The 71,247-nt window shown below is 52.4% G+C and overlaps 2 protein-coding genes across 3 annotated transcripts in view; one reads left to right on the top strand and one right to left on the bottom strand.

Annotated features, from left to right (window-relative positions):
- Positions 1-4,810, top strand: part of rtkn (rhotekin) — a 34,309-nt gene extending 29,499 nt beyond the window's left edge. The window contains 2 exon segments of the mRNA NM_001102913.1: positions 2,165-2,267; positions 3,343-4,810. Of these exon segments, the coding sequence (NP_001096383.1) occupies positions 2,165-2,267; positions 3,343-3,349 (110 nt within the window). The 3' untranslated portion in view covers positions 3,350-4,810.
- Positions 4,811-14,299: 9,489 nt separating this feature from the next.
- LOC101734770 (mucin-2-like) lies at positions 14,300-47,785 on the bottom strand. Of its 2 annotated transcripts, XM_031895221.1 has the most exons (14): positions 46,983-47,785; positions 37,427-37,479; positions 30,559-30,671; positions 30,143-30,217; positions 29,596-29,730; positions 28,677-28,754; positions 26,598-26,749; positions 24,823-24,877; positions 24,652-24,726; positions 21,750-21,870; positions 16,506-19,715; positions 16,004-16,050; positions 15,323-15,359; positions 14,300-14,924 (listed from the first exon to the last, which is right to left on the bottom strand). In XM_031895221.1, exons 1-13 carry the CDS (start codon positions 47,069-47,071, stop codon positions 15,327-15,329), a joined length of 4,236 nt encoding a protein of 1,411 aa, XP_031751081.1. In that variant the 5' UTR covers positions 47,072-47,785; the 3' UTR covers positions 14,300-14,924; positions 15,323-15,326. The 2 variants fall into 2 exon arrangements, with proteins under 2 accessions (XP_031751081.1, XP_031751082.1); XM_031895222.1 differs by lacking the exons at positions 24,652-24,726; positions 24,823-24,877; positions 26,598-26,749; ... (4 more) ...; positions 37,427-37,479; positions 46,983-47,785 and adding an exon at positions 24,204-24,388.
- Positions 47,786-71,247: the final 23,462 nt, after the last annotated feature.

Below are 71,247 nucleotides of genomic sequence, written 5' to 3'. Positions count from 1 at the left end.
CTCGCCGTGCTGAGTAATTAGTACTCTCTCCTCCTCACCGTGCTGAGTAATTAGTACTCTCTCCTCCTCGCCGTGCTGAGTAATTAGTACTCTCTCCTCCTCGCCGTGCTGAGTAATTAGTACTCTCTCCTCCTGACCGTGCTGAGTAATTAGTACTCTCTCCTCCTGACCGTGCTGAGTAATTAGTACTCTCTCCTCCTCACCGTGCTGAGTAATTAGTACTCTCTCCTCCTCACCGTGCTGAGTAATTAGTACTCTCTCCTCCTCGCCGTGCTGAGTAATTAGTACTCTCTCCTCCTCGCCGTGCTGAGTAATTAGTACTCTCTCCTCCTGACCGTGCTGAGTAATTAGTACTCTCTCCTCCTCACCGTGCTGAGTAATTAGTACTCTCTCCTCCTCGCCGTGCTGAGTAATTAGTACTCTCTCCTCCTCGCCGTGCTGAGTAATTAGTACTCTCTCCTCCTCGCCGTGCTGAGTAATTAGTAAGCTCTCTCCTCCTGACCGTGCTGAGTAATTAGTACTCTCTCCTCCTCGCCGTGCTGAGTAATTAGTACTCTCTCCTCCTCACCGTGCTGAGTAATTAGTACTCTCTCCTCCTCCTGCCGTGCTGAGTAATTAGTACTCTCTCCTCCTCGCCGTGCTGAGTAATTAGTACTCTCTCCTCTCGCCGTGCTGAGTAATTAGTACTCTCTCCTCCTCACCGTGCTGAGTAATTAGTACTCTCTCCTCCTCGCCGTGCTGAGTAATTAGTACTCTCTCCTCCTCGCCGTGCTGAGTAATTAGTACTCTCTCCTCCTGACCGTGCTGAGTAATTAGTACTCTCTCCTCCTGACCGTGCTGAGTAATTAGTACTCTCTCCTCCTCACCGTGCTGAGTAATTAGTACTCTCTCCTCCTCACCGTGCTGAGTAATTAGTACTCTCTCCTCCTCGCCGTGCTGAGTAATTAGTACTCTCTCCTCCTCGCCGTGCTGAGTAATTAGTACTCTCTCCTCCTGACCGTGCTGAGTAATTAGTACTCTCTCCTCCTCACCGTGCTGAGTAATTAGTACTCTCTCTCCTCGCCGTGCTGAGTAATTAGTACTCTCTCCTCCTCGCCGTGCTGAGTAATTAGTACTCTCTCCTCCTCGCCGTGCTGAGTAATTAGTACTCTCTCCTCCTGACCGTGCTGAGTAATTAGTACTCTCTCCTCCTCGCCGTGCTGAGTAATTAGTACTCTCTCCTCCTGGCCGTGCTGAGTAATTAGTACTCTCTCCTCCCCACAGATTCACCCTGGTGTGTAGGTCACATGACTAACTATGATTAACTCTTTCGCTTTCCTCACAATTTATCTCTTTCTCATAACTTTCTTCTCTTTCTTCTCTACTCACTTTTGGCTTCTCCCGTGCCCCCCCATGCTGTGCATTGGCCCATTACACCCCCCCATGCTGTGCATTGGCCCATTACACCCCCCCATGCTGTGCATTGGCCCATTACACCCCCATTTTGCTGTGCATTGGCCCATTTAACACCCCATGCTGTGCATTGGCCCATTACACCCACATTTTGCTGTGCATTGGCCCATTACACCACCATTTTGCTGTGCATTGGCCCATTACACCCCCATGCTGTGCATTGGCCCATTACACCCCCATGCTGTGCATTGGCCCATTAACACCCCATTTGCTGTGCATTGGCCCATTACACCCCATTTGCTGTGCATTGGCCCATTACACCCCCATTTTGCTGTGGCATTGGCCCATTACACCCCCCCATGCTGTGCATTGGCCCATTACACCCCCATGCTGTGCATTGGCCCATTACACCCCCATTTGCTGTGCATTGGCCCATTACACCCCCATTTGCTGTGCACTGCACCCCTATTCTGCCCCATTTGCCCCATTGTACTCCCATACTGGTCTCCCATTTAAACGTCTATTTGCCGCCATATCCCTGAGCTTCGCCTGTATCTGCCTCTTGCTTTGCTTTTTGTGCCCCTTCCCGGCCCCCCCTCTCCGCTGTGATTGGTCTCTTTTCCTGGGCATTAACCCCGTGTGTGACCCCTCTCCCCTGTGAATTCCCTCTCATTCTACCCCCACAACATTACTACTTGTTGCATGGTGCTATTTCCCTGATGCCCCTCTCCCCTGGCTTTGCCCTCGCTATCTTGCCTACCTTCCCCCCCTGCAGTGTCTGTGCCCCCTGCCCCCTGTGTAGAGGGGCTCCTGCTGCAGGATAATGCGCTGTCCGATGAGATCCGCTCCCTCCTCTCCTCTTATTACAGTGAAAGGTTTGTAACCGAGAGCCCCACTCTATAGCCTGTGTGTGTAATGCCCCCTCTACAGGGCACTCTGGGAACTGTGGGAACTGTGCCATTTGGGCACACAGGGAACTCTTGCCTGCCGGGGGCACACAGGGAGCTGTTCCCTAACACATTGGCACAGGGAGGCATAGGAAACTCTACCTTGGCAGTGCGGCACAGGAATATATGCTTGTCCTATCAGGTTGGCACAGTGACTATGTTCTGCCAGGTTGGCACAGGGAAGCCTTCCCTGTCAGTGTGCCATAAATACTCTGTGTCAGGGTGGCACAGTGAACTCTGCTCTGTCAGGGTGGCACTGGGAACTCTGCTCTGTCAGGGTGGCACTGGGAACTCTGCTCTGTCAGGGTGGCACAGGGAACTCTGCTCTGTCAGGGTGGCACAGGGAACTTTGCTCTGTCAGGGTGGCACAGGGAACTCTGCTCTGTCAGGGTGGCACTGGGAACTCTGCTCTGTCAGGGTGGCACAGGGAACTCTGCTCTGTCAGGGTGGCACAGGGAACTCTGCTCTGTCAGGGTGGCACAGGGAACTCTGCTCTGTCAGGGTGGCACAGGGAACTCTGCTCTGTCAGGGTGGCACTGGGAACTCTGCTCTGTCAGGGTGGCACAGGGAACTCTGCTCTGTCAGGGTGGCACAGGGAACTCTGCTCCGTCAGGGTGGCACAGGGAACTCTGCTCCGTCAGGGTGGCACAGGGAACTCTGCTCTGTCAGGGTGGCACTGGGAACTCTGCTCTGTCAGGGTGGCACTGGGAACTCTGCTCTGTCAGGGTGGCACAGAGAATCATTCTCTACTGTCCTACCAGGCTGGCACAGGGATATCAGCCATGTTAGTGTGGCACAAAATACTCTACTTTGTCTGGGTGGCTCATTTAACTTTGCCTTACCAGGGTGGCCCTTCCAAGGTGACAGGGGGGTTGCTAGGGTGGCACAGAGAGCTCTGCCCGGATGGTGCAAGGGTAGGAATAGCTTGGGAACCTTGCCGGGATTATTACCAGGGTGGGTGGGGGCAATACCAGCCGTAACCCTGTGTTCTTGTCTCCTGCAGCTATTGAAGGTCTCGGCCCCATCCCTGATCTTTTGTCCCAAAGAATGAAAGAGTTTGAGCTGCAGAGGGGCCTGGACCCCCCGCCCTGGACCTCCCTGTTCCCCAGCCCAAATTCTGCCCTTCCTTCCTGCTCTTCGTCCTCGGATTGCGACAGCCCCCCCAGCAGGCCCACCAGGGCTCGGCCAAGGACACACTCTCTGGATGCCAAACTGACTTCTCTAAAGAGCCGGGCCCTGAGGAGCTGTGAGCAGAGCCCCCCCTGCAGGAGTTCAGAGGCGCCCAGGCCTGCCAGTCCTTCCCCGGGGCCACGGGGCTCTAACAGCAGTGGCAGCAGCACCCCAGAATCAGAGCGGGGGGCTCAGACCCGTAAGAGTGCCAGGAATCTAAAGAACAGGCTGGACCCTCGCAACTGGCTGCAGAGCCAAGTGTAAACGTTCCGCTCCTCTGGGGTGGAGACTCATTCAGACTCCTCCCATTTTCCTGGCAACTCTGAACTGTGCAAGGGCCATTAAGGGTCCAAATTAATGTTCCTTACCCTGACTCGCCGGGTGGGTGCCCTGAGCTTCTAATAGATTTAATATGTCTTTATATGAGCACAATTAATCCAAGCACAAACCCCTCCCACAACAGGGTGGCAAAGGCCAAAGTGGGACGGCCAGTCTGCAGTTTGGCTCTCCCATTGCAGGGTGATGGGAGCGAGTTAACGGCCAGCTTCTCGAAATGTAACAAAGAGTTTGCCCCTCCCACTACAGGGTGACACAAATGAGGGGGAACTATGGGACATAGGGTTTGCCCCTCCCACTGCAGGGTGACACAAATGAGGGGGAACTATGGGACATAGGGTTTGCCCCTCCCACTACAGGGTGACACAAATGAGGGGGAACTATGAGACATAGGGTTTGCCCCTCCCACTGCAGGGTGACACAAATGAGGGGGAACTATGGGACATAGGGTTTGCCCCTCCCACTGCAGGGTGACACAAATGAGGGGGAACTATGGGACATAGGGTTTGCCCCTCCCACTGCAGGGTGACACAAATGAGGGGGAACTATGGGACATAGGGTTTGCCCCTCCCACTGCAGAGTGATGCGGATGAGAGGCATGCTTTTGATTGGATACATATTTGAGGCACACCTCCCCCCAGAATGACTGTCCTATAAAATAAATGATCCGTGCCCCTCCCACTCTAGGGTATGTTGTTTCCATATATGGCAGTGTCCCTCCCACATAAAAAGCATGCCCCTCCCACACTTGACACTCCCACACATGATAGGAGAATGTCCCTCCCACTATAGTCTTTTGCTTGCCATTTCCGGCCATGTGACCTGATATTAACCCCCTCCTTGCCTGAGAGCCTGTTGGGCCCCGTGCCAAACCCAATATGGGCCCCTGCCTGGGACAAAGCAATCAGCCTGTACCAAATATCTGCTAACGAGATTCTAATTATAATAAAATATCTATGTATCTATCTTATTCCTTCTCTCTGTCTGCCCCGCCCCCTCCTCCACTCACTGAGAGCGGGATGGATGCTGGGAGCTGAGGGGGTGATGGGATCTAGTGAAGCAATGGGGGTGCTGGAAGCTTGTTAAGCAGAGGGGTTGCTGGGGGTTAAGGAAGGGCTGGAATGAAGTGGAGCAGAGGGGTTGCTGGGGGTTAAGGAAGGGCTGGAATGAAGTGGAGCAGAGGGGTTGCTGGGGGTTAAGGAAGGGCTGGAATGAAGTGGAGCAGAGGGGTTGCTGGGGGTTAAGGAAGGGCTGGAATGAAAGTGGAGCAGAGGGGTTGCTGGGGGTTAAGGAAGGGCTGGAATGAGTGGAGCAGAGGGGTTGCTGGGGTTAAGGAAGGGCTGGAATGAAGTGGAGCAGAGGGGTTGCTGGGGGTTAAGGGAAGGGCTGGAATGAAGTGGAGCAGAGGGGTTGCTGAGTTAAGGAAGGGCTGGAATGAAGAAGTGGAGCAGAGGGGTTGCTGGGGGTTTTAAGGAAGGGCTGGAATGAAGAAGTGGAGCAGAGGGGTTGCTGGAGGTTAAGGAAGGGCTGGAATGAAGAAGTGGAGCAGAGGGGTTGCTGGGGTTAAGGAAGGGCTTTGGAATGAAGAAGTGGAGCAGAGGGGTTGCTGGAGGTTAAGGAAGGGTGGAATGAAGAAGTGGAGCAGAGGGGTTGCTGGGGTTAAGGAAGGGCTGGAATGAAGCAAGTAGGAGCAGAGGGGTTGCTGGGGGTTAAGGAAGGGCTGGAATGAAGAAGTGGAGCAGAGGGGTTGCTGGCGGTTAAGAAGAGGCTGGAATGAAGAAGTGGAGCAGAGGGGTTGCTGGGGGTTAAGGAAGGGCTGGAATGAAGAAGTGGAGCAGAGGGGTTGCTGGGAGTTAAGGAAGGGCTGGAATGAAGTGGAGCAGAGGGGATGCTGGGAGTTAAGGAAGGGCTGGAATAAAGTGGAGCAGAGGGGCTGCTGGGAGTTAAAGGAAGGGCTGGAATAATGTGGAGCAAAAGGGTTTGCTGGATTAAGGAAGTGCTGGAATAAAGTGGAGCAGAGGGGTTGCTGGGGGTTAAGGAAGTGCTGGAATAATGTGGAGCAAAAGGGGTTGCTGGGGGTTAAGGAAGGACTGGAATGAAGTGAAGCAGAGGGGTTGCTGGGAGTTAAGAAAGGGCTGGAATGAAGTGGAGCAGAGGGGTTGCTGGGAGGTAAGGAAGTGCTAAAATAAAGTGGAGCAGAGGGGTTGCTGGGGGTTAAGGAAGGGCTGGAATGAAGTGGAGCAGAGGGGTTGCTGGGGGTTAAGGAAGGGCTGGAATAAAATGGAGCAGAGGGGTTGCTGGGGGTTAAGGAAGGGCTGGAATGAAGTGGAGCAGAGGGGTTGCTGGGGGTTAAGGAAGGGCTGGAATAAAGTGGAGCAGAGGGGTTGCTGGGGGTTAAGGAAGGGCTGGAATGAAGTGGAGCAGAGGGGTTGCCGGGGGTTAAGGAAGGGCTGGAATAAAGTGGAGCAGAGGGGTTGCTGGGGGTTAAGGAAGGGCTGGAATGAAGTGGAGCAGAGGGGTTGCTGGGGGTTAAGGAAGGGCTGGGAAATGAAGTGGAGCAGAGGGGTTGCTGGAGGGTTAAGAAAGTGCTAAAATAAAGTGGAGCAGAGGGGTTGCTGGGGGTTAAGGAAGGGCTGGAATGAAGTGGAGCAGAGGGGTTGCTGGGGGTTAAGGAAGGGCTGGAATAAAGTGGAGCAGAGGGGTTGCTGGGGGTTAAGGAAGGGCTGGAATGAAGTGGAGCAGAGGGGTTGCTGGGGGTTAAGGAAGGGCTGGAATAAAGTGGAGCAGAGGGGTTGCTGGGGGTTAAGGAAGGGCTGGAATGAAATGGAGCAGAGGGGTTGCCGGGGTTAAGGAAGGGCTGGAATAAAGTGGAGCAGAGGGGTTGCTGGGTTAAGGAAGGGCTGGAATGAAGTGGAGCAGAGGGGTTGCTGGGGTTAAGGAAGGGCTGGAATATGAAGTGGAGCAGAGGAGTTGCTGGGGTTAAGGAAGTGCTAAAATAAGTGGAGCAGAGGGGTTGCTGGGGGTTAAGGAAGGGCTGGAATGAAGTGGAGCAGAGGGGTTGCTGGGGGTTAAGGAAGGGCTGGAATAAAGTGGAGCAGAGGGGTTGCTGGGGGTTAGGAAGGGTTGGAATGAAGTGGAGCAGAAGGGTTGCTGGGGTTCACGGAAGGGCTGGAATAAAGTGGAGCAGAGGGGTTGCTGGGGGTTAAGGAAGGGCTGGAATGAAGTGGAGCAGAGGGGTTGCTGGGGGTTAAGGAAGGGCTGGAATGAAGTGGAGCAGAGGGGTTGCTGGGGGTTAAGGAAGTGCTAAAATAAAGTGGAGCAGAGGTGTTGCTGGGAGTTAAGGAAGTGCTAGAATAAAGTGGAGCAGAGGGGTTGCTGGAGGTTAAGGAAGTGCTGGAATAAAGTGGAGCAGAGGGGTTGCTGGGGGTTAAGGAGGTGCTGGAATAAAGTGGAGCAGAGGGGTTGCTGGGGGTTAAGGAAGGGCTGGAATAAAGTGGAGCAGAGGGGTTGCTGGAAGTTAAGGAAGTGCTAGAATAAAGTGGAGCAGAGGGGTTGCTGGAAGTTAAGGAAGTGCTAGAATAAGTAGAGCAGAGGGGTTGCTGGGAGTTAAGGAAGTGCTAGAATAAAGTGGAGCCGAGGGGTTGCTGGAAGTTAAGGAAGTGCTAGAATAAAGTGGAGCAGAGGGGTTGCTGGGGGTTAAGGAAGGGCTGGAATGAAGTGGAGCAGAGGGGTTGCTGGGGGTTAAGGAAGTGCTGGAATAAAGTGGAGCAGAGGTGTTGCTGGGAGTTAAGGAAGTGCTAGAATAAAGTGGAGCAGAGGGGTTGCTGGAGGTTAAGGAAGTGCTGGAATAAAGTGGAGCAGAGGGGTTGCTGGAGGTTAAGGAGGTGCTGGAATAAAGTGGAGCAGAGGGGCATTGCTGGGGTTAAGGAAGGGCTGGAATAAAGTGGAGCAGAGGGGTTGCTGGAAGTTAAGGAAGTGCTAGAATAAAGTGGAGCAGAGGGGTTGCTGGAAGTTAAGGAAGTGCTAGAATAAAGTAGAGCAGAGGGGTTGCTGGGACTTAAGGAAGTGCTAGAATAAAGTGGAGCCGAGGGGTTGCTGGAAGTTAAGGAAGTGCTAGAATAAAGTGGAGCAGAGGGGTGCTGGGGGTTAAGGAAGGGCTGGAATGAGTGGAGCAGAGGGGTTGCTGGGAGGTTAAGGAAGTGCTGGAATAAAGTGGAGCAGAGGGGTTGCTGGGGGTTAAGGAAGTGCTGGAAAAAAGTGGAGCAGAGGGGTTGCTGGGAGTTAAAGAAGTGCTGGAATAAAGTGGAGCAGAGGGGTTGCTGGGGGTTAAGGAAGTGCTGTAATAAAGTGAGAAGGGGTTGCTGGGGATTAAGGAAGGGCTGGAATGAAGTGGAGCAAGAGGGTTGCTGGGGGTTAAGGAAGGGCTGGAATGAAGTGGAGCAGAGGGGTTGCTGGGGGTTAAGGAAGGGCTGGAATGAAGTGGAGCAGAGGGGTTGCTGGGGGTTAAGGAAAGGGCTGGAATGTGAGTGGAGCAGAGGGGTTGCTGGGCGTTAAGGAAGGGCTGGATATAAAGTGGAGCAGAGGGGTTGCTGGGGTTAAGGAGGTGCTGGAATAAAGTGGAGCAGCAGGGGTTGCTGGGGTTAAGGAAGGGCTGGAATAAAGTGGAGCAGAGGAAGTTGCTGGAAGTTAAGGATGCTACAATAAAGTGGAGCAGAGGGGTTGCTGGAAGTTAAGGAAGTGCTAGAATAAAGTAGAGCAGAGGGGTTGCTGGGAGTTAAGGAAGTGCTAGAATAAAGTGGAGCAGAGGGGTTGCTGGAAGTAGGAGTGCTAGAAATAAAGTGGAGCAGAGGGGCTGGGGTTAAGGAAGGGCTGGAATGAAGTGGAGCAGAGGGGTTGCTGGGGTTAAGGAAGGGCTGGAATGAAGTGGAGCAGAGGGGTTGCTGGGGGTTAAGGAAGGGCTGGAATGAAGTGGAGCAGAGGGGTTGCTGGGAGTTAAGGAAGGGCTGGAATGAAGTGAAGCAGAGGGGTTGCTGGGGGTTAAGGAAGGGCTGGAATGAAGTGGAGCAGAGGGGTTGCTCGGGGTTAAGGAAGGGCTGGAATGAAGTGGAGCAGAGGGGTTGCTGGGGTATAAGGAAGGGCTGGAATGAAGTGGAGCAGAGGGGTTGCTGTGGGTTAAGGAAGGGCTGGAATGAAGTGGAAGCAGAGGGGTTGCTGGGGGTTAAGGAAGGGCTGGAATGAAGTGGAGCAGAGGGTTGCTCGGGGTTTAAGGAAGGTCTGGAATGAAGTGGAGCAGAGGGGTTGCTGGGGGTTTTAAGGAAGGGCTGGAATGAAGTGGAGCAGAGGGGTTGCTGGGGGTTAAGGAAGGGCTGGAATGAAGTGGACCAGAGGGGTTGCTGGGGTTAAAGGAAGGGCTGGAATGAAGTGGAGCAGAGGGTTGCTGGGGTTAAGGAAGGTGATGGAAGTGGGAGCAGAGGGGTTGCTGGGGATTAAGGAAGGGCTGGAATGAAGTGGAGCAGAGGGGTTGCTGGGGGTTAAGGAAGGGCTGGAATGAAGAAGTGGAGCAGAGGGGTTGCTGGGGGTTAAGGAAGGGTTAGAATGAAGTGGAGCAGAGGGGTTGCTGGGGGTTAAGGAAGGGCTGGAATGAAGTGGAGCAGAGGGGTTTGCTGGAGGTTAAGGAAGGGCTGGAATGAAGAAGTGGAGCAGAGGGGTTGCTGGGGGTTAAGGAAGGGCTGGAATGAAGAAGTGGAGCAGAGGGGTTGCTGGGGGTTAAGGAAGGGCTGGAATGAAGAAGTGGAGCAGAGGGGTTGCTGGGGGGTAAAGGAAGGGCTGGAATGAAGAAGTGGAGCAGAGGGGTTGCTGGGGGTTAAGAAAGGGCTGGAATGAAGAAGTGGAGCAGAGGGGTTGCTGGGGGTTAGGAGGGCTGGAATGAAGAAGTGGAGCAGAGGGGTTGCTGGGAGTTAAGGAAGGGCTTGGAATGAAGTGGAGCAGAGGGGATGCTGGGAGTTAAGGAAGGGCTGGAATAAAGTGGAGCAGAGGGGCTGCTGGGAGTTAAGGAAGGGCTGGAATAATGTGGAGCAAAAGGGGTTGCTGGGAGTTAAGGAAGTGCTGGAATAAAGTGGAGCAGAGGGGTTGCTGGGGTTAAGGAAGTGCTGTAATAAAGTGGAGCAGAGGGGTTGCTGGGGGTTAAGGAAGTGCTGTAATAAAGTGGAGCAGAGGGGTTGCTGGGGATTAAGGAAGGGCTGGAATGAAGTGGAGCAGAGGGGTTGCTGGGGTTAAGGAAGGGCTGGAATGAAGAAGTGGAGCAGAGGGGTTGCTTGGGGGGGGTTAAGGAAGGGTTAGAATGAAGTGGAGCAGGAGGGGTTGCTGGGGGTTAAGGAAGGGCTGGAATGAAGTGGAGCAGAGGGGTTGCTGGAGGCGTTAAGGAAGGGCTGGAATGAAGAAGTGGAGCAGAGGGGTTGCTGGGGGTTAACGGAAGCTGGAATGAAGAAGTGGAGCAGAGGGGTTGCTGGGGTTAAGGAAGGGCTGGAATGAAGAAGTGGAGCAGAGGGGTTGCTGGGCGGTTAAGGAAGGGTTATGGAAATGAAGAAGTGGAGCAGGGGGGTTGCTGGGGGTTAAGAAAGGGCTGGAATGAAGAAGTGGAGCAGAGGGGTTGCTGGGGTTTAAGGAAGGGCTGGAATGAAGAAGTGGAGCAGAGGTTGCTGGGAGTTAAGGAAGGGCTGGAATGAAGTGGAGCAGAGGGGATGCTGGGGATTAAGGAAGGGCTGGAATAAAGTGGAGCAGAGGGGCTGCTGGGAGTTAAGGAAGGGCTGGAATAATGTGGAGCAAAAGGGGTTGCTGGGAGTTAAGGAAGTGCTGGAATAAAGTGGAGCAGAGGGGTTGCTGGGGGTTAAGGAAGTGCTGGAATAATGTGGAGCAAAGGGGTTGCTGGGGTTAAGGAAGGACTGGAATGAAGTGAGCAGCAGAGGGTTTGCTGGGAGTTAAGAAAGGGCTGGAATGAAGTGGAGCAGAGGGGTTGCTGGAGGTAAGGAAGGGCTGGAATAAAGTGGGGCAGAGGGGTTGCCGGGGGTTAAGGAAGGGCTGGAATAAAGTGGAGTAGAGGGTTCTGGGGTTAAGGAAGTGCTGGAATAAAGTGGAGCAGATGGGTTGCCGGGGGATAAGGAAGTGCTGGAATAAAGTGGAGCAGAGGGGTTGCCGGGGTTAGGAAGTGCTGGAATAAAGTGGAGCAGAGGGGTTGCTGGGGGTTAAGGAAGGGCTGGAATGAAGTGGAGCAGAGGGGTTGCTGGGAGTTAAGGAAGGGCTGGAATAAAGTGGAGCAGAGGGGTTGCTGGGGTTAAGGAAGTGCTGGAATAAAGTGGAGCAGAGGGGTTGCTGGGAGTTAAGGAAGTGCTGGAATAAAGAGGAGCAGAGGGGTTGCTGGGGGTTAAGGAAGTGCTGGAATATAGTGGAGCAGAGGGGTTGCTGGGGGTTAAGGAAGGGCTGGAATAAAGTGGAGCAGAGGGGTTGCTGGGGGTTAAGGAAGGGCTGGAATGAAGTGGAGCAGAGGGGTTGCTGGGGTAAGGAAGTGCTGGAATAAGGTGGAGCAGAGGGGCTGCTGGGGGTTAAGGAAGTGCTGGAATAAAGTGAGCAGAGGTTGCTGGGGGTTATAGGAAGTGCTGTAATAAAGTGGAGCAGAGGGGTTGCTGGGGGTTAAGGAAGTGCTGTAATAAAGTGGAGCAGAGGGTATGCTGGGGGTTAAGGAAGTGCTGTAATAAAGTGGAGCAGAGGGGTTGCTGGGGTTAAGGAAGTGCTGTAATAAAGTGGAGCAGAGGGGTTGCTGGGGTTAAGGAAGTGCTGGAATAAAGTGGAGCAGAGGGGTTGCTGGGGGTTAAGGAAATGCTGGAATAAAGTGGAGCAGAGGGGTTGCTGGGGGTTAAGGAAGGGCTGGAATAAAGTGGAGCAGAGGGGTTGCTGGGGGTTAAGGAAGGGCTGGAATAAAGTGGAGCAGAGGGGTTGCTGGGGGTTAAGGAAGTGCTGGAATGAAGTGGAGCAGAGGGGTTGCTGGGAGTTAAGGAAGTGCTGGAATGAAGTTTAGCAGAGGGGTTGCTGGGAGTTAAGGAAGTGCTGGAATGAAGTGGAGCAGAGGGGTTGCTGGGAGTTAAGGAAGGGCTGGAATAAAGTGGAGCAGAGGGGCTGCTGGGAGTTAAGGAAGGGCTGGAATAAAGTGGAGCAGAGGGGTTGCTGGGAGTTAAGGAAGTGCTGGAATGAAGTGGAGCAGAGGGGTTGCTGGGTTTCAGAAGTGCTGGAATAAAGTGGAGCAGAGGGTTGCTGGGGTAATGAAGTGGAGGCAGAGGGGTTGCTGGGAGTTAAGAGTGCTGGAATAAAGTGGAGCAGAGGGGTTGCTGGGGGTTAAGGAAGTGCTGGAATAAAGTGGAGCAGAGGGTTGCTGGGGGTTAAGAAATGCTGGAATAAAGTGGAGCAGAGGGGTTGCGGGGTTAAGGAAGGGCTGAATAAAGTGGAGCAGAGGGTTGCTGGGGAGTTAAGGAAGGGCCTGGAATAAAGTGGAGCAGAGGGGGTTGCTGGGGGTTAAAGAAGTGCTGGATAGTGGAGCAGAGGGGTTGCTGGGAGTTAAGGAAGTGCTTGAATGAAGTTAGCAGAGGGGTTGCTGGGAGTTAAGGAGTGCTGGAATGCAAGTGGAGCAGAGGGGTTGCTGGGAGTTAAGGAAGGGCTGGAATAAAAGTGGAGCAGAGGGCTTGCTGTGGGAGTTAAGGAAGGGCTGGAATAAAGTGGAGCAGAGGGGTTGCTGGGAGTTAAGGAAGTGCTGGAATGAAGTGGAGCAGAGGGGTTGCTGGGGGTTAAGGAAGTGCTGGAATAAAGTGGAGCAGAGGGTTGCTGGGGTTAATGAAGTGGAGCAGAGGGGTTGCTGGGAGTTAAGGAAGTGCTGGAATGAAGTGGAGCAGGGGTTGCTGGGGGTTAAGGAAGTGCTGGAATAAAGTGGAGCAGAGGGGTTGCCGGGAGTTAAGGAAGTGCTGGAATAAAGTGGAGCAGAGGGGTTGCTGGGAGTTAAGGAAGTGCTGGAATAAAGTGGAGCAGAGGGGTTGCTGGGGGTTAATGAAGTGGAGCAGAGGGGTGCCTGGAGTTAAGGAAGGGCTGGAATAAAGTGGAGCAGAGGGGTTGCTTGGGAGTTAAGGAAGTGCTTGAATGAAGTGGAGCAGAGGGGTTGCTGGAGGTTAAGGAAGTGCTGGAATAAAGTGAGCAGAGGGGGCTGCTGGGGGTTAATGAATTGGAGCAGAGGGGTTGCTGGGAGTTAAGGAAGTGCTGGAATGAAGTGGAGCAGAGGGGTTGCTGGGGGTTAAGGAAGTGCTGGAATAAAGTGGAGCAGAGGGGTTACTGGGGTTAATGAAGTGGAGCAGAGGGTTTGCCGGGGGTTAAGGAAGTGCTGGAATGAAGTGGAGCAGAGGGGTTGCTGGGAGTTAAGGAAGTGCTGGAATGAAGTGGAGCAGAGGGGTTGCTGGGGGTTAATGAAGTGGAGCAGAGGGTTTGCCGGGGGTTAAGGAAGTGCTGGAATGAAGTGGAGCAGAGGGGTTGATGGGGGGGTTAATGAAGTGGAGCAGAGGGGTTGCTGGGGGGTTAATGAAGTGGAGCAGAGGGTTTGCCGGGGGTTAAGGAAGTGCTGGAATAAAGTGGAGCAGAGGGGTTGCTGGGAGTTAAGGAAGTGCTGGAATGAAGTGGAGCAGAGGGGTTGCTGGGGGTTAAGGAAGTGCTGGAATGAAGTGGAGCAGAGGGGTTGCTGGGGGTTAAGGAAGTGCTGGAATGAAGTGGAGCAGAGGGGTTGCTGGGGGTTAAGGAAGTGCTGGAATAAAGTGGAGCAGAGGGGTTGCTGGGAGTTAAGGAAGTGCTGGAATAAAGTGGAGCAGAGGGGTTGCTGGGGGTTAAGGAAGTGCTGGAATAAAGTGGAGCAGAGGGGTTGCTGGGAGTTAAGGAAGTGCTGGAATAAAGTGGAGCAGAGGGGTTGCTGGGAACTGAGAAGGTGCTGGAATGTAAGGAGCAAAGGGATTGGTGGAAGCAGAGGAAGTATTAATGAAACTGCTGGGATCTGTTGGAACAGAGAGGGTGGGGGGGACTCTCTTGGCACCAATGAATCAGGCAAAGCCCAAGTCCTGTTGGTATGGGGGGGGTCCTGTTGCCCCTATACACTCACACTGTTTACTTCTCCCCAAGAAACAGCGCCAAGCCTGGGCTCTGTAGGGTTAATGCTTACTGGGGGGGGGGGGGGGGGGGGGGTTACTAATGGCAAACACATGGCACAGCATTCCCCCACTGTGACATCATCTTCCCTGGGATTGGGGGGGGGGGGCTTTACTCTCTGTATCTCACACACATGGGCAGACTGGTGCATTGTGGGAGGACCACCAGCGTTATCCCCCCCCCCCTTTATTTGCACTGAATCCAACCCACAACATGGAACTGCACACACACTGGGGCAATACTCTGTGTTTATTCAGCTTTACACTTCTATTATACAGTAACGTGACAGGTCACAATATGTGATACTCCAGCCCCCCCCTCTCCCATAATGCAGCACCCAGGCATGGTGTATTTGGGGTACAATTCAGCAGGAACAGCCCCCTAAGTTTGCCCATAGCCTGTACAGAGAGATACCATAAAACTATGGCACATAGGGATTCCCCTGTACTAAGCACAATTCAGCAGGAACAGCCCCCTAAGTTTGCTCATAGCCTGTACAGAGAGATACCATAAAACTATGGCACATAGGGATTGCCCTGTACTAAGCACAATTCAGCAGGAACAGCCCCCTAAGATGATATAAGATGATATAAGGCTGTATCACTATCCGGCTGTACATGTTGGAGAGGGACAGAGCTGGCCTATGGGACACGGGTAGGAATAACATGGGTGCTTGTGGTTAATCACACTGAGACCCAATACACAGCATGGCACTAGGTGAGGGTGCCCACCATCCCGCAGGCAGCTAAGTGAATACATAAGGTGGGTGCTTGAGTGAGTGCAGGTTCGGGCGTATGGCGGTGGCGCTGGGTCTCTTGTCAGCAACACGGGGGGCAAATCCAGCAGGTTCAGTACCTGTGAGAGGAACAGAGAGGCACCATTAGGGTCTGGCTCATGGTGGGCAGGAACTGGCCAATGGATGGGGAAGTCAGAAGGTAGGTCGGTGGGTAGGTAGGTAGGTGGGTAGGTAGGTACATGGGTTGGTAGGTAGATGGGTAGGTAGGTGAGTTGGTAGGTAGGTGGGTCAGTAGGTAGATGAGTCGGTAGGTGGGTAGGTCAGTAGGTAGGTAGGTAGGAGGGTGGGTTAAATCTAAAGGGTCAAAAGGAAAGGGCATGAAGGGTTTGTGTCTTTTTTCAACCTGAACCTCTCCTGTCACTTGTCCTATCTGCCTGTTACTATGACTCTGTCTGTCTGTGTAACGTCAGTTTGTCCATGTGTTGGGGGGTTGCCCCGGGGTGGGGGGCAGACTTACCAGCTCAGCAGTCTGGGGCGGCAGGGGCAGGCTGGCTCTGTAGGAAGCACAAACAGATTAGCAGGGTCCCCACTGAGTCGGCCATTGCCCCAGTCACTAGTTACTGCCATGTGTGAGGCTGTGGGGCAGTTAGGGGGGCTATTGGGGGGCACAGGGACCCTAATACAGTTACACAGACCCAGTAGTTCTTATGTATCTGAATTATTCCCCAGTGCTACACCAGGACATGACTGAGACCCCCCCCCCCCCGGGGCAGGAAGAGCTCACCAGGAAACGGGGAAGAAGGAATTCGGGGACACAATGGAGCCGTTTCCTGTGTCAGTGGCGCATTCCAGCAGGAACAATAAGGCACCTGTTGCTGGGGCATTCCTCCTGCATGGCGGCCATTCCTTGGCTTGGCCTGAAGCCTCCCCGGGCAGCGGCAGCTCCCACACTCACTGGGGTGCAACTGACCCCCATACACCCCCAATCCCACACACCCCCCGGTGGCACAGACTTTGGTAGTGGGTGGGCTACACCCTTGGGTGCCTGTGGGCTGGGGGGCAACTGGTTTAAGTAGCAGTTTGTAGTTAGTGGCAACCAAAAGGGGCAACGTGGCAAAATGGATACTAATAATAATAATAATATCCACAGAAACACAACAAATAACGAAACAAATAACAAAACGAGGTTCCAACTCACCGGTTCCGCCAGTGGCGACGCCCCCAGTTCTGGTACCAACACAGGTTCTGTTATCAGAATTAACACAATCAGGTTATTAGAAATACAGTCCAACTGTTCTACCCTACGGGGTCGGTATTATCCTATTTCTGCCCCACCAGTCTCACCTCTGTGACTGCCCTGTACCCATCCCTGTTTAATATTTGCCCCCCACGACTGCACCGTGCCTCTCCCTACTTTGGTTACATGCCCCTCCCTGCTCTAGTACATGCCCCTCCCATATAACTGCCCCTTACCCCTTCCTGGTCTATTATATGCCCCAACAAAGCAGCCCCACGCCTCTCCTTGCTCTAGTACATACCCCTCCCATATAACTGCCCCATACCCCTTCCTGGTCTATTATATGCCCCAACAAAGCAGCCCCATGCCTCTCCCTACTCCCTCCCCTATAACTGCCCTGTGCCCCTCCATTCCTGCTCTATTACAGCCCATGTATATGCCCTCCCTCCATGTATGGACTCACCGGTAGCCCAATCTGTGATGCCCCCGTGTAGTGGAATCAGTAGGTCTGTGCCGGGGGGCAGTTCCGCATCAGACAGGGGGGCACCGTTATGTTGCTGCCAGTCAGTGCCCAGGATGGATGTTTGGGGCAAGAGAAACTGGTTCTCAAGAGATTCTTCCTTTGCTCCAGAGAAGGTGCCACTGGTCAGAGCCTCCACTGCAGGTGAGATAGTGGGAGGGGCCTCACATACAGGTGAGATAGTGGGAGGGGCCTCACATACAGGTGAGATATCACTAGAAGGAAGTTTGCCCACAGGTGAGTTATCACCAAGAGGATCCGTACATAAAGGTGAGATATCACTGGCAGGAGGCTCAAATACAGGTGAGAAAATAGAGGCTGAATTGTCACCCCCAGGAAAGGTGGGAGGGGACTCATATGTTACAAAGAAATCATTGGGCGGAGCCCCAAATTTAAGTGGAATATCAGTAGGTGAAGCCTCACATATGTCTGATCTCTCAGTTGGCCATTCAGATATGAGTGAAGTGTCAGTGGGAGGAACATCAGACATGGGTGAGGCATCAGAGGGAGGAGCTTCAAATATGAGGGAGGGGTAAGCAGAAGGAGTTTCAGATATGAGTGAAGTGTAAGTGGGAGGCGCATCAGACATGAGTATGGCATCAGAGGGAGGAGCTTCAAATATGAGGGAGGGGTAAGCAGAAGGAGTTTCAGATATGAGTGAGATGTCCACAGGGGGAGTTTCAGATATATCAGAGGTGTAAGTGGGAGGAGCTTCAGACATCAGTAAAGCATCAGAGGAAGGAGCTTCAAATATGAGGGAGGGACCATCAGGAGGAGTTTCAAATATGACAGAAGTGTTAGTGGGAGGAGTTTCAGTTATGAGTGAGGTGGCCACAGAAGTTTCAGATATGATAGAAGTGTCAGTGGGAGAAGCTTCCCAAATGAGTGAGATATCAGTGGTAGGAACTTCACATGTGACCAATGTTTTAGTGGGAGGAGCTTCAGATATGAGTGAGATGTCCACAGGAGGAGTTTCAGATATGACAGAGGTGTAAGTGGGAGGAGCTTCAGACATCAGTAAGGCATCAGAGGAAGGAGCTTCAAATATGAGGGAGGGACCATCAGGAGGAGTTTCAGATATGACAGCAGCGTTAGTGGGAGGAGCTTCAGTTATGAGTGAGGTGGCCACAGAAGTTTCGGATATGATAGAAGTGTCAGTGGGAGAAGCTTCCCAAATGAGTGAGATATCAGTGGTAGGAACTTCACATGTGACCAATGTTTCAGTGGGAGGAGCTTCAGATATGAGTGAGATGTCCACATGAGGAGTTTCAGATATGATTGATGTGTCAGTGGGAGGAGCTTCCAATATGAGTGAGGTTTCAGTGTGAGGAATTTCAGATTTGATTGACGTGTCAGTGGTTGGAGATTCCACTATAAGTGAGATATCAGTGGGAGGGATTTCAGATATGATTGGTGTATCAGTGGGAAGAGGGTCCTCTATGAGTGAGATATCACTGGTAAGGGCTTGAACCTCACTATCAGAGAAAGCTGAGACTACTGAGATTACTGCTGGACATACAGATGCTACAGTGACGTCCTTGGAGTGGTCCTCACATAGGCTAGGGACGATGGCTGATGCCTCTGACTGGGGCAAACACTCTGAATGGATTTCACTAACTGGATTTGCCCCTGGTATGGACTCTTGTGATTCTAGTATTTGCTCAGACCTTGGTACATCTTCTTTGTGATTAATCTCTGCAGTGCAAGGAGCCTCAACACCAGTGGCTTCCCCTGAACCTTCGGAGCTAGTTGTGGCTTCTACTACAGAGGGGCTCTCTGAGGAAACATCACCCAAAGTAAAGGGAGAATATGGTTGGGGGGACACAGACTGAATGATGGAAGCGAGGAGCAGAGTGGAAGTAGGAGTTTGTGGCACCAATGTATCTCCTGTGTTGGCAGAAGGAGATATTTCTAATGGGACTGGGGGCATAAAGGTGAGTGGGGAACCATCAGAGTTTGCACTAAGACAAGAAGTAATCTCATCAGCCTGTACTGTAACATCACCAGGGGCCTGAGCTGTGACTGATGCAGTGGAATCTATACTCTGGCCAGTTGGTGTGGACTCTGTAATGGGTGGAACTTCAGGATCTGCTGTCTCCCAAGGAGATGGGACAGTTGGCATGGAGCTTTCGTTAGCACTTGGCATGGAAGGCATTGGGGTTGCAGTAGCAGATGATTCATAAAGCATGGGGGTCTCAGTAGCATATGGAGGAGAAGGCTTGGTGGTCTCATCAGTGTGTAAAACTGTAGGTAATAAGGTGTCAGTAGCAGGTGCAAAACATGGTACAGTGGTGTCAGTAGCATGATGGATAGAAGAAGTGGGGGTCTCAGAACTGGAAAGAGCGGAGGTCTCAGTAGCAAGAAGGACAGGAAGCACTGAGGTTTCAGGAGCAAGGAACACGGGAAAAGTTGAGGTCTCAGGCAAAAGTACCACAGGTAGTGTTGAGGTCTCAGGAGGAGAAGATGGTGTCTCAGAATCAGATAGAACAGGAGGCACTGGGGTCTCAGCTGAAATAGAAGACAAAATGACCTCACTAGGTGTCTCTGGAAGAATTAAAGCCTCAGTAACCCCCTTGTTGACTTTAGGATTGAAAACCTCTGTAGGACCATGGTCAATATTTTGGTCTGGTGATAATGGGGCTTTAATAGGCACTAACTCTGCCCTGTAGGTTTCTTTTGCCTCTGAGGTATCTAAGATGGTGGTGACTCCTACATCCCCTTGCACAGATAAATGACTTGCCTGGGGAGGGCCATCAGGAAATGACAGAGAGTCATTTTTAGGCTTCTGGGTGGGGGGATCTAGAGTTACATATTCAGCTCTAATGGGCACATCTTGGTCAACAGTTCTCAGAGGGACATTATTATTATTAATGCTTTGTGGGGAGGAGCTTAATTTAGTTGAAGGGTGTCCAACTCTAGTGGTGGCAATTGGTGGAGGTATGAAGGATGGCAAGTTGCTCAGTCTGGGGGAGGTGACAGGTAGACCCGACTTAGAGAAGATGAAAGCAGGGGAGCAGGGCTGGGGTACATCGGAGAAGGTCAGAGAGTCTCTTTTTTGAGTGCTGGGATAAAAGGTTGGACTCTGAGGTGGGGGGGATGCAATGGTCTCCGTCAGGCTGCGCTGGTATCTCATTGCTGGTCGGCGAAAAGCCCCTGCCAAGAGAGAAGCCCCCGAGAGGATTAATATCATGTCTGGGCAACTGGCAATTGTGTGACTGTCAGAGATATCATGGGAACAATAACTTTCCTGCTTCACAACCTGGTTACTGTACTGCCAGCTGTCACCATATTGTACCGCCCATTGGCCACATACTGCCAGCTGTCACCATATTGTACCGCCCATTGGCCACATACTGCCAGCTGTCACCACATTGTACCGCCCATTGGCCACATACTGTCAGCTGTCACCATATTGTACCAACCATTGGCCACATACTGTCAGCTGTCACCATATTGTACCAACCATTGGCCACATACTGTCAGCTGTCACCACATTGTACCAACCATTGGCCACATACTGTCAGCTGTCACCATATTGTACCACCCATTGGCCACATACTGCCAGCTGTCACCATATTGTACCGCCCATTGGCCACATACTGCCAGCTGTCACCATATTGTACCGCCCATTGGCCACATACTGCCAGCTGTCACCACATTGTACCGCCCATTGGCCACATACTGCCAGCTGTCACCATATTGTACCGCCCATTGGCCACATACTGCCAGCTGTCACCACATTGTACCGCCCATTGGCCACATACTGCCAGCTGTCACCATATTGTACCGCCCATTGGCCACATACTGCCAGCTGTCACCACATTGTACCGCCCATTGGCTACATACTGCCAGCTGTCACCATATTGTACCGCCCATTGGCCACATACTGCCAGCTGTCACCATATTGTACCACCCATTGGCCACATACTGCCAGCTGTCACCATATTGTACCGCCCATTGGCCACATACAGTCAGCTGTCACCATATTGTACCGCCCATTGGCCACATACTGTCAGCTGTCACCACATTGTACCACCCATTGGCCACATACTGTCAGCTGTCACCACATTGTACCACCCATTGGCCACATACTGTCAGCTGTCACCACATTGTACCACCCATTGGCCACATACTGTCAGCTGTCACCACATTGTACCACCCATTGGCCACATACTGCCAGCTGTCACCACATTGTACCGCCCATTGGCCACATACTGTCAGCTGTCACCACATTGTACTGCCCATTGGCCACATACTGTCAGCTGTCACCACATTGTACTGCCCATTGGCCACATACTGTCAGCTGTCACCACATTGTACCGCCCATTGGCCACATACTGTCAGCTGTCACCACATTGTACCGCCCATTGGCCACATACTGCCAGCTGTCACCACATTGTACCGCCCATTGGCCACATACTGTCAGCTGTCACCACATTGTACCACCCATTGGCCACATACTGTCAGCTGTTACCACATTGTACCACCCATTGGCCACATACTGCCAGCTGTCACCACATTGTACCGCCCATTGGCCACATACTGCCAGCTGTCACCACATTGTACCACCCATTGGCCACATACTGTACTGCCAGCTGTCACCACATTGTACCAACCATTGGCCACATACTGTCAGCTGTCACCACATTGTACCGCCCATTGGCCACATACTGTCAGCTGTCACCACATTGTACCGCCCATTGGCCACATACTGTACTGCCAGCTGTCACCACATTGTACACCTATTGGCCACATACTGTCAGCTGTCACCACATTGTACCGCCCATTGGCCACATACTGTCAGCTGTCACCACATTGTACCACCCATTGGCCACATACTGTATTGCCAGCTGTCACCACATTGTACCGCCCATTGGCCACATACTGTATTGCCAGCTGTCACCACATTGTACTGCCCATTGGCCACATACTGTACTGCCAGACTTCTATCTCCATAATGTAATGCCCAAGGCAAACATTTCTCCTAATTCAGCTCCATTTTTTCCATAGACTTCAATAGAGTATTCTATTCTATTTTCTGAATTGAATTGCATCTCAAATTGAATTTCACCACAACACAAGTTAATACAAGTATTCACATGATAAACCTTCTTCTCACTAAGTTGTATCTGCCACAGATAGTTGAAGGGGTGAGTAATTAGATGCAATGCTCTCTGCGCCACTTACCCGACCCGGAGGGTGACGTTGGGGTGGGCGGGGGTGAGTACGAACATGACACGGAGCGTTCCTGTTGCCGGAAAAACTCCCGGGGGTGCATGGAGCGATGGGAAACAAGTATTGCTGCCTCCTGTAGGATACAGAGTGTGAGTGCCACGGGGTACAGAGTGTGAGTGCCACGGGGTACAGAGTGTGAGTGCCACGGGGTACAGAGTGTGAGTGCCACGGGGTACAGAGTGTGAGTGCCACGGGGTACAGAGTGTGAGTGCCACGGGGTACAGAGTGTGAGTGCCACGGGGTACAGAGTGTGAGTGCCACGGGGTACAGAGTGTGAGTGCCACGGGGTACAGAGTTTCATATCTCAAATGAACAGCCAGAAAATAAACCAAAACATTGGGCTTCTGTACAAATGAAGTTTTATTCTTAGAACAAATAATAAAAATCCCATAATTAAGGGAGTGCTGATCCTGGAAATATTACTGGATAAATACTCTCAACTTATATGAGAGTAGGCAGTAGTAATAGTAATATTTATATATATATATATATTATACAGTATATCAGCCCCCAAACAGAATAACCACTGAGGGTACAATGCTGTTCTGTGGGTCACTGAGTTGCTTTTTCAGATTCAGCTTGGGCTGATAAACCTCAACCCACCAGCACCGCAGGATTATTGGTTGAAATGGTCCTAAAGGTCCCACTGCGCTTACATCAATGCTTAATAAACTCGCTCCTTTTAACCCTATACAGATAAACAGAATGCTGTTACAAACAAAGCTGTCTTCAACCTTTTGATAAATTTGCCCAAAGAGTAAATGGGTTTGCAGAGTGGTTAGACCAAGGGGATATAGAGTTAGTGGGCTGGGAGGCTGGTGTGAGTGTTGGATTACTAAAGGAAAAGGAGATGAAGAGAGACTGGTTAGACAAAGAGGACATATAGTCAGTAGGTTGGGAGTTTGGGGTGAGTGTTGGGTTATTACAGGGAGAAGGAGATGAAGAGAGACTGGTTAGACAAAGAGGACATATAGTCAGTAGGTTGGGAGTTTGGGGTGAGTGTTGGGTTATTACAGGGAGAAGGAGATGAAGAGAGACTGGTAAGACAAAGTGGACATATAGTCAGTGGGTTGGGAGTTTGGGGTGAGAGTTGGGTTATTACAGGGAGAAGGAGATGAAGAGAGACTGGTTAGACAAAGAGGACATATAGTCAGTAGGTTGGGAGTTTGGGGTGAGTGTTGGGTTATTACAGGGAGAAGGAGATGAAGAGAGACTGGTAAGACAAAGTGGACATATAGTCAGTGGGTTGGGAGTTTGGGGTGAGAGTTGGGTTATTACAGGGAGTAGGAGATGAAGAGAGACTGGTAAGACAAAGAGGACATATAGTCAGTGGGTTGGGAGTTTATTACAGGGAGAAGGAGATGAAGAGAGACTGGTTAGACAAAGAGGACATATAGTCAGTAGGTTGGGAGTTTGGGGTGAGTGTTGGGTTATTACAGGGAGAAGGAGATGAAGAGAGACTGGTTAGACAAAGACGACATATAGTCAGTAGGTTGGGAGTTTGGGGTGAGTGTTGGGTTATTACAGGGAGTAGGAGATGAAGAGAGACTGGTTAGACAAAGAGGACATATAGTCAGTAGGTTGGGAGTTTGGGGTGAGTGTTGGGTTATTACAGGGAGAAGGAGATGAAGAGAGACTGGTTAGACAAAGAGGACATATAGTCAGCAGGTTGGGAGTTTGGGGTGAGTGTTGGGTTATTACAGGGAGTAGGAGATGAAGAGAGACTGGTTAGACAAAGAGGACATATAGTCAGTGGGTTGGGAGTTTGGGGTGAGTGTTGGGTTATTACAGGGAGTAGGAGATGAAGAGAGACTGGTTAGACAAAGAGGACTTATAGTCAGTAGGTTGGGAGTTTGGGGTGAGAGTTGGGTTATTACAGGGAGAAGGAGATGAAAAGAGACTGGTTACACAAAGTGGACATATAGTCAGTAGGTTGGGAGTTTGGGGTGAGTGTTGGGTTATTACAGGGAGAAGGAGATGAAGAGAGACTGGTTAGACAAAGACGACATATAGTCAGTAGGTTGGGAGTTTGGGGTGAGTGTTGGGTTATTACAGGGAGAAGGAGATGAAGTGACACTGGTTAGACAAAGTGGACATATAGGACATATAGTCAAGGAGTTGGAAGGTTTGTGTTGAGTTGATTTAATAAAAGGGAAAATCAGATGAAGAGATGGTTGGTTAGACAAAGGGGAGACACAGGGAGAAGGGGGAGGAAATGAAGACAGACTGGTTAGAAGAAGGAATATATAGCCAGTGGGTTGGAAGGTTGGTGTGAGGGTTGAGTTAATAAAAGGGAAAAGCAGATGACAATATGGTTGGTAAGACAAAGGGAATACACCCTTGAATACTTTGAGATAATAAATGAGTGATTAGATGGATTTTCTCCACATTGGAAAGATATTTTACCATAGAGGAGAGATGAACAAAAGCCGAGGAATAATCCTGCACAAGTGGAACCCAAAGAGAATGGGTCATGTGGGTCATGGCAGAAGGAAATTTGAGAAGGAAACCAAAGTCCATGGAACCAGAGTCTGTGTAGAAGCCAAGAAGAACAAGCGGCAAGAGTTGCTGGCACAGCCACTAACCAGAACGGGAGGCAGTGGGCTGAGGGTGAGAATGGGGGAGAGAAAGAGATAACAAGTGAAAGATGGTAGATTAATATAATATGGAGCAACGGGTGAATGGAGAAATGGAGAGAAAATTATTGGGTGGATATGGAAGGGGTGAAACAGAGGGGAGGGGGCTGCAGGCTTGCGATACAAGAGAGCAGTAGGATTTTCTGGGGTAACTAAAGCCTCATTTCTTGGTGACGGTGTCCCTTTAAAGGCAAATAAGGAAGAGTTGAATCACTTACAGCTGCCATTTCGATGGACTGACTGCGCTTGAACCTCCCTTTCATTTCTTCTTCATGCTCCTTCTGCTGCTGCATCTGTGCCACAGATATAGGAGAATTACCTTATACCCTGCCCCAAACAAATTGCCATCCAGTACGTAATACCCCCCCCCCTCCCAGGGCGTCACTTACCCATCGATCTTTCTCCCTCTTGCGCTGCTCTGCTTCAAAACGTGCCTGCTCCTTCCTAAAATACAGAGAGCACCTCCATTCAAAACTGAGAATCCACCCTGTGTGGTATTTGCCTAAGTAAATATCTGAAAAGGGTGGAAGATCATGTGGATAGATGAAGCAGAGCAGATATCTGCCAAGGGTGGAAGAACATGTGGATAGATGAAGCAGAGCAGATATCTGCCAAGGGTGGAAGAACATGTGGATAGATGAAGCAGAGCAGATATCTGCCTAGGGTGGAAGAACATGTGGATAGATGAAGCAGAGCAGATATCTGCCTAGGGTGGAAGAACATGTGGATAGATGAAGCAGAGCAGATATCTGCCTAGGGTGGAAGAACATGTGGATAGATGAAGCAGAGCAGATATTTGCCTAGGGTGGAAGAACATGTGGATAGATGTAGCTGAGCAGATATCTGCCTAGGGTGGAAGAACATGTGGATAGATGTAGCTGAGCAGATATCTGCCTAGGGTGGAAGAACATGTGGATAGATGAAGCAGAGCAGATATCTGCCAAGGGTGGAAGAACGTGTGGATAGATGTAGCTGAGCAGATATCTGCCTAGGGTGGAAGAACATGTGGATAGATGAAGCTGAGCAGATATCTGCCTAGGGTGGAAGAACATGTGGATAGATGAAGCAGAGCAGATATCTGCCTAGGGTGGAAGAACATGTGGATAGATGTAGCTGAGCAGATATCTGCCTAGGGTGTAAGAACATGTGGATAGATGAAGCAGAGCAGATATCTGCCTAGGGTGGAAGAACATGTGGATAGATGAAGCAGAGCAGATATCTGCCTAGGGTGGAAGAACATGTGAATAGATGAAGCAGAGCAGATATCTGCCTAGGGTGGAAGAACATGTGGATAGATGAAGCAGAGCAGATATCTGCCAAGGGTGGAAGAACATGTGGATAGATGTAGCTGAGCAGATATCTGCCAAGGGTGGAAGAACATGTGGATAGATGTAGCTGAGCAGATATCTGCCAAGGGTGGAAGAACGTGTGGATAGATGAAGCAGAGCAGATATCTGCCAAGGGTGGAAGAACATGTGGATAGATGAAGCAGAGCAGATATCTGCCTAGGGTGGAAGAACATGTGAATAGATGAAGCAGAGCAGATATCTGCCTAGGGTGGAAGAACATGTGGATAGATGAAGCAGAGCAGATATCTGCCTAGGGTGGAAGAACATGTGGATAGATGAAGCAGAGCAGATATCTGCCAAGGGTGGAAGAACACGTGGATAGATGTAGCTGAGCAGATATCTGCCTAGGGTGGAAGAACATGTGGATAGATGTAGCTGAGCAGATATCTGCCAAGGGTGGGAGAACATGTGGATAGATGTAGCTGAGCAGATATCTGCCAAGGGTGGAAGAACATGTGGATAGATGTAGCTGAGCAGATATCTGCCAAGGGTGGAAGAACATGTGGATAGATGTAGCTGAGCAGATATCTGCCTAGGGTGGAAGAACATGTGGATAGATGTAGCTGAGCAGATATCTGCCAAGGGTGGGAGAACATGTGGATAGATGTAGCTGAGCAGATATCTGCCAAGGGTGGAAGAACATGTGGATAGATGTAGCTGAGCAGATATCTGCCAAGGGTGGGAGAACATGTGGATAGATGTAGCTGAGCAGATATCTGCCAAGGGTGGAAGAACATGTGGATAGATGTAGCTGAGCAGATGAAGGCGAGGATACTGTGTGTGTGGTTGAGGAGAAGAAACATAGGGGACACCACCTCTGTTCTTCCACCAGTCTCTCTTTCTCTTGAATCCTGAGCTCTCGATGCTGCTCCTCCAGCCTCTCTCTCTCCACACGTTGCCTCTCCAGAGCAATCTTCTCCTCCAGAAGCCGCTGGCGCTCTTTCTCCTTGCGCCGCTCCTCCTCCCTCTGTAGGGACACAGGGAAACCACTGTAAGAGCCACTGCTTGTCTTTTTATTGTAGATAAGGGACACATTAGACACAGTAACAAACAAGCTACATCGTCTCTAGATACATCCCTGTAAGTGTGGGTACACAGGGCATAGTCAGAGCAAGTAAGTGAGACACAAAAGGAAAATGTGCGCTCCCTCATCCTAATATTTTCCTACTGCAAATACATCAGTGACTCACAGCATCAGTGTCAGTTTCAGCCAGTTATCGAATGACAGTCCCTTGGGGAAGGTAATCCAATCACGGTCCTTGTGGAACTCAATCCAATGACTGTCCCTTGGGGAAGGTAAGCCAATGACTGTCCCTTGGAGAAGGAAAGCCAATCACAGTCCTTGGGCAACAAAATCCAATGACTGTCCCTTTGGGAAAGGAAAGCCAATCACGGTCCTTGTGGAACAAAATCCAATGACTGTCCCTTGGGGAAGGAAATCCAATGACTGTCCTTGGGGAAGGAAATCCAATAACAGTCCCTTGGGGAAGGAACTCCAATAACAGTTCCTTGGGGAAAGTAATCCAATAACACTCCCTTGGGGAAGAAAATACGACTGTCCCTTGGGGAAGGTAATCCAATAACAGTCCCTTGGGGAAGGTAATCCAATGACTGTCCCTTGGGGAAGGTAAGCCATAGACTGTCCCTTGGGGAAGGTAATCCAATAACAGTCCCTTGGGGAAGGTAATCCAATGACTGTCCCTTGGGGAAGGTAATCCAATGACTGTCCTTTGGGGAAGGTAATCCAATAACAGTCCCTTGGGGAAGGTAATCCAATGACTGTCCCTTGGGGAAGGTAATCCAATGACTGTCCCTTGGGGAAGGTATTCCTACGACTGCCCCATGGGGAATGTTATCCAACGACTGTCCCTTGGGGATGGTAATCCAATGACAATCTCTTGAGGAAGGTAATTCAATGACTGTCCCTTGGGGAAGGTAATCCAATAACAGTCCCTTGGGGAAGGTAATCCAATGACTGTCCCTTGGGGAAGGTAATCCAATGACTGTCCCTTGGGGAAGGTAATCCAATGACTGTCCCTTGGGGAAGGTAATCCAATGACTGTCCCTTGGGGAAGGTATTCCTATGACTGCCCCATGGGGAATGTTATCCAACGACTGTCCCTTGGGGAAGGTATTCCTACGACTGCCCCATGGGCAATGTTATCCAACGACTGTCCCTTGGGGATGGTAATCCAATGACAATCTCTTGAGGAAGGTAATTCAATGACTGTCTCTTGGGAGGGTAATCCAATGACTGTCTCTTGGGAAGGTAATCCAATGACTGTCCCTTGGGGAAAGTATTTCAACGACTGTCCCTTGGGGAAGGTATTCCAATGACAATCTCTTGAGGAAGGTAATTCAATGACACATCACAATGGGGAAACCCCTGTACCTTTTTAGGTTCCCTTTGGAAATAATAATGTGCATAACATAATGTCTCCCCTAGCTCTGGTGAAGGTGTTACTTATCTGCACCTTCAGACTTACATAAGACTCCACTGTTTCTACTCTCTGGCCTCCACCTTCCTTGTCTCTTCTCACCAAACTTCTGTGGTGTCACAGTCTAAGAATGTAGTGAAGCAAGAGGTGTGTCCCTATCTTCTGGGGGTGTGGCCAGTCAAAAAAACAAAATGGCCTGCTTTGCCAGGCAGCAACATTTATCATCATCATTTATTAATATAGTGCCGTAAAGTTATGCAGTGCATTATATAGAGTAAAAAATAGGATCAGAAGGCCCTGCTCACAAGAGCTTACAATCTAAAGCTTCAATATCTGGACAAATATTGGTGCCAATATGTAAGTTATAAGCCCCCAGGTACAAGCGGGAGAAATGCCATGATCACAGCCCATTAACCTCACATAATAACTTCTTACTGTATCACCCCTTGTACCCACCTCCGAGCGCTGCCAGAAGGCCTCCCGCTTGGTGAATCGCATCTCTACGGCTGGGTTGGTCTTCCGGTAATTAGTCCCCTGGCAGAAATAGGAGTCAGTAACAGTGCCAACCCAACTAATATACACATAGGGCAGTGCCAACCCAACTAATATACACATAGGGCAGTGCCAATCCAACTAATATACACATAGGGCAGTGCCAATCCAACTAATATACACATAGGGCAGTGCCAACCCAACTAATATACACATAGGGCAGTGCCAACCCAACTAATAAACACATAGGGGAGTGCCAACCCAACTTATATACACATAGGGCAGTGCCAACCCAACTAATATACACATAGGGCAGAGCCAACCCAACTAATATACACATAGGGCAGTGCCAACCCACCTAATATACACATAGGGCAGTGCCAATCCCCAAATATAATATACACATAGGGCAGTGCCAACCCACCTAATATACACATAGGGCAGTGCCAATCCAACTAATATACACATAGGGCAGAGCCAACCCAACTTATATACACATAGGGTAGTGCCAACCCAACTAATATACACATAGGGCAGTGCCAACCCAACTAATAAACACATAGGGGAGTGCCAACTATAATTATACTGGTGCAGGACAGTACATACAGGGCAGTGCCAACCCCACTAATACACATAGGGCAGTGCCAACTATAATTATACTGGTGCAGGACAGTACATACAGGGCAGTGCCAACTATAATTATACTGATGCAGGACAGTACATACAGGGCAGTGCCAACTATAATTATACTGGTGCAGGACAGTACATACAGGGCAGTGTCTGCCCCTTATTCTATACAAAGAAGATAATTCCAGGCTCTGCCATATACACAAAGGGCAGGGGTAACTTTTCCTATGAGAGGGGGGCCCTGGGCATTACTCACCACCACTTCAGATGAGCCTGGGTATCTGGATCTGGGGAATATTACGCCTGGGTGCATCTCCTTACTCAGGGCCTGTGCCACCACATCGGGAGTGAGGTCCTCCAGCCGCCGGGCAGAGAGAAACACAGAAGCCTCCTGAGCAGAACAGAACATTGGGCATTAACTGGAGGAAGGTTCCATACCCTACTTGCCCCCTGGCAGCACAAACCCATTCCCCTCTGACTCACTAGATGCACCTGTAACCCTCTTGTGGTTGCTCTGTGCCTGGGAGAAAGTGAGGGAAGGAGAAAGGAAGAAAAAAAGAAAGGTCGGGGGGCCCCATGAAGTAAGTACCCCGGGGTGCCTCCCATTAACTACAGTAATGCCCGACTCTGAGGCAGATATCATTGGAAGGATGTTGTACAGAGGTATATGGGGTCCCGGGGGACATACGCAGAACTATACAGGGCTCCCAGCTCTGGTAATAATTGGTTAATATTTCCCCCCCATAGCACATAGCACCCCTTTATTCCCCCCCCCCCCCTCATTATGTGCCTGGAGACAATACCCTGAAGAACTTCCTGATGGTGGGAATGTGCTCGAGGCTGATTTCTCTCTGTGACTCCCCAACATTCTCCCCGACCTGCAAGGAAAGAAAATAATCACTCAGTGCTGATTGGCTATGGCAATAGGGGTTTTTAGTAGCCCAAAACTGCACCACCACAGGCCCCGAAGCAGCCCCCATAGGCTTTAATGTAAATCACCCAGCAAGGGCTTGTGGGGCAATAGCAGCCTAAAGGTGTCCCCTGTGCATCTCCAGCCCCTCACTGCTGCTCAGTCACACAGATGGGGGGGGGGAAACTCCCGGCAACTTCTAGTGGAACCCTTCCCATAGGAGCAGGGGCAGTTATTAGCAGGCAGTTGGGTTCTGGGGCGGGGTTTTTATTTCTAAGGTGGGTACAGTAGGTTGTCAGGGGAACTTACCCAGTGTATGAGAATCACCTGCCGGTTCTTGCTGTTGGGGTCTGTCACTTGGCACAGGCCATAGAGAATGGATCGAGCATTCAGTCTCTTAGTGAGCTCCTCAAGCCCCCCGGCTGCCAAGCAAGAGAGAGAGGGGGAGAATGAGCGGCGGGGGCAGATACTGGCACATTATTACATAAGGAATTGGGAGGGGGGCTCCCCTTGTGTTTGGTTGCATTGTATCAGAACTATCTTCTACCCCAACATCTACTCTCCTCTAACCCTCCCCTCATCCCTCCTCTCCTCCTCCCCTCATCCCTCCTCTACCCCTCCCCTCATCCCTCCTCTACCCCTCCCCTCATCCCTCCTCTAACCCCCCTAATCCCTCCCTACCTCCTCTACCTCCTCTACTCCCCTCTCCCTCCTCTACCTCCTCCCTCATCCCTCCTCTACCCTCCCCTAATCCCTCCTCTAACCCTCCCCTCATCCCTCCTCTACCCTCCTTCTCCCCTCCTCTACCCTCCCCTCATCCCCTCTACCCCTCCCTCTACCCTCCTCTACCCCTCCCTCTATCCCTCCTCTACCCCTCCCCTCATCCCTCCTCTACCCTCCCTTCATCCCTCCTCACCCTTCCCCTCCTTCCCTCCTCTACCCTCCCCTCATCCTCTCCTCTACCCCTCCCCTCATCCCTCCTTAACCCTCCCCTCATCCTCCTCTACCCCTCCCCTTCAGCCCTCCTCTACCCCCCTCATCCTCCTCTACCCCTCCCCCTCATCCCTCCTCTCCCCTCCCCTAATCCCCCCTTACCCTCCCCTCATCCCTCCTCTACCCCTCCCCTCATCCCTCCTCTTCCCTCCCCCTAATCCCTCTCTACCCCTCCCTCCATTCCCTCCTCTACCCTCCCTAATCCTTCCTCTACCCTCCCCTCATCCCTCCTCACCCTCCCTAATCCCTCCTCTACCCTCCCCTCATCCTCCTCTACCCTCCTCACCCTCCTCTACCCCTCCCCTCATCCTTCCTCTACCCTCCCTAATTCCCCTCCTCTACCCTCCCTCATCCCTCTCTACCCCTCCCTCATGCCCCCTCTTTACCCTCCCTCATCCCTCCTCTACCCCTCCCCTCATCCCTCCTCTAGCCCTTCCCTCATCCCTCCTCTACCCTTTCCCCTCATCCCTCCTCTACCCCTCCCCTCATCCTCCTCTACCCTCCCCTCATCCCTCCTCACCCCTCCTTCATCCCTCCTCTACTCCCTCCCCTCGCATTCCCTCCTCTACCCCTGCCCTTCATCCCATCTCTACCCCTCCCCTCATCCCTCCTTTCCCCTCCCCCCATCCTCACTCACCCCTCCCCTCATCCCTCTTCTACCCCTCCCCTCATCCCTCCTCTACCCCTCCCCTCATCCCTCCTCTACCCCTCCCCTCATCCCTCTTCTTACCCCTCCCCTCATCCTCCTCTACCCCTTCCCCTCCATCCCTCCTCTTACCCTCCCTCATCCCTCCTCTACCCCTCCCCTCATTCCCTCCTCATAACCCTCCCCTCATCCCCCTCTACCCTCCCCTTCATCCCTCCTCTACCCTCCCCCTCATCCCTCCCTCATTACCCCTCCCCTCATCCCTCCTCTAACCCTCCCTATCCCTCCTCTACCCTCCCCTCATCCCTCCTACTACCCCTCCCTCATCCCTCCTCTTCCCCTCCCTCATTCCCTCCTTCTAACCCCTCCCTAATCCTCCTCTATCCCTCCCCCATCCTCCTCTACCCCTCCCCTCATCCCTTCCTCTATCCCTCCCCTCATCCCTCCTCTACCCTCCCCTCATCCCTCTCTATCCGCCCTCATCCCTCCTCGTACCCCTCCCCTCCATCCCTCCTCTACCCCTCCCCTCATCCCTCCTCTATCCCTCCCCTCATCCCTCCTCTAACCGCTCCCCTCATTCCCTCCTCTATCCCTCCCTCATCCCTCCTCTACCCCTCCTCATCCTCCTCTACCCTCCCCTCATCCCTCCTCTAACCCTCCCCTCATCCCTCCTCTAACCCTCCCCTCCATCCTCCTCTACCCCTCCCCTCATCCCTCCTCTACCCCTCCCCTAATCCTCCTCTACCCTCCCCTCATCCCTCCTTACCCCTCCCCTAATCCCTCCTCTCCCCTCCCCTCATCCCTCCTCTACCCCTCCCTAAATCCCTCCTCTACCCCTCCCCTAATCCCTCCTCTACCCTCCCCTACCCTCCTCTCCCTCCCCTCTTCCCTCTCTACCCTCCCCTCTTCCCTCCTCTACCCTCCCCTCATCCCTCCCTAACCCTCCCCTCATCCCTCCTCTACCCTTCCCTAACCCCTCCTCTACCCTCCCTCATCCCACGTTTACCCCCCTCTCGCCTCCCTCTACCCCTTCCCTCATCCCTCCTCTACCCTCCCCTATCGCCTCCTCTACCCCTCCCCTTCATCCCTCCTCTACCCCCCCTCATCCCTCCTCTACCGCTCCCCCATCCTCCTCTACCCCTCCCCTCATCCCTCCTCTAACCCTTCCCCTCATCCCTCCTCTACCCCTCCCCCTCAATCCCTCCTCTACCCCTCCCCCTATCCCTCCGGCTTACCCCTCCCCGTTCATCCCTCTCTACCCCTTCCCCTAATCCCTCTCTATCCCTCCCCTCATCCCCTCCTCTACCCCTCCCCTCATCCCTTCCTCTATCCCTCCCCTCATTCCCTCCTCTACCCCTTCCCTCATCCCTCCTCTATCCCTCCCTCATCCCTCCTCCTACCCCTCCCCTTCATCCCTCCTCTACCCCTCCCTCATCCTCCTCTACCCCTCCCCTCATCCCTCCTCTAACCCCTCCCTCATTACCTCCTTAACCCTCCCCCTCATCCCTCCTCTAACCCTCCCCTCATCCTCCTCTACCCCTCCCCTCATCCCTCCTCTACCCCCCCTTCATCCTCCTCTACCCCCCCCCTCATCCCTCCTCTACCCCTCCCCTCATACCCTCCTCTACCCTCCCCTCTCCTCCTCTACCTCCCTCATCTCCTCTACCCTCCCCTCATTCCCTCTTTAATCCTCCCCTTTCATCCCTCCCGTACCCTCCCCTCATCCCTCCTTTAACCCTCCCGTCATCCCTCCCTACCCTTCGCCTAACCCCTCCCTCTACCCTCCCTCATCCCACTTCTACCCCTCCCCTCAATTTTTTCCCCCTTTCCCCTTTTTTCTTTAACCCCTCCCTTCCATCCCTCCGTCTACCCCTCCCCTCATCCCTCCTCTACCCTCCCCTCATCCCTCCTTTAACCCTCCCTCATCCCTCCTCTAAACCCTCCCCTTCATCCCTCCTCTACCCCTCCCCTCATCCCTCCTACCCCCCTCAGCCCTTTCCTCTACCCCCCCCTCATCCCTCCTCTACCCCTCCCCTCATCCCTCCTCTAACACCATCCCCTCATCCTCCTACCCCTCCTCATCCCTCCTCTAACCCTCCCCTCATCCCTCCTTACCCGCCCCTCATCCCTCCCTACCCCTCCCTCATCCCTCTCTAACCCTCCCCTTCATCCCTCCTCTAACGCTCCCCTCATCCCTCCTCTAACCTCCCCTCATCCCTCCTCTACCCCCTCCCCTTCATCCCTCCTCTAACCCTCCCCTCATCCCTCCTTCTACCCCTCCCCTCATCCCTCCTCGTAACCCTTCCCCTCATCCCTCCTCTAACCTCCCCTCATCCCTCCTCTTAACCCTCCCCCTCATCCCTCCTCTACCCCTCCCCTCATCCCTCCTCTACCCTCCCCTCATCCCTCCTCTACCCCTCCCCTAATCCCTCCCTTATACCCCCCCTCATCCCTCCTCTACCACCTCCCCAATCCCTTCTTCTACCCCTCCCCTCATCCCTCCTCTACCCCTCCCCCTAATCCTCCTCTACCCTCCCCGAATCCCTCCTTCTACCCTCCCCTCTCCTCCCTACCTCCCCTCTCCCTCCTCACCCCCTCATCCCTCCTCTAACCCTCCCTCATCCCTCCTCTAACCCTCCCTCATCCCTCCTCTACCCTTCCCTAACCCTCCTCTACCTCCCGTCTTCCCACTCTAACCCCTGCCCCTCATCCCTCCTCTACCCCTCCCCTCATCCCTCCTCTACCCCTCCCCTTCACCCTCCTCTACCCTCCCTCATCCCCCTCTCCCCTCCCCTAAATCCCCCTCTTACCCTCCCCGAATCCCCTCCTCTACCCTCCCGCTCTTCCCTCTCTACCCTCCCCTCATCCCTCCTCTACCCCTCCCGCATCCTCCTCTAGCCCCTCCCCTAATCCCTCCTCTACCCTCCCCTAATCCTCCTCTACCCTCCCCTCTTCCCTCCTCTACCCTTCCCCTCATCCCTCCTCTTACCCCTCCCCTCATCCCTCCTTAACCTCCCCTCATCCCTCCTCTAACCCTCCCCTTCATCCCTCCTCTACCCTTCCCAACCCCTCCTCTTCCCTCCCCTCATCCCACTTCTACCCCTCCCCTCATCCCTCTCTACCCCTCCCCTCATCCCTCCTCTTACCCTCCCTCTCCCTCCTCTACCCTCCCTCATCCCTCCTCTACCCTCCCTAATCCCTCCCTACCTCCCCTATCCCTCCTCTTACCCCTCCCCTCATCCCTCCTTAACCCCCCCTCATCCCTCCTCTTACCCCTCCCCTCATCCCTCTCTACCCTGCCCCCTCATCCCTCCTCTTACCCCTCCCCTAATCCCTTCCTCTGACCCCCTCCCCTCATCCCTCCTCTACCTCCCTAATCCCTCCTCTACCCCTCCCCTCATCCCCTCTACCCCTCCCCTCATCCTCCTCTACCCTCCCCAATCCCTCCTCTACCCCTTCCCCCATCCCTCCTCTACCTCCCCTAATCCTTCCTCTACCCTCCCCTCATCCCTTTCTCTACCTCCCCTAACCCTCCCTCTACGCCTCCCCATCCCTCTTCCCTCCCTCACCCTCCTTACCCCTCCCTCATCGCTCTTCTACTCCTCCCTAATCCCTCCTCTTACCCTCCCCTCATCCCTCCTCTTACCCCTCCCTCATCCCTCTTCTACCCTCCCCTCATCCCTCTCTACCTCCCCTCATCCCTCCTCTTAGCCCTCCCCCATCCCTCCTCTGACCCCTCCCCTCATCCCTTCCTCGACCCCTCCCCTCATCCCTCCTCTAAACCCTCCCTCATCCCTCCTCACCCCTCCCCTCATCCTCCTCTACCCTCCCCTCATCCCTCCTCTACCCCTCCCTCATCCTTCTCTACCCCTCCCTCATCCCTTCCTTTACCCCTCCCCCTCATCCCTCCTCTTAACCCCTCCCTCATCCCTCCTCTACCCCTCCCCTCATCCCTCTTCCCCTCCCCTCATCCCTCTTCTACCCCTCCTCATCCCTCCTCTACCCTCCCCTCATCCCGCCTCTACCCTCCCTCCATCCCTCTCTACACCCTCCCTCATCCCTCTTCTACCCCGCCCTATCCCTCCTCTACCCCTCCCTTCATCCCACTTTCTACCCCCCTCATCCCCTCCTTCTACCCCTCCCCTCATCCCTCCTACCCCTCCCTCATCCCTCTTTCTACCCTCCCCTCATACCCCTCCTCTACCCGCTCCCCTCATCCCTCCTACCCCTCCCCTCATCCCTCCTTACCCTCCCCTCATCCCCCTTACCCTCCCTCATCCCGCTCTACCCCTCCCTCATCCCTCTCTACCCTCCCCTCATCCCTCCTCTACCCCTCCCTCATCCCTCTTCTACCCTCCCCTCATCCCTCCTCTACCCCTCCCCCTCATCCCTTTCTTACCCTCCCCTCAATCCCTCCTCTACCCCTCCCCTCATCCCCTCTTCTACCCCTCCCCTCATCCCTCCTTTACCTCCCCTCATCCCTCCTCTCCCCTCCCCTCATCCCTCCTCTACCCTCCCCTATTCCCTCCTCTACCCCTCCCCTCATCCCTCTTCTACCCTCCCCTAATCCCTCCTCTAACCCTCCCTCATCCCTCCTCTTACCCCTCCCCTCACCCTCCTCTACCTACCCTCGCATTCCCTCCTCTACCCCTCCCCTCATCCCTCTTTCTACCCCTCCCCTATCCCTCTCTACCCCTCCCTCATCCCTCTTTACCCCTCCCCTCATCCTCCTCTACCCCTCCCCTTCATCCCTCTTCACCCCTCCCCTCATCCCTCCGCTACCCTCCCCTCATCCCACTTCTACCCCTCCCTTCATCCCTCCTCTATCCCTCCCTCATCCCTCCTCTACCCCTCCCCTCATCCCTCTTCTACCCCGTCCCCTCATTCCCTCCTCTACCCCCTCCCCTCATCCCCTTCTTTACCCCTCCCCTCATCCCTCTCTACCCCTCCCTCAATCCCTCCTCTACCTCCCCTCATCCCTCTTCTTCCCCTCCCCCTCATCCCTCCTTACCCTCCCCTAATCCCTCCTCTACCCCTCCCCTCATCCTCTTCTTACCCCTCCTTCTCATCCTCCCTATCCCTCCCCTCATCCCTCTCTACCCCTCCCCTCATCCCGCTCTACCCCTCCCCTCATCCCTCCGCTACCCCTCCCCTCTCACTCCTTACCCTCCCCCACCCTTCCCCTTCCTACCCCTACCCTCCCAGTTGCCTACCCCCCAGTTCCCACCCTCCCAGTTCCCACCCCCACCTTTCCAATTCCTACCCCCACCCTTCCCAATTCCTACTCCCACCCTTCCCAATTCCTTACTCTCACCCTTCCCAGTTCCTATCCCATACCCTTCCCAGTTCCTACCCCCACCCTTCCCAGTTCCTACCCCACCGTTCCCAGTCCTAACCCCCACCCTTTCCAGTCCTACCCCCACCCTTCCCAATTCCTACCCCCACCCTTCCCAGTTCCTACCCCCACCCTCCATACTCCTGAGAGAGTTGCCCCCTACCAGGACACAAAGCAGACAGATATATCATCAGGCGACTCACCTCCAGAATCCAGCAGCTTCAGGTCCCAGCGCTTCTCATAAGCAAACACAGCCCTGAAGGGAAAAGTGAATCAGCCAAAGGCAATAACTCTGAGGAAGGTAAAGCCTCTAAGGGGCCACAGGGCTGGGCCTCACACCCACCAAAGCATTTTCTCCTCTATCCCACCCGCCATTACCTTCCTGCATCTAATTGGCTAAAAACACAGTCACCGGTTTCCCACATGGGCACTAAGGGGCAACGAAGGAGAAACATTGGCAGGAAAATATTATGGCCCCTGTTACTAGGGCCAAGCTGAGAGTGGGGAACTGGCAGTCAGAGGTGACAGTGAGAGTGGAGTAAGCCACCAGGTTAATTATTGTTACATGTTTCTAATATTATAACTATCAACATCCCTTTCCTTTGGTTTCCATACGGCCCCCATCTGTGTCCCCCCCACTAATCTCTGCACCTTTATCTTTGGGAACAAACAGACCCGGACTGGCAATCTGTGGGATTTGGCAAATGCCAGGGGGGCTGTAAGGGGCCACAGTCACTATTTATTGGGCTGGGGGGGGCTGTTTGTGCCTCTGGGTACTGGGAATGCCAGGGGCTGTAAGGTGCCACAGACAGTCACTATTTATTGGGCTGGGGGGGGGGGGCTGTTTGTGCCTTTGGGTACTGGGAAGCAGGGGGGCTGTAAGGTGCCACAGACAGTCACTATTTTATTGGGCTGGGGGCGGCTGTTTGTGCTCGGGTACTGAAGCCAGGCGCGGCGTGTAGGTGCCACAGACAGTTCACTATTTATTGGGCTGAGGGGGCCTGTTTGTGCCTCTGGGGTTACTGGAATGCCAGGGGCTGTAAGGTGCCCACAGACAGTCACTTATTTATTTTGGCGGGGGGCTGTTTGTGCTCTGGGTACTGAATGCCAGGGGGGCTGTAACGGTGCCACAGACATCACTATTTATTGGGCCTGGGGGGCTGTTGTGCCTCTGGTACTGGGAATGCCAGGGGGGCTGTAAGGTGCCACAGACAGTCACTATTTATTGGGGCTGGGGGGGGGCTGTTTGTGCCTCTGGGTATGGGAATGCAGGGGGCTGTAAGTTGCCACAGACAGTCACTATTTAGTTGGGCTGGTGGGGGCGGGCTGTTTGTACCTTGGGTTACTGGAATGCCAGGGGGCTGTAGGTGCCCGACAGTCCACTATTATTGGGCTGGGGGCTGTTTTGTTTTTGGCCCCCTTCTGGGTACTGGGAATCCAGGGGGCTGTAAGGGCCCAGACATCACCTATTTATTGGGCTGGGGGGCTGTTTTGCCTCTGGGTATGGGATAATGCCAGGGGGGCTGTAAGGTGCCACAGGACAGTCACTATTATTGGGCTGGGGGGCGTTTTGCGCCTCTGGTACTGGAATGCCGGGGGGCTGTAAGGGTGCAACAGACAGTCACTATTTATTGGGCTGGGGGGCTGTTTGTGCCTCTGGGACTGGAATGCCAGGGGGGCTGTAGGTGCACAGGGGACAGTCACTATTTATTGGGCTGGGGGGGGGGGCTGTTTGTGCCTCTGGGTACTGGGGAATGCCAGGGGGCTGCTTAAGGATGCCACAGACGTCACTATTATTGGGCTGGGGGGCTGTTTGTGCCTCTGGGTACTTGGGAATGCCAGGGCTGTAAGGGCCACAGACAGTTCACTATTTATTGGCTGGGGGGGGCTGTTTGCGCCTCTGGTACGAATGCCGGGGGCTGAAGTGCCAAGACAGGTCACTATTTATTGGCTGGGGGGGCTGTTGTCCTCTGGGTACTGGTAATGCCAGGGGGTTTTCTGTAAGTGCACAGACAGTCACTATTTATTGGGCTGGGGGGCTGTTTGTGCCTCTGCGTACTGGAATGCCAGGGGCTGTAAGGTGCCACCAGACAGTCACTATTTTTGGGCTGGGGGGGCTGGTTTGTGCTCTGGTTACTGGGAATGCGCTACAACGCTCTGTACCTTTGCCCCACATCCCTGTTCCTGCCCCCCCCCCCCGCCTTCCGCACTTATTTATGGAACAGAACCTTTGCCCCCCCCAGACACAGACACAGCCGAGTGGAACAAGAGGAGAATCCCATTACCTGCTCGCCGGCTGCACCTTTAATTCTGTAAATTACATCTCCCCAAAACTCTCCCACACCCCAATAAATGGGGAATTGTGTGCAGATCCTGTCAGAATGGATATCATCCCCCAATGAACTCTCACCCTTTTCCCAAATGCATCAACAAGGGGGGGGGGGCCAGACGATTCACACCCTGTCTCTCCCTATGTCTCTCCCTGTACTATCACGTTACTATTCATTTATACTCTGCACTCAGTGTCTCTCTTCTATTGATACTTGGTTTATTTACAGATTTGCTTTATTGGTTTTCAACATGGAAGGGGGGGGGGGTTGAGGGGGGGAATGTGAGGAAAATAAACAAAACAAATCAAAACAGTATCACAATATTGTCTGTCATCAGTGTTACAGTATATTCCCATTTATAGTCGTGCTGAAACATCCGATGGGTGGGACTGTTACGCTTATTATCACTCATGTATTATAAGGGATAATGTACCCCCTACTGTAAATGATAAGGATATTAGCAGTCACTGAGGGCTTCTGTGCCCCATATAAAGGCACTAGGCGCAGGCTGATTATACAGGGAACTCTGAGTATCACTCATGTATTATTAAGGTAATTGTACCCCCTACTGTTAAAATGATAAGGGATATTAGCAGTCACTGCAGTTCTGTGCCCCATATAAAAGCGCACAAGGCTGCAGGCTGAGTTATACAGGGAACCTGAGTATCACTCATGTATTATAAGATAAGTACCCCCTACTTGTAAATGCGATAAGGGATATTACAGTCACTGAGGGTTCTGTGCCCCCCATATAAAGGCACAAGAATGACAGGCTGATTATTACAGGGAACTCTGAGGATCACTCATGTATTATAAGGGATAATGTACCCCCTACTGTACAATTGATAAGGCATATTAGCAGTCACTGAGGAGTCTGTGCCCCCATATAAAGCACAAGCTGCAGGCTGAGTATATACAGGGAACTCTGAGTATCACTTCATGTATTATAAGGATATGTACCCTACTGTAAATGATTAAGGATATTAGCATCACTGAGGGGTTCTGTGCCCCCCATATAAAGAGCACAAGGCTGCAGGCTGAGTTATACAGGAACTCTGAGGATCACTCATGTATTATAAGGGGTAATGTGCATTACCCCCTACTGTAATGAATAAGATTTAGCAGTCACAGAGGGGTTTCTGTGCCTAAAAGGCACCAAGGGCTGCCAGGGCTGAGTTATACAGGAACTCTGAAGTAATCACTCATTATTATAAGGGATAATGTACCATTTTACCCCATTAGGGATATGAGGTTTTTACAGAAGCCATGAAACAGCTGAAAATCTGAGGAATTCTGTGAGTGCAACTGGAAATCTTTAGGTAAATAGAGGTTGTGTAGGGATAAGAAGAGCACAACTGTGCATTAGGTGTTAAATGAGGGGGAGTGTCCTTTTCGATGTGTTTCATGGGGGGCACTGTCACAATGGGAGTAACTGTACCAGACAGTATAATGTGAGGGGGGGGGAGGATCTCATCGGTCCTGTGAGGTGCAAAGCTCAGCGGCGAAAGCTCTTGTCCACCAGAGGGTCTCCTTACTAAGCTGAATAACTCTGGGGTGGCACAGAGAGGGAAGGGTATAACTCTGGGGTGGCACAGAGAGGGAAGGGTATAACTCTGGGGTGGCACAGAGAGGGAAGGGTATAACTCTGGGGTGGCACAGAGAAGGAAGGGTAGAGCTCTGGGGTGGCCACCAGAGAAGAGGGTATAACTTGGGGTGGCACAGAGAGGGAAGGTATAACTCTGGGGGTGGCACAGAGAGGGAAGGGGTTTATTAACTCTGGGGTGGCCACAGAGAAGAAGGGAGAGCTCGGCGTGGCACAGAGAGGAAAGGGTATAACTCTGGGTGGCACAGGAGAGGGGAAGGGTATAAACTCTGGGTTGCACAGAGAGGGAAGGTTTAAACTCTGGGGTGCACAGAGAAGGAAGGGTAAGAGCTCTGTGGCACAAGAGAAGAAGGGTTATAACTCTGGGTGGACAGAGAAGGAAGGGTATAACTCTGGGGTGGCACAGAGAAGGAAGGGTATAACTCTGGGTGGCACAGAGAAGAGAAGGGTAAGAGCTCTGGCGGTGCACAGAGAAGGAAGGGTTATAACTCTGGGGCACCCAGAGAGGGGAAGGGTATAACTTTGGGTGGCACAGAGAGGGAGGTATAACTCTGGGTGGCACAGAGAGGGAAGGGTATAAACCTCTGGGGTGGCACAGAGAAGGAAGGGTAGAGCTCTGGGGTGGCACAGAGAAGGAAGGTATAAACTCTGGGGTGGCACAGAGAGGGAAGGGTATAACTCTGGGGTGGCACAGAGAGGGAAGGGTATAACTCTGGGGTGGCACAGAGAAGGAAGGGTAGAGCTCTGGGGTGGCACAGAGAGGGAAGGGTATAACTCTGGGGTGGCACAGAGAGGGAAGGGTATAACTCTGGGGTGGCACAGAGAGGGAAGGGTATAACTCTGGGGTGGCACAGAGAAGGAAGGGTAGAGCTCTGGGGTGGCACAGAGAAGGAAGGGTATAACTCTGGGGTGGCACAGAGAAGGAAGGGTATAACTCTGGTGGCACAGAGAAAGGAAGGTATAACTCTGGGGTGGCACAGAGAAGGAGGGTAGAGCTCTGGGGTGGCACAGAGAAGGAAGGGTATAACTCTGGGGTGGCACAGAGAAGGAAGGGTATAACTCTGGGGGTTTGTTTTGGGGCACAGAAGGAAGGAGGGTTTATAACTCTGGGGGTGCAACAGAAGGAAGGTATATAACTCTGGGTGGCACAGAGAAGGAAGGGTGTAACTCTGGGGTGGCACACAGAAGGAAGGTATACTCTGGGTGGCACAGAGAAGGAAGGGTGAATCTCTGGGTGGCACAGAGAAGGAAGGGTATAACTCTGGGGTGGCACAGAGAAGAGAGGGTATAACTCTGGGGTGGCACAGAGAGGGAAGATATAACTCTGGGGGGCACAGAGAGGGAAGGGTATATCTGGGTGGCACAGAGAGGGAAGGGTATAACTCTGGGGTGGCACAGAGAGGGAAGGTATTATAACTCTGGGGTGGCACAGAGAGGGAAGGGTATAACTCTGGGGTGGCACAGAGAAGGAAAGGGGTGAGAGCTCTGGGGTGGCACAGAGAAGGAAGGGTATAAACTCTGGGGTGGCACAGAGAAGAAGGGTTATAACTCTGGGGTGGCACAGAGAAGGAGGTATAACTCTGGGGTGGCACAGAGAAGGAAGGGTAGAGCTCTGGGGTGGCACAGAGAAGGAAGGGTATAAAACTCTGGGGTGGCACAGAGAAGGAAGGGTATAACTCTGGGGTGGCACAGAGAAGGAAGGGTATGAACCTGGGGTGGCACAGAGAAGGAAGGGTGTAACTCTGGGTGGCACACAGAAGGAAGGGTATAACTCTGGGGTGGCACAGAGAAGGAAGGGTATAACTCTGGGGTGGCACAGAGAAGGAAGGGTATAACTCTGGGGTGGCACAGAGAAGGAAGGGTGTAACTCTGGGGTGGCACACAGAAGGAAGGGTATAACTCTGGGGTGGCACAGAGAGGGGTATGTAGGCAGAGGGAGGGGAGGGTAGAGAAGTGGAATAGTTCAAAGGGGGCACAGAGAAGAGAATACATTAACAGAGGGGGGGCTATTATTGTAGGTGGTGGCAGAGAGAAGGGAAGCATAACTGGGGGGCACAGAAAATGAGGTACAATGCTGGGGGTCAAAGAGGGCTGGGAGAAGTCTGAGGGGACACAGAGAATGGGGAGTATTACTGTGGGGGAATAGAGGAGGTTGAGTATAACATGGGGTGGAGGATGGAAAATGTGGGGACAGTAGAAAGGAGATATAATTTTGGGGGGCACAGAGTAGAGAGAATAATATGCTTGGGGGTAACAGAAAAGGGAGCAATAATATGGTGTCAGGGCACAGAGAAAGGGGATATCATGATGGGGGACAGAGAAGGGGGGTATCATTCTGGGGCACAGAGAAAGGGGGTATCATTCTGGGGGACAGAGAAGGGGGTATCATTCTGGGGGACAGAGAAAGGGGGTATCATTCTGGGGGACAGAGAAGGGGGGTATCATTCTGGGGACAGAGAAAGGGGGTATCATGCTGGGGGACAGAGAAGGTGGGTATCATTCTGGGGACAGAGAAGGGGGTATCATTCTGGGGGACAGAGAAGGTGGTTTGCATGCTGGGGTACAGAGAAAGGGGTATCATTCTGGGGGACAGAGAAGGGGGTATCATTCTGGGGCACAGAGAAGGTGGGTTTCATGCTGGGGTACAGAGAAAGGGGGTATCATTCTGGGGGACAGAGAAGGGGGTATCATCTGGGGGACAGAGAAAGGGGTATCATTCTGGGGGACAGAGAAGGGGTATCATTCTGGGGGACAGAGAGGGGGGGTATCATTCTGGGGACGAGAAGGGGTTATCATGCTGGGGGACAGAGAAAGGGGTATCATTTGGGGGACAGAGAAGGGGTATCATTCTGGGGGACGGAGAAGGGGGTAATCATTCGGGACGGAGAAGGGGATCATGCTTGGGGGACAGAGAAGAAAGGGGTATCATTCTGGGGACAGAGAAGGGGGTATCATTCTGGGGGACAGAGAAGGGGGGTATCATTCTGGGGGGACAGAGAAGGGGGTATCATGCTGGGGGACAGAGAAAGGGGGTATCATTCTGGGGACAGAGAAGGGGGGTATCATTCTGGGGGACGGAGAAGGGGGGTATCATGCTGGGGGACAGAGAAAGGGGGTATCATGCTGGGGGACAGAGAAGGGGTATCATTCTGGGGGACAGAGAAAGAAAGGGGTATCATGCTGGGGGACAGAGAGGGTATCATTCTGGGGGACAGAGAAAGGGGGTATCATGCTGGGGGACAGAGAAGGGGGTATCATTCTGAGGGGACAGAGAAGGGGGGTATCATTCTGGGGGACGGAGAAGGGGGGTATCATGCTGGGGACAGAGAAAGGGGGTATCATTCTGCGGGGACAGAGAAAGGGTATTCATTCTGGGGGACAGAGAAGGGGGGTATCATTCTTGGGGGACAGAGAAAGGGGGTATCATGCTGGGGGACAGAGAAGGGGGGTATCATTCTGGGGACAGAGAAGGGGGTATCATTCTGGGGGACAGAGAAGGGGGTTTCATGCTGGGGGACAGAGAAAGGGGTATTCATGCTGGGGGACAGAGAAGGGGGGTATCATTCTGGGGGACAGAGAAGGGGGGTATCATTCTGGGGGACGGAGAAGGGGGGTATCATGCTGGGGGACAGAGAAGGGGGGTATCATGCTGGGGGACAGAGAAGGGGGGTATCATTCTGGGGGACGGAGAAGGGGGGTATCATTGCGGGGGACAGAGAAAGGGGGTATCATGCTGGGGACAGAGAAGGGGGTATATCATTCTGGGGGACAGAGAAAGGGAGGTATCATGCTGGGGGACAGAGAAGGGGGGTATCATTCTGGGGGACAGAGAAAGGGGGTATCATGCTGGGGGACAGAGAAGGGGGGTATCATTCTGGGGACAGAGAAAGGGGGTATCATGCTGGGGACAGAAAGGGGGTATCATGCTGGGGGACAGAGAAGGGGGGTATCATGCTGGGGACAGAGAAGGGGGGATCATTCTGGGGACAGAGAAGGGGGGTATCATTCTGGGGGACAGAGAAGGGGGTATCATTCTGGGGGACAGAGAAGGGGGTATCATGCTGGGGGACAGAGAAGGGGGGTATCATTCTGAGGGACAGAGAAGGGGGGTATCATGCTGGGGGACAGAGAAGGGGTATCATGCTGGGGGACAGAGAAGGGGGGTATCATGCTGGGGGACAGAGAAGGGGGTCATCATTCTGGGGGACAGAGAAGGGGGGTATCATTCTGGGGGACAGAGAAGGGTATCATGCTGGGGACAGAGAAGGGGGTATCATGCTGGGGACAGAGAAGGGGGGTATCATTCTGGGGGACAGAGAAGGGGGTATCATTCTGCGGGACAGAGAAGGGTATCATTCTGGGGGACAGAGAAAGGGGGTATCATGCTGGGGGACAGAGAAGGGGGGTATCATTCTGGGGGACAGAGAAGGGGGTTTCATGCTGGGGGACAGAGAAAGGGGGTATCATTCTGGGGGACAGAGAAGGGGGGTATCATTCTGGGGGACAGAGAAAGGGGGGTATCATGCTGGGGACAGAGAAAGGGGGTATCATGCTGGGGGACAGAGAAGGGGGGTATCATTCTGGGGGACAGAGAAGGGGGTATCATTCTGGGGGACGGAGAAGGGGGGTATCATGCTGGGGGACAGAGAAAGGGGGTATCATGCTTGGGGACAGAGAAGGGGGGGTAATCATTCTGGGGGACAGAGAAAGGGGTATGTCATGCTGGGGGACAGAGAAAGGGGGTATCATGCTTGGGGACAGAGAAGGGGGGTATCATTCTGGGGGACAGAGAAGGGGGGTATCATTCTGGGGGACAGAGAAAGGGGGTATCATGCTGGGGGACAGAGTAAGGGGGTATCATTCTGGGGGACAGAGAAGGGGGGTATCATTCTGGGGACAGAGAAGGGGGGTATCATTCTGGGGGACAGAGAAGGGGGTATCATTCTGGGGGACAGAGAAGGGGTATCATGCTGTGGGGACAGAGAAGGGTATCATTCTGGGGTACAGAGAAGGGGAGTATCATTCTGGGGGACAGAGAAGGGGGGTATCATTCTGGGGGACAGAGAAGGGGGATATCATGCTGGGGGACAGAGAAGGGGGGTATCATTCTGGGGGACAGAGAGGGGGTATCATTCTGGGTGGGCATAGAAAAGATGGTATAACACGCAGGGGGGCACATGGAAGAGAGGGTATAATTTTGGGGGGCACATGGAAGAGAATATAATTTTGGGGGGCACATGGAAGAGAGGGTATAATTTTAGGGCGCAAATGGAAGAGAATATAATTTTTGGGGGCACATGGAAGAGAGGTATTAATTTTGGGGGGCACATGGAAGAGAATATAATTTTGGGGGGCACATGAAAGAGAGAGTATCATTTTGGGGGGCACATGAAAGAGAGAGTATCATTTTGGGGGGGACATGAAAGAGAGGGTATAATTTGGGGGCCATGAAAGAGAGAATATAATTTTGGGGGGCACATGGAAGAGAATATCATTTGGGGGGCCATGAAAGAGAGGGTATATTTTGGGGGGACATGAAAGAGAGGGTATAATTTTGGGGGGCCATGAAAGAGAGAATATAATTTTGGGGGGCACATGAAAGAGAGAGTATCATTTTGGGGGGCCATGAAAGAGAGGGTATCATTTGGGGGGGACACAGGAGGGGAAGTTAGAGTGGGGGTGAGCAGACACAGCAGATGAAGGGGGTTACACAGATTCCCCCGGGCTGTCAGTGCCGAGATACCCCCCCCCAGTTAGCGCTACTGCCCCGCCCCCCTGCAGCCATATGGCAGCACCCCCCCCCCACCAATCCCCGGTGTCACTGACCAGTCGGTGGAGCTGCGATCGCTCAGTACGTCCTGTTGGGCAGTGAGTAGCGACAAGTGGTGCGACTCTAAGTCCGGGGGGGTCGGCATCCTTACAGGGGCTCCGCTCTGGGTCCTGCAACTGGAGGCCAATCGGAAAGTTGTTGGGGGGGGGGGGTCCTACTTCTGCCAATGGGGGGCTCCTGATGGCTGTGGGACTGGGGGGCTCCTGGTGCCTGTAGAAGTGGGGGGCTCCTCTGTTGCTTGTAGGACTGGGGGGTCCTGATGCCTGTAGGATTGGGGGGCTCCTGATGCCTGTAGGAATGGGGGGCTCCTGGTGCCAGTAGGATTGGGGGGCTCCTGGTGCCTGTAGGATTGGGGGGCTCCTGATGCCTGTAGGAATGGGGGGCTCCTGGTGCCTGTAGGATTGGGGGGCTCCTGATGCCTGTAGGAATGGGGGGCTCCTGGTGCCAGTAGGATTGGGGGTCTCCTGGTGCCTGTAGGATTGGGGGGCTCCTGATGCCTGTAGGAATGGGGGGCTCCTGGTGCCTGTAGGATTGGGGGGCTCCTGGTGCCTGTAGGACTGTGGGGTCCTGATGCCTGTAGGATTGGGGGGCTCCTGATGCCTGTAGGACTGTGGGGTCCTGATGCCTGTAGGATTGGGGGGCTCCTGGTGCCTGTAGGACTGGGGGTCCTGATGCCTGTAGGAGTGGGGGGCTCCTCTGTTGCTTGTAGGACTAGGGGTCCTCCTTATGGCAGTGGGGGGTCTATGGCGTCTTCCCCTCTCTGTGTGTGTGAGAGTCTGTCTCTCCTCTCCCAGTCTGCAGTTGGGTCCGGCTCTCCTCCTTCCGCCCCCCCCCCCCCCCCCCCCGTACCCTCTCCCCTCCCTCTCAGCTCTCTGCCTCCTTTCCCTTCCTTTATGGACTTTGTCCCATCGCTGACTTTCTCTTTCTCAAGGTGCCCCGACTCTCTCTCTTACCCCATTCCCCTATTCTGCCCTGTCTCTCTCTCTCTTACCCCATTCCCCTATTCTGCCCTGTCTCTCTCTCTCTTACCCCATTCCCCTATTCTGCCCTGTCTCTCTCTCTCTCTTACCCCATTCCCCTATTCTGCCCTGTCTCTCTCTCTCTTACCCCATTCCCCTATTCTGCCCTGTCTCTCTCTCTCTCTTACCCCATTCCCCTATTCTGCCCTGTCTCTCTCTCTCTCTTACCCCATTCCCCTATTCTGCCCTGTCTCTCTCTCTCTTACCCCATTCCCCTATTCTGCCCTGTGTCTCTCTCTCTTTTACCCCTGTAGTTCAATTGTGCACTGCCTGTATCTCAATTACCCCTGTATCTCTGTTTGCCCCTCATATCTGTCTCTGTTACCCCTGTATCTCAATTATTCCTTGTGTGTTTCAGTGTAAGTGTGAGTGGGCATTAGGGGGTACATATAAGTGTGAGTGGGCATTAGGCTGTACATATGAGTGTGAGTGGGCATTAGGGGGTACATATAAGTGTGAGTGGGCATTAGGGGGTACATATAAGTGTGAGTGGGCATTAGGGGGTACATATAAGTGTGAGTGGGCATTAGGCGGTACATATAAGTGTGAGTGTGGCCATTAGGCGGTACATATAAGTGTGAGTGGGCATTAGGTGGGACATATAAGTGTGAGTGGGCATTAGGGGTACATATGAGTGTGAGTGGCATTAGGGGGTACATATGTGAGTGTGAGTGGGCATTAGGGGTACATGTAAGTGTGAGTGGGCATTAGCAGTACATATAAGTGTGAGTGGGCATTAGGGTATAATATAAGTGTGAGTGGGCATTAGGGGGTACATATAAGTGTGAGTGGGCATTAGCGGTACATATAAGTGTGAGTGGGATTTAGGCGGTACATATAAGTGTGAGTGGGCATTAGGGGGTACATATAAGTGTGAGTGGGCATTAGGGGGTACATATGAGTGTGAATGGGCATTAGGGGTACATGTAAGTGTGAGTGGGCATTAGGCGGTACATATAAGTGTGAGTGGGCATTAAGGGGTACATATAAGTGTGAGTGGGCATTAGGCGGTACATATAAGTGTGAGTGGGCATTAGGGGGTACATATAAGTGTGAGTGGGCATTAGGGGGTACATATGAGTGTGAATGGGCATTAGGGGGTACATGTAAGTGTGAGTGGGCATTAGGCGGTACATATAAGTGTGAGTGGGCATTAGGGGTACATATAAGTGTGAGTGGGCATTAGGGGTACATATAAGTGTGAGTGGGCATTAGGCGGTACATATAAGTGTGAGTGGGCATTAGGGGTACATATAAGTGTGAGTGGGCATTAGGGGGTACATATGAGTGTGAGTGGGCATTAGGGGGTACATGTAAGTGTGAGTGGGCATTAGGGGGTACATATAAGTGTGAGTGGGCATTAGGGGTACATATGAGTGTGAGTGGGCATTAGGGGTACATATGTAAAGTGTGAGTGGGCATTAGGGGTACATATGAGTGTGAGTGGACATTAGGGGCGTACATGTAAGTGTGAGTGGGGCATAGGCTGTACATATAAGTGTGAGTGGGCATTAGGGGTACATATGAGTGTGAGTGGGCATTAGGGGGTACATGTAAGTGTGAGTGGGCATTAGGCTGTACATATAAGTGTGAGTGGGCATTAGGGGGTACATGTAAGTGTGAGTGCATTAGGGGGTACATATAAGTGTGAGTGGGCATTAGGCGGTACATATAAGTGTGAGTGGGCATTAGGCGGTACATATAAGTGTGAGTGGGGCATTAGGCAGTACATATAAGTGTGAGTGGGATTTAGGGCGGGTACATATAAGTGTGAGTGGGCATTAGGGGGTACATATAAGTGTGAGTGGGCATTAGGCGGTACATATAAGTGTGAGTGGGCATTAGGGGTACATATAAGTGTGAGTGGGCATTAGGCGGTACATATAAGCGTGAGTGGGCATTAGGGGTACATATAAGTGTGAGTGGGCATTAGGGGTACATATGAGTGTGAGTGGGCATTAGGGGGTACATGTAAGTGTGAGTCCGGCATTAGGCTGTACATATAAGTGTGAGTGGGCATTAGGGGGTACATATGAGTGTGAGTGGGCATTAGGGGTACATGTAAGTGTGAGTGGGCATTGGTGTACATATAAGTGTGAGTGGGCATTAGGGGTACATATGAGTGTGAGTGGGCATTAGGGGTACATATGAGTGTGAGTGGGCATTTAGGGGGTACATGTAAGTGTGAGTGGGCATTAGGCTGTACATATAAGTGTGAGTGGGCATTTAGGGGTACATATGAGTGTGAGTGGGCATTAGGGGGTACATGTAAGTGTGAGTGGGCATTAAGGGGTACATATGAGTTTGAGTGGGCATTAGGGGTACATGTAAGTGTGAGTGGGCATTAGGGGGTACATATAAGTGTGAGTGGGCTTAGGGGGTACATGTAAGTGTGAGTGGCATTAGGGGTACATGTAAGTGTGAGTGGGCATTAGGGGTACATGTAAGTGTGAGTGGGCATTACGGTAGGGTACATATGAGTGTGAGTGGGGCATTAGGGGGTACATATAAGTGTTTGGAGTGGGCATTAGGGGGTACATATAAGTGTGAGTGGGCATTACGGGGTACATATGAGTGTGAGTGGGCATTAGGGGGTACATGTAAGTGTGAGTGGGCATTACGGGGTACATATGAGTGTGAGTGGGCATTACGGGGTACATATAAGCGTGTGAGTGGGCATTGGGGTACATATAAGTGTGAGTGGGCATTAACGGTGGTACATATGAGTGTGAGTGGGCATTAGGGGATACATGTAAGTGTGAGTGGGCATTACGGGGTACATATGAGTGTGAGTGGGCATTAGGGGGTACATATAGCGTGAGTGGGCATTACGGGGGTACATATAAGTGTGAGTGGGCATTAGGGGGTACATATAAGTGTGAGTGGGCATTAGGGGTACATATAAGTGTGAGTGGGCATTTAGGGGTACATATGAGTGTGAGTGGGCATTAGGGGGTACATATAAGTTTGAGTGGGCATGTAGGGGTACATATAAGTGTGAGTGGCATTAGGGGGGACATGTAAGTGTGAGTGGGCATTAGGGGGTACATATAAGTGTGAGTGGGCATTAGGGGACATGTAAGTGTGAGTGGGCATTAGGGGGTACATATAAGTGTGAGTGGGCATTAGGGGGTACATATAAGTGTGAGTGGGCATTAGGGGGGACATGTAAGTGTGAGTGGGCATTAGGGGGTACATATAAGTGTGAGTGGCATAGGGTACATATGAGTGTGAGTGGGCATTAGGGGGTACATATGAGTGTGAGTGGGCATTAGGGGTACATGTAAGTGTGAGTGGGCATTAGGGGGTACATATGAGTGTGAGTGGGCATTAGGGGTACATATGAGTGTGAGTGGGCATTAGGGGGTACATATGAGTGTGAGTGGGCATTAGGGGGTACATGTAAGTGTGAGTGGGCATTAGGCTGTACATATAAGTGTGAGTGGGCATTAGGGGGTACATATGAGTGTGAGTGGGCATTAGGGGGTACATATGAGTGTGAGTGGGCATTAGGGGGTACATGTAAGGTGAGTGGCATAGGTGGTACATATGAGTGTGAGTGGGCATAGGGGTACATATGAGTGTGAGTGGGCATTAGGGGGTACATATGAGTGTGAGTGGGCATTAGGCTGTACATATAAGTGTGAGTGGGCATTAGGGGGTACATGTAAGTGTGAGTGGGCATTAGGGGGTACATATGAGTGTGAGTGGGCATTAGGGGGTACATATGAGTGTGAGTGGGCATTAGGGGGTACATATGAGTGTGAGTGGGCATTAGGGGTGAGTATGGGGGGGGGAATGTTGCAGAGAAAAGAGAACGAGTCCCATTTGTTTCCTGTGCAGATGATTTTCTTTCTACCAAATAAGGTCACTTCCCAATCTGCCCCAGTCTGGAACAGAGCCCTCCCCCGGGGTAATTCTGGTACAGAGGGGTAAGTGGAGGATAGATCACCCCATCCTGGCACAGAGCCCTCCCCCGGGGTAATTCTGGTATAGAGGGGTAAGTGGAGGATATATCACCCCATCCTGACACAGGGCCCCTCACTCCCCGGGGTAATTCTGGTATAGAGGGGTAAGTGGAGGATATATCACCCCATACTGACACAGGGCCCCTCACTCCCCGGGGGTAATTCTGGTACAGAAGGGTAAGTGGAGGATATATCACCCCATCCTGACACAGGGCCTCACTCCCCCCCCCAGGGGTAATTCCAGCATGGAGGGGTGAGTAGATTGCTAGCTATTTTAGGGCCATGTAGTTATTGGGGTTCATACAATAGGGGCAATGAGAACAATCTGCTTGCAGACCCCCCAGCCTGGCTAGCACCCCAGGACGGTATGGGCCCAGTGGGGCAACATGGGGGGGCCCTACATAGAGACTGGGGAGGAGAGAGTTGAGTAGCCCAAGGAGGGGGGATCTCAGATGTGCCCAATGCCCCCGACACCCCAAAGCTGGTAAAGCCAGGGACCCCACAGTGCAGGGACTTACAGGGCCCCCCCCGTCAGCCTTTCCACCCCCCCCAACCCGCTCAGCACTTTCAGTCTGTTTTCTTTTAATTAAAGCCATTGGGGAGAGAGGTGCCGGTACATGGGAGTGTGGCCCCGAGCCCAGCCCTACACAAGCCCAGGCACAGCCCTCATATCTCTCATACTGGGTTCTGCCCCCACCTACTGAGTGATGAATGGGGAGCATTTCCTGGGCCCCCCCGTGTGGCTCAGCACCCCCAGAAGCTGAAGATGCTTCATAAAGGGGCAGTTATATACATTGGGATGCAAAGAGTGTGGCCCCCGGTACTGGGTCTGAATCCTGGGGCCCAGCCAGTGAGGGGAGGGCAGGGGCAGAATGGGGAAAAAGTCACAGGAGAGGTGACATGCACCTTATATGGGGGGGGGGGATATGGGGTGAGATGGGGAAATTGCCCCCAGTTGCTTTGACTGCCTTTTGATTGACTGCCCTGGTGTTACTTGCACCATGTGACTACATCATTCCTCTGGCCCAAGCCCCTCATATAGAGATACCCCCCCAGCCCATGAAAATATAATGCCCCGGGGGCCACATATGGGGGTAAGGGATGTGACAGGGTCTGGAATTAGGTGAGTACAGAGACTGAGCAAGTACGGCAGTGAGACCAGCAGTCTTATAGGGGCTGGCACTTGCCCTCACTGTCTGTATCAGTCCCACTGGGGCTGGCACTTACCCTCACTGTCTGTATCAGTCCCACTGGGGCTGGCACTTGCCCTCACTGTCTGTATCAGTCCCACTGGGGTTGGCACTTGCCCTCACTGTCTGTATCAGTCCCACTGGGGCTGGCACTTACCCTCACTGTCTGTATCAGTCCCACTGGGGTTGGCACTTACCCTCACTGTCTGTATCAGTCCCACTGGAGCTAGCACTTACCCTCACTGTCTGTATCAGTCCCACTGGGGCTGGCACTTACCCTCACTGTCTGTATCAGTCCCACTGGGGCTGGCACTTACCCTCACTGTCTGTATCAGTCCCACTGGGGCTGGCACTTACCCTCACTGTCTGTTTCAGTCCCACTGGGGTTGGCACTTGCCCTCACTGTCTGTATCAGTCCCACTGGGGTTGGCGCTTACCCTCACTGTCTGTATTAGTCCCACTGGGGCTGGCACTTACCCTCACTGTCTGTAATAGTCCCACTGGGGCTGGCACTTACCCTCACTGTCTATAGGTCCCATGGGGTTGGCACTTGCCCTGCTAGTCCCATAGGGGTTGGCACTTGCCCTCACTGTCTATAGGTCCCATGGGGGTTGGCACTTGCCCTATTAGTCCCATTGGGGCTGCCACTTGCCCTCACTGTCTATAGGTCCCATGGGGGTTGGCACTTGCCCTATTAGTCCCATTGGGCTTGGCACTTGTCCTCACTGTCTATTGGTCCCATGGGGGTTGGCACTTGCCCTATTAGTCCCATTGGGCTTGGCACTTGCCCTCGCTGTCTATAGGTCCCATGGGGGTTGGCACTTGACCTATTAGTCCCATTGGGGTTGGCACTTGCCCTCACTGTCTATAGGTCCCATTGGGGTTGGCACTTGCCCTCACTGTCTATAGGTCCCATTGGGGTTGGCACTTGCCCTCACTGTCTATAGGTCCCATTGGGGTTGGCACTTGCCCTCACTGTCTATAGGTCCCATTGGGGCTGGCACTTGCCCTGTTAATCCCATGGGGATTGGCACTTGCCCTCACTGTCTAATAACCAGTAGAGTCCCATTATAATAAGTTAAGAGCCAACTGAGTGACTCGGGGGGGGGGGTATTTGCTGGCCAGACAATTCTGCTTTCCTGTGTGTTGCATTTGGGGAGCTGGGGGGGGGTACAGAGAGCTAAATATAGAGGCAGATTCCAGCGCGGGGGGGGGGCAGTATTTCCTGTGTATGTTCCAGCACGTGGGAACTGGGGATTTAATGTATAACCAGGGCACATAGAGATAAGCGACACGCACACACATAACAAAGCCATTCCTCATTGGCAGTGACAGGTCAGTGTGTGTGTATGGCTCCTAGTCACGTCATGGGGCCACAGGCACGTAGATCTCATTACATTCCTACAGGGGTGAGCCCCCCCCCACACCCTAAGCACAGCAGGGAATGTCACTTCCAGTTCCAACCACTTGAGCTCAGCTGGAGCTTGTTCCCCAGGGCCTGGGAGTATTTATCTGCTTCCTCTGAACTGTTCCCTCCATCTGATACTGAACTATACCCTGCATCTGGCACTAAACTATAACCTGCATCTGGCACTAAACTATACCCTGAATCTGGCACTAAACTATACCCTGCATCTGGCACTAAACTATACCCTGCATCTGGCACTAAACTATACCCTGAATCTGGCACTAAACTATACCCTGCATCTGGCACTAAACTATACCCTGCATCTGGCACTAAACTGTACCCTGCATCTGGCACTAAACTATACCCTGCATCTGGCACTAAACTATACCCTGCATCTGGCACTAAACTATACCCTGCATCTGGCACTAAACTATACCCTGCATCTGGCACTAAACTATACCCTGCATCTGGCACTAAACTATACCCTGCATCTGGCACTAAACTATACCCTGCATCTGGCACTAAACTATACCCTGCATCTGGCACTAAACTATACCCTGCATCTGGCACTAAACTATACCCTGCATCTGGCACTAAACTATACCCTGCATCTGGCACTAAACTATACCCTGCATCTGGCACTAAACTATACCCTGCATCTGGCACTAAACTATACCCTGCATCTGGCACTAAACTATACCCTGAATCTGGCACTAAACTGTACCCTGAATCTGGCACTAAACTGTACCCTGCATCTGGCACTAAACTATACCCTGCATCTGGCACTAAACTATACCCTGCATCTGGCAAATTTACCCTGCATCTGGCACTAAACTATACCCTGCATCTGGCACTAAACTATACCTGCATCTGGCACTAAAACTATACCCTGGATCTGACACTTAAACTATACCCTGCATCTGGCACTAAACTATAACCCTGCATCTGGTCGCTAAAACTATACCCTGCATCTGACCGCTATAACTCATACCCTGGAATCTGGGCGGCTAAACTAATACCCTGCCATCTGCCGCTAACTATACCCTGTATCTGGCACTAAACATACCCCTGCATCTGGCACTAAACTATACCCTGCATCTGGCACTAAACTATACCCTGAAACTGGCACTAAAACTATCCCTGCATTCTAGGTGCTAAACTATACCCTGCCATCCTGGCACTAAACTATACCCTGGCATCTTGCACTAAACTATACCCTGCATCTGGCCACTCAGCCTGAGCCCTGCCATCTGGCGCTAACTATACCCCTGTATCTGCAAACTAAACTATACCCTGTATCTGAACTAACTATACCCTGCATCTGGCCTACTTCCCATTGGCCTAACTATACCCTGCATCTGGCACTACCCTGCATCTGGCACTAAACTATACCCTGCATCTGGCACTTAACTATACCCTGCATCTGGCACTAAACTATACCCTGCATCTGGTGCTAAACTATTACCCTGCATCTGACGCTAAACTATACCCTGAATCTGGCGCTAAAACTATTACCCTGCATCTGCCGCTAAACTATACCCTGCATCTGGCACTAAACTATACCCTGCATCTGGCACTAAACTGTACCCTGCATCTGGCACTAAACTATAACCTGTATCTGGCCACTAAACTATACCCTGCATCTGGCACTAAACTATACCCTGCATCTGGCACTAAACTATACCCTGAAACTGGCACTAAACTATACCCTGCATCTGGTGCTAAACTATACCCTGCATCTGGCACTAAACTATACCCTGCATCTTGCACTAAACTATACCCTGCATCTGGCACTCAGCTGAGCCCTGCATCTGGCGCTAAACTATACCCTGTATCTGGAACTAACTACCCTGCTAAACTATACCCTGCATCTGGCACTAAACTATACCCTGCATCTGGCACTAAACTATACCCTGCATCTGGCACTAAACTATACCCTGCATCTGGCACTAAACTATACCTGCATCTGGCACTAAACTATACCCTGCATCTGGCACTAAACTATACCCTGCATCTGGCACTAACTATACCCTGCATCTGGCACTAAACTGTACCCTGCATCTGGCACTAAACTATACCCTGCATCTGGCACTAAACTATACCCTGCATCTGGCACTAAACTATACCCTGCATCTGGCACTAAACTATACCCTGCATCTGGCACTAAACTATACCCTGCATCTGGCACTAAACTATACCCTGAATCTGGCACTAAACTGTACCCTGCATCTGGGCACTAAACTATACCCTGCATCTGGCACTAACTATACCCTGCATCTGGCACTAAACTATACCCTGCCATCTGGCACTAAACTATACCCTGCATCTGGCACTAAACTATACCCTGCATCTGGCACTAAACTATACCCTGCATCTGGCACTAAACTATACCCTGCATCTGGTGCTAAACTATACCCTGCATTCTGACGCCTAAACTATACCCTGCATCTGGCACTAAACTATACCCTGCATCTGGCACTAAACTATACCCTGCATCTGGCACTAAACTATACCCTGCATCTGGTGCTAAACTATACCCTGCATCTTGGCACTAAACTATTACCCTGCATCTGGCACTAAACTATACCCTGCATCTGGTGCTAAACTATACCCTTGCATCTGCCGCTAAACTATACCCTGCATCTGGCACTAAACTATACCCTGCATCTGGTGCTAAACTATACTCTGCATCTGGCACTAAACTATACCCTGCATCTGACGCTAAACTATACCCTGAATCTGGCGCTAAACTATACCCTGCATCTGCCGCTAAACTATACCCTGCATCTGGCACTAAACTATACCCTGCATGTGGCACTAAACTGTACCCTGCATCTGGCACTAAACTATACCCTGTATCTGGCACTAAACTATACCCTGCATCTGGCACTAAACTATACCCTGCATCTGGCACTAAACTATACCCTGAAACTGGCACTAAACTATACCCTGCATCTGGTGCTAAACTATACCCTGCATCTGGCACTAAAACTATACCCTGCATCTTGCACTAAACTATACCCTGCATCTGGCACTCAGCTGAGCCCTGCATCTGGCGCTAAACTATACCCTGTATCTGAAACTAAACTATACCCTGCATCTGGCACTAAACTATACCCTGCACCTGGCACTAAATTATACCCTGCATCTGGCACTAAACTATACCCTGCATCTGGCACTAAACTATACCCTGCATCTGGCACTAAACTATACCCTGCATCTGGCACTAAACTATACCCTGCATCTTGCGCTAAACTATACCCTGCATCTGGCACTCACCTGAGCCCTGCATCTGGCACTAAACTATACCCTGCATCTGGCGCTAAACTATACCCTGTATGTGGCACTAAACTATACCCTGCATCTGGCGGCTAAACTATACCCTGCATCTGGCACTAAACTGTACCCTGCATCTGGCACTAAACTATACCCTGCATCTGGCGCTAAACTATACCCTGCATCTGGCACTAAACTATACACTGCCATCTGGTGCTAAAACTATACTCTGTATCTGGCACTAAAACTATACTCTGAATCTGGCACTAAACTATACCCTGCATCTGGCACTAAACTATACCCTGCATCTGGCACTAAACTATACCCAGCATCTGGCACTAAACTATACCCTGCATCTTGCACTAAACCATACCCTGCATCTGGCACTAAACTATACCCTGCATCTGGCACTAAACCGTACCCTGCATCTGGCACTAAACCGTACCCTGCATCTGGCACTAAACTATACCCTGCATCTGGCACTAAACCATACCCTGCATCTGGCACTAAAACTATACCCTGCATCTGGCTACTAAAACTATACCCTGCATCTGGCACTAATTACCTGCATTGGCACTAACTAACCCACTGCATTAACTAACTGCATCTGCGCTAAACTATACCCTGCATCTGGCACTCAGCTGAGCTCTGCATCCGGCACTAAACTATACCCTGCATCTGGCACTAAACTATACCCTGCATCTGACACTAAACCATACCCTGAATCTGGCACTAAACTATACCCTGCATCTGGCCCTAAACTATACCCTGCATCTGGCACTAAACTATACCCTGCATCTGGCACTAAACTATACCCTGCATCTGGCGCTAAACTATACCCTGCATCTGGCACTAAACCATACCCTGCATCTGGCACTAAACTATACCCTGCATCGGGCACTAAACTATACCCTGCATCTGGCACTAAACTATAACCTGCATCTGGCACTAAACTATACCCTGCATCTGGCACTAAACTATACCCTGCATCTGGTGCTAAACTATAACCTGCATCTGGCACTAAACTATAACCTGCATCTGGCACTAAACTATACCCTGCATCTGGCACTAAAGTGTACCCTGCATCTGGTGCTAAACTATAATCTGCATCTGGCACTAAACTATACCCTGCATCTGGCACTAAACTATACCCTGCATCTGGCACTAAACTATACCCTGCATCTGGCACTAAACTATACCCTGCACCTGGCACTAAACTATACCCTGCATCTAGCACTCAGCTGAGCCCTGCATCTGGCACTAAACTATACTCTGCATCTGGCACTAAACTATACCCTGCATCTGACACTAAACCATACCCTGCATCTGGCACTAAACTATACCCTGCATCTGGCACTAAAGTATACCCTGCATCTGGCGCTAAACTATAACCTGCATCTGGCACTAAACTATACCCTGCATCTGGCACTAAACTATACCCTGCATCTGGCACTAAACTATACCCTGCATCTGGCACTAAACTATACCCTGCATCTGGCACTAAACTATACCGTACACCTGGCACTAAACTATACCCTACACCTGGCACTAAACTATACCCTGCATCTGGCACTAAACTATACCCTGCATCTGGCACTAAACTATACCCTGCATCTGGCACTAAACTATACCCTGCATCTGGCACTAAACTATACCCTGCATCTGGCACTAAACTATACCCTGCATCTGGCACTAAATTATACCCTGCATCTGGCACTAAACTATACCCTGCATCTGGCACTCAGCTGAGCCCTGCATCTGGTGCTAAACTATACCCTGCATCTGGCACTAAACTATACTCTGAATCTGGCACTAAACTATACCCTGCATCTGGCATTCAGCTGTGCCCTGCATCTGGCACTCAGCTGAGCCCTACATCTGGTGCTAAACTATACCCTGCATCTGGCACTAAACTATACCCTGCACCTGGCACTAAACTATACCCTGCATCTGGCACTAAACTATACCCTGCACTTGGCACTAAACTATACCCTGCATCTGGCACTAAACTATACCCTGCACCTGGCACTAAACTATACCCTGCATCTGGCACTAAACTATACCCTGCACCTGGCACTAAACTATACCCTGCATCTGGCACTAAACTATACCCTGCATCTGGCACTAAACTATACCCTGCATCTGGCACTAAACTATACCCTGCACCTGGCACTAAATATACCCTGCATCTGGCACTAAACTATACCCTGCATCTGGCACTAAACCATACCCAGCATCTGGCACTAAACTATACCCTGCATCTGGCCACTAAACTATACCCTGCACCTCTCACTAAACTATACCCTGCATCTGGCACTAAACTATAACCTGCATCTGGCGCTAAAACTATAACCTGCATCTGGCACTAAAACTATACACTGCATCTTGCACTAAAGTATACCCTGCATCTGGCGCTAAACTATAACCTGCATCTGGCACTAAACTATACCCTGCATCTGGCACTAAACTATACCCTGCACCTGGCACTAAACTATACCCTGCATCTAGCACTCAGCTGAGCCCTGCATCTGGCACTAAACTATACCCTGCATCTGGCACTAAACTATACCCTGCATCTGACACTAAACCATACCCTGCATCTGGCACTAAACTATACCCTGCATCTGCACTAAAGTATACCCTGCATCTGGCGCTAAACTATAACCTGCATCTGGCACTAAACTATACCCTGCATCTGGCACTAAACTATACCCTGCATCTGGCACTAAACTATACCCTGCACCTGGCACTAAACTATACCCTGCATCTGGCACTAAACTATACCCTGCATCTGGCACTAAACTATACCCTGCATCTGGCACTAAACTATACCCTGCATCTGGCACTAAACTATACCCTGCACCTAGCACTAAACTATACCCTGCACCTGGCACTAAACTATACCCTGCATCTGGCACTAAACTATACCCTGCATCTGGCACTCAGCTGAGCCCTGCATCTGGCGCTAAACTATACCCTGCATCTGGCACTAAACTATACTCTGCATCTGGCACTAAACTATACCCTGCATCTGGCACTAAACTATACCCTGCATCTGGCACTAAACTATACCCTGCATCTGGCACTAAACTATACCCTGCATCCCGCTCTCAGCTGAGCCCTGCATCTGGCGCTAAACTATACCCTGCATCTGGCACTAAACTATACTCTGAATCTGGCACTAAATTATACCCTGCATCTGGCACTAAACTATACCCTGCATCTGGCACTAAACCATACCCAGCATCTGGCACTAAACTATACCCTGCATCTGGCACTAAACTATACCCTGCACCTCTCACTAAACTATACCCTGCATCTGGCACTAAACTATAACCTGCATCTGGCGCTAAACTATAACCTGCATCTGGCACTAAACTATACACTGCATCTTGCACTAAAGTATACCCTGCATCTGGCGCTAAACTATAACCTGCATCTGGCACTAAACTATACCCTGCATCTGGCACTAAACTATACCCTGCACCTGGCACTAAACTATACCCTGCATCTAGCACTCAGCTGAGCCCTGCATCTGGCACTAAACTATACCCTGCATCTGGCACTAAACTATACCCTGCATCTGACACTAAACCATACCCTGCATCTGGCACTAAACTATACCCTGCATCTGGCACTAAACTATACCCTGCACCTGGCACTAAATTATACCCTGCATCTGGCACTAAACTATACCCTGCATCTGGCACTAAACCATACCCAGCATCTGGCACTAAACTATACCCTGCATCTGGCACTAAACTATACCCTGCACCTCTCACTAAACTATACCCTGCATCTGGCACTAAACTATAACCTGCATCTGGCGCTAAACTATAACCTGCATCTGGCACTAAACTATACACTGCATCTTGCACTAAAGTATACCCTGCATCTGGCGCTAAACTATAACCTGCATCTGGCACTAAACTATACCCTGCATCTGGCACTAAACTATACCCTGCACCTGGCACTAAACTATACCCTGCATCTAGCACTCAGCTGAGCCCTGCATCTGGCACTAAACTATACCCTGCATCTGGCACTAAACTATACCCTGCATCTGACACTAAACCATACCCTGCATCTGGCACTAAACTATACCCTGCATCTGCACTAAAGTATACCCTGCATCTGGCGCTAAACTATAACCTGCATCTGGCACTAAACTATACCCTGCATCTGGCACTAAACTATACCCTGCATCTGGCACTAAACTATACCCTGCACCTGGCAGTAAACTATACCCTGCACCTGGCACTAAACTATACCCTGCATCTGGCACTAAACTATACCCTGCATCTGGCACTAAACTATACCCTGCATCTGGCACTAAACTATACCCTGCACCTAGCACTAAACTATACCCTGCACCTGGCACTAAACTATACCCTGCATCTGGCACTAAACTATACCCTGCATCTGGCACTCAGCTGAGCCCTGCATCTGGCGCTAAACTATACCCTGCATCTGGCACTAAACTATACTCTGCATCTGGCACTAAACTATACCCTGCATCTGGCACTAAACTATACCCTGCATCTGGCACTAAACTATACCCTGCATCTGGCACTAAACTATACCCTGCATCCCGCTCTCAGCTGAGCCCTGCATCTGGCGCTAAACTATACCCTGCATCTGGCACTAAACTATACTCTGAATCTGGCACTAAACTATACCCTGCATCTGGCATTCAGCTGAGCCCTGCATCTGGCATTCAGCTGAGCCCTGCATCTGGCGCTAAACTATACCCTGCATCTGGCACTAAACTATACCCTGCACCTGGCACTAAACTATACCCTGCATCTGGCACTAAACTATACCCTGCACCTGGCACTAAACTATACCCTGCATCTGGCACTAAACTATACCCTGCACCTGGCACTAAACTATACCCTGCAACTGGCACTAAACTATACCCTGCATCTGGCACTAAACTATACCCTGCAACTGGCACTAAACTATACCCTGCATCTGGCCCTAAACTATACCCTGCATCTGGCACTAAACTATACCCTGCACCTGGCACTAAACTATACCCTGCACCTGGCACTAAACTATACCCTGCATCTGGCACTAAACTATACCCTGCACCTGGCACTAAACTATACCCTGCATCTGGCACTAAACTATACCCTGCATCTGGCACTCAGCTGAGCCCTGCATCTGGCGCTAAACTATACCCTGCATCTGGCACTAAACTATACTCTGAATCTGGCACTAAACTATACCCTGCACCTGGCATTCAGCTGAGCCCTACATCTGGCATTCAGCTGAGCCCTGCATCTGGCGCTAAACTATACCCTGCATCTGGCACTAAACTATACCCTGCATCTGGCACTAAACTATACCCTGCACCTGGCACTAAACTATACCCTGCATCTGGCACTAAACTATACCCTGCAACTGGCACTAAACTATACCCTGCATCTGGCACTAAACTATACCCTGCATCTGGCACTAAACTATACCCTGCATCTGGGGCATGTGCCCCTTCGCTATACCTGGTATAGCGAGAAGCCCCCCTTCAATGTGCCTCTTCCCTATACCTCTCATAGAGAGATGCCCCCCCACAAGTTTCCCCTTCCCTATACCTGGCATAGAGAGATGCCCCCCCACAATGTGCCCCTTCCCTATACCTGGCATAGAGAGATGCCCCCCCACAATATGCCCCTTCCCTATACCTGGCATAGAGAGATGCCCCCCCCACAACGTGCCCCTTCCCTATACCTGGCATAGAGAGATGCCCCCACCCCCACAACGTGCCCCTTCCCTATACCTGGCGACCCATCCCTAGTGCCCCTGGTCACTACATGTAAGGAATAATATTCCTATTATAAACTGATTAGCACTACAGTGGCGGATCCCTGTAGTCCCAGCCCTGTGCTGCCACCTAGTGGACTTGGGCAACATTCCGGAATTTTACAGGACAGTTGGGCTAAAGGTTCCAGTTGGGTGGGGTTGCTCCTGGCTGGGCACTAGGTGCGCAGGGCAGGTGGGTAACTGTGGTGGGGTATAGAGAAAATCTAATGTGCTGCAGTCAATACAGGGGCAGGCCTTCCCCTATAGGAGTCTGTTACCCTGTCCAAAATATGAGGGAATCCTGTGCTGCACAGTTTGTAAGTGAGCATTGCAGTCTGCAGCAGGAATCTGTAACTTACTGAGCAGCCTGTGGATAATGGCATACCTCCCAACATTTGAAAAGCAGAAGGAGGGACATAAATGTCCGGCGCCCGTAGCGCAGCAAAAATTATTTAGGTCACGCCCACTTTATGGCTGCCCCTTACCTTCCTCCAGCTCCTCCCAGCGTCCTCCCCAACATCCTTCAGCTCCTCCCAGCGTCCTCCCCAACATCCTTCAGCTCCCCCCAGCGTCCTCCCCAACATCCTTCAGCTCCCCCCAGTGTCCTCCCCAACATCCTTCAGCTCCCCCCAGTGTCCTCCCCAACATCCTTCAGCTCCCCCCAGCGTCCTCCCCAACATCCTTCAGCTCCCCCCAGCATCCATCCAACATCCTCCAGCTCCCCCCAGCGTCCTCCCCAACATCCTTCAGCTGCCCCTTACCTTCCTCCAGCTCCTCCCAGCGTCCTCCCCAACATCCTTCAGCTCACCCTAGTATCCTCCCCAACATACTTCAGCTCCCCCCAGCGTCCTCCCCAACAATCTTTAGCTGCCCCCAGCATATACCCAACATCCTCCAGCTCCCCCCAGCGTCCTCCACAACATCCTTTAGCTCCCCCCAACATCCTCCCCAACATCTTTCAGCTCCCCCAACATCCTTCAGCTCCCCCCAATATCCTCCCCAAAATCCTTCAGCTCCCCCCAACATCCTCCCCAATATCCTTCAGCTCCCCCCAACATCCTTTAGCTCCCCCCAACATCCTCCCCAATATCCTTCAGCTCCCCCAACATCCTTCAGCTCCCCCCAACATCCTTTAGCTCCCCCCAACATCCTTCAGCTCCCCCAACATCCTTCAGCTCCCCCCAATATCCCCCCCAACATCCTTCAGCTTCCCCCAACATCCTTCAGCTCCCCCCAACATCTTCCCCAACATCCTACAGCTCCCCCCAGCATCCATCCAACATCCTTCAGTTCCCCCCCAATATCCCCCCCAACATCCTTCAGCTTCCCCCAACATCCTTCAGCTCCCCCCAACATCTTCCCCAACATCCTACAGCTCCCCCCAGCATCCATCCAACATCCTCCAGCTCCTCCCAGCGTCCTCCCCAACATCCTTCAGCTGCCCCTTACCTTCCTCCAGCTCCTCCCAGCGTCCTCCCAACATCCTTCAGCTCCCCCCAGCATCCACCCAACATCCTCCAGCTCCCCCAGCGTCCTCCCCAACATCCTTCAGCTCCCCCCAGTGTCCTCCCAACATACTTCAGCTCCCCCCAGTGTCCTCCCCAACAATCTTTAGCTGCCCCCAGCATCCACCCAACATCCTCCAGCTCCCCCCAGCGTCCTCCACAACATCCTTTAGCTCCCCCCAACATCCTCCCCAACATCTTTCAGCTCCCCCAACATCCTCCCCAACATCCTTCAGCTTCCCCCAACATCCTTCAGCTCCCCCAACATCCTCCCCAACATCCTTCAGCTCCCCCCAACATCCTTCAGCTCCCCCCAACATCCTCCCCAACATCCTTCAGCTCCCCCCAACATCCTCCCCAACATCCTTCAGCTCCCCCCAACATCCTTCAGCTCCCCCCAATATCCTCCCCAATATCCTTCAGCTCCCCCCAACATCCTTTAGCTCCCCCCAACATCCTCCCCAATATCCTTCAGCTCCCCCCAACATCCTCAGCTCCCCCCAACATCCTCCCCAACATCCTTCAGCTCCCCCCCATCCTTTAGCTCCCCCCAACATCCTTCAGCTCCCCCCAATATCCGCCCCCAACATCCTTCAGCTTCCCCCAACATCCTTCAGCTCCCCCAACATCTTCCCCAACATCCTTCAGCTCCCCCCAGCATCCATCCAACATCCTCCAGCTCCTCCCAGCGTCCTCCCCAACATCCTTCAGCTGCCCCTTACCTTCCTCCAGCTCCTCCCAGCGTCCTCCCCAACATCCTTCAGCTCCCCCCCAGCATCCTCCAGCTCCCCCCAGCATCCACCCAACATCCTCCAGCTCCCCCCAGCGTCCTCCCCAACATCCTTCAGCTCCCCCCAGTGTCCTCCCCAACATACTTCAGCTTCCCCCAATGTCCTCCCCAACAATCTTTAGCTGCCCCCAGCATCCACCCAACATCCTCCAGCTCCCCCCAGCGTCCTCCACAACATCCTTTAGCTCCCCCCAACATCCTCCCCAACATCCTTCAGCTCGCCCCCAACATCCTTCAGCTTTCCCCCAATATCCTCCCCAATATCCTTCAGCTCCCCCCAACATCCTTCAGCTCCCCCAATATCCTCCCCAATATCCTTCAGCTCCCCCAACATCCTTCAGTTTCCCCCAACATCCTTTAGCTCCCCCCAACATCCTCCCCAATATCCTTCAGCTCCCCCCAATATCCTCCCCAATATCCTTCAGCTCCCCCCAACATCCTTCAGCTCCCCCCAATATCCTCCCCAATATCCTTCAGCTCCCCCCAACATCCTTCAGCTCCCCCAACATCCTTCAGCTCCCCCCAATATCCTCCCCAACATCTTTCAGCTTCCCCAACATCCTTCAGCTCCCCCCAACATCCTTCAGCTCCCCCAATATCCTCCCCAATATCCTTCAGCTCCCCCCAACATCCTTCAGCTCCCCCCAATATCCTCCCCAATATCCTTCAGCTCCCCCCAACATCCTTCAGCTCCCCCCAATATCCTCCCCAATATCCTTCAGCTCCCCCCAACATCCTTCAGCTCCCCCCAATATCCTCCCCAACATCTTTCAGCTTCCCCCAACATCCTTCAGCTCCCCACAACATCCTTCAGCTGCCCCTTACCTTCCTCCAGCTGCCCCTTACCTTCCTCCAGTGTCCTCCCCAGCATCCCCCTGCTTTCTGTGGCTCCCCCTGCTCCTACCACCACCAGCCCGCTTCCTCCGGCTGCGCCCCCGGCTCTTCTTCTTCTCCTTGTGGCGTCACACGCACGTCTCTTGTTAGCGCCGCAGCTTCTGCGCTGTGAAGGCCGAAATGTTAGAACTGAACTGAGCGGCGCAGAAGCTGCGGCGCTAACAAGAGATGTTCGTGTGACGGCACGGGAGCAGAGAACTTTAGAAAGCGGGACAAATCGGCGGCTATCCGGGACAGCGGGACAGAGTGGCAAAATCAGGACTGTCCCGCGTAAAGCGGGACAGTTGGGAGGTATGGATAATGGGACTGTGACTGTAAGGGAGGAGCTGCCAGGGCACTGCAAGCTTGTTTATTGGGTAATGTGTGAACCTGGGTATGTTACTAAGACCCCGGGGTACTTGCAAGGGCCATTTGACCCTCTGGGTATTTAGGAATGAGAAGCCTCTTGGCTCAGTAATGATAAAAACCCCCAGTACATTGAGCTGAGAGGCAGCTGGGAGTGGGGCTCATACAGGAATTTGCCCCTTACACTCAGGCCTAATAGCCAGCTGGGACTGGGGCTCAAAGGGGAAGTTCATTTGGAATTTGCCCCATTAAATGACACTGTTACACAGCAAATAATTCCCTCTGCCATTTAACCATTTATTTTTGAACCCATTGTTCTGCTGATCGGCTGCTGGTGGGGAGGGGGGGATATCACTCCAACTTGCAGCGCAGCAGTAAAGTGTGCCTGAGTCTGAGCTTTCAGCCAGCGCTACACATTAGAACTGCTTTCAGCTAATCTATTGTTTCTCCTACTCCCATGTAACTGGAGGAGTCCCAAGCCGGACTTGGATTTCTTACTATTGAGTGCTATTCTGATACCTACTGGGAGCTGCTATCTTGCTCCCTTCCCATTGTTCTGCTGATTGGCTGCTGGGGGTGAGGGGGGGGGATATCACTCCAACTTGCAGCGCAGCAGTAAAGTGTGCCTGAGTCTGAGCTTTCAGCCAGCGCTACACATTAGAACTGCTTTCAGCTAACCTATTGTTTCTCCTACTCCCATGTAACTGTCAATAGGACCCAAATGGCAAAGAGCTGAACAGGGTTTCTCCTGCATGGGGGCTATTCTCATGTCTACCACTAGGTGGGGCTAGTGAGGGTTTAGCAATACAAATGTTTTGTGAACTCGTTCTGATCTCTGCAATGGTGAAATCCTCTCCAGCTTTGAAGAAACCTACTTTTTGGAAGTGTAAGATGGGGCTGGGCATAAAATATCATGGTCTCCCATTGTATTTAATGTATTTGGCGCGACATTTCCTACTGCCTCTCACTGTATTTAATGTATTTTTGGTGCTACTACCCTCTGTCTCTCACTGCATTAAATGTCTTCTGGATGCCACTATGTCTGCCCCTCACTGTATAACGTATTTAGGACCTGGAGTTATTGCTGCCTTCCCACTGTTCTGCTGATTGGCAGCTGAAAGGGCGGAGAAAGTGACGCCCCAGAAACGAGTGATCGCCATGGTATGAAAATTATCAAGAGGGTAATTCGTAGCCCACACAAGGCCCTACGTTTCATACAATTATATTGTTGCATGTATGGCTTACTATAGGCTCAGGCAGGGTTGGACTCGGGGGTGCAGGGCCCACTGGAGCTGCCACCCCCGGGCCACCGCACCCTCCACTGCGTCCCCCAACACCTCCCCAACCCCCTCCCCTAAGCGCATGTAAGTTAAACTTACTTTCAGCATGTCGGGGGAGGGAGACCAGTGGCGGGGTAGCAGGGATCGGGTCTGGGCAAGCAGGGCCCACCAGGTTTTTTCTCTATGCCCTGCCGGCCCAGTCCAGCCCTGCACTCAAGCCCAATGGTCGGGATGGTAACCTTGTGCTTTCTGTTTTCCGTATCATTGTGCCACCTACTGGCAGCGGTGCAAACCTGCACATTGTATGTAGGACTGAGCCGGCCCAGAAACCACATGTATGTGCCAGAAACCATGTGTATGTGCCGGGACCCACGTGTATGTGCCGGGACCCACGTGTATGTGCCGGGACCCACGTGTATGTGCCGGGACCCACGTGTATGTGCCGGGACCCACGTGTATGTGCCGGGACCCACGTGTATGTGCCGGGACCCACGTGTATGTGCCAGGACCCACGTGTATGTGACAGGACCCACGTGTATGTGACAGGACCCACGTGTATGTGACGGGACCCACGTGTATGTGACGGGACCCACGTGTATGTGCCGGGACCCACGTGTATGTGCCGGGACCCACGTGTATGTGCCGGGACCACCACGTGTATGTTGCCGGGACCCACGTGTATGTGCCGGGACCCACGTGGTATGTGCCGGGACCCACGTGTATGTGCCGGGACCCACGTGTATGTGCCGGGACCCACGTGTATGTGCCGGGACCCACGTGTATGTGCCGGGACCCACGTGTATGTGCCGGGACCCACGTGTATGTGCCTGACAGGACCCACGTGTATGTGACAGGACCCACGTGTATGTGACGGGACCCCACGTGTATGCTGCGGGACCCCACGTGTATGTGACGGGACCCACGTGTATGTGACGGGACCCACGTGTATGTGCCGGGACCCACGTGTATGTGACGGGACCCACGTGTATGTGACGGGACCCACGTGTATGTGCCAGGACCCACGTGTATGTGCCAGGACCCACGTGTATGTGCCAGGACCCACGTGTATGTGCCAGGACCCACGTGTATGTGCCAGGACCCACGTGTATGTGCCAGGAACGTCGCTTCACAAATACCATTTTGGCATAAAAATTCTTCGAATTAGATAATGGGCCTCATTTACTATTGTGGGTACAAACACCTGGGCACGCCATGTATAGACCAACCCAACTGTGCCCAGACTGTGCCACGTGTGCACCAGGGGGTGTGGCTTACAGGATTACCCGCCAATATAGAGGCCAATAGCAGGGTGCTGGGTGCCCGTATTGCCCGGCGCAGAGCTTGGTACCATCCGCCGCCGACTACAACAGGGCAGAAATCTGGGGAAAGTCCGTGAATATCAGGGTTATAAGAGGGGAACTTTACTCACATTGGGAAATGAGCCCCAAATCCAGAGCAGTGGTGGGTTAGAGTGTATTAGAGCCCCACTGAGCTCACACTTCCCCCCCAATGGCACCCTGTCCCCCCAATAACACACTGCCCCCAATGGCACCCTCCCCTCCCCCAATGGCACATTGCCGCCCTCCCAATGGCACCTTGTCTCCCCAATAACACACTGCCCCCAATGGCAATCCTCCCTCCCCCAATGGCACATTGCCCCCTCCCAATGGCACCTTGTCTCCCCAATAACACACTGCCCCCAATGGCATCCTCCCCTCCCCCAATGGCACATTGCCCCCTCCCAATGGCACCTTGTCTCCCCAATAACACACTGCCCCCAATGGCACCCTCCCCTCCCCCAATGGCACATTGCCCCCTCCCAATGGCACCTTGTCTCCCCATAACACACTGCCCCCAATGGCACCCTCCCCTCCCCCAATGGCACATTGCCCCCTCCCAATGGCACCCTGTCCCCCCAATAACACTGCCCTCCCCCAATGGCACATTGCCCCCCCATGGCACCCTGCCCCCCAAATAACACACTGCCCCCCCAAACTGTCAGATAACCTGCAGCGCCAGATTCCTACTGATTGTTCATTATATGCATCATCTCAATATCATGTCCTATTGAGCTTACACTCTAACCTATCACTGCCCCGGTGGGCTTACACTCTAACCTATCACTGCCCCGGTGGGCTTACACTCTAACCTATCACTGCCCCGGTGGGCTTACACTCTAACCTATCACTGCCCCGGTGGGCTTACACTCTAACCTATCACTGCCCCGGTGGGCTTACACTCTAACCTATCACTGGCCCGGTGGGCTTACACTCTAACCTATCACTGGCCCCGGTGGGCTTACACTCTAACCTATCACTGGCCCCGGTGGGCTTACACTCTAACCTATCACTGGCCCGGTGGGCTTACACTCTAACCTATCACTGCCCCGGTGGGCTTACACTCTAACCTATCACTGCCCCGGTGGGCTTACACTCTAACCTATCACTGCCCCGGTGGGCTTACACTCTAACCTATCACTGGCCCGGTGGGCTTACACTCTAACCTATCACTGCCCCGGTGGGCTTACACTCTAACCCAGTGCTGTCCAACTTCTGTTGTACCGAGGGCTGGAATTTTTCCGACCTACGTGGTGGAGGGCCGATAATGGAAGCCAGTTTTGACCACTCCCCTTTTTGAAACCGCACCCACTTGAAACCACACCCTTGTTATCACATGACCATACCCATATTAATGGTTGTATTACAGCAAAAACCTGCCATACTCTGCCTTCCCTACCCTGCCTGTGTGTGCCATACTCTGCCTGCCCTACCCTGCCTGTGTGTG

Source organism: Xenopus tropicalis, chromosome 1, assembly GCF_000004195.4.
Source record: "Xenopus tropicalis strain Nigerian chromosome 1, UCB_Xtro_10.0, whole genome shotgun sequence".
Lineage (NCBI taxonomy): Eukaryota > Metazoa > Chordata > Amphibia > Anura > Pipidae > Xenopus > Xenopus tropicalis.
The sequence above is the reverse complement of the archived record's forward strand: the minus strand, read 5'-3'. Positions and strand labels throughout refer to the sequence as shown.

Coding starts and splice junctions, on each gene's coding strand:
- LOC101734770 (XM_031895221.1), bottom strand. CDS start 47,071: ATGCCGACCCCCCCGGACTTAGAGTCGCACCACTTGTCGCTACTCACT. Junction 30,672..37,426: donor GAAGCTGCTGGATTCTGGAG/GTGAGTCGCCTG, acceptor CTTGCTTGGCAG/CCGGGGGGCTTGAGGAGCTC. Junction 15,360..16,003: donor CGTCGCCACTGGCGGAACCG/GTGAGTTGGAAC, acceptor TGCTTCCTACAG/AGCCAGCCTGCCCCTGCCGC.